At 42.1% G+C, this 72,089-nt stretch overlaps 1 protein-coding gene and 1 long non-coding RNA gene across 2 annotated transcripts; one reads left to right on the top strand and one right to left on the bottom strand.

The window, feature by feature from the left end:
* Window positions 1–29,043: 29,043 nt before the first annotated feature.
* LOC140718846 (arrestin domain-containing protein 4-like) lies at window positions 29,044–41,119 on the bottom strand. Its single transcript, XM_073033059.1, has 8 exons — window positions 40,631–41,119; window positions 38,688–38,757; window positions 38,453–38,600; window positions 35,854–35,956; window positions 35,518–35,774; window positions 35,142–35,304; window positions 31,370–31,524; window positions 29,044–31,226 (listed from the first exon to the last, which is right to left on the bottom strand). Exons 1-8 carry the CDS (start codon window positions 40,890–40,892, stop codon window positions 31,167–31,169), a joined length of 1,218 nt encoding a protein of 405 aa, XP_072889160.1. The 5' UTR covers window positions 40,893–41,119; the 3' UTR covers window positions 29,044–31,166.
* Window positions 41,120–41,481: 362 nt separating this feature from the next.
* On the top strand, window positions 41,482–53,196 carry LOC140718845 (uncharacterized). Its single transcript, XR_012096811.1, has 3 exons — window positions 41,482–41,631; window positions 49,435–49,485; window positions 52,054–53,196. It is a non-coding gene; the product is annotated as an uncharacterized lncRNA (long non-coding RNA).
* Window positions 53,197–72,089: the final 18,893 nt, after the last annotated feature.

Here is a 72,089-nt window from a genome sequence, read left to right as displayed (position 1 = left end):
CCAGTTCACTGAGACCATGCCAGAATCAAGTGATTCTTGAAAGATTATAACCAATGCATTCATTACCTCTTCAGCAACCTCTCTCAGGACTCTGGGATGTAGTCCATCTGGCCCAGGTGACATATCCACCTTAAGACATTTGAGTCTTCCTAGCACTTTGTCCTTTGTAATAGCATTGCTATTCACTCCTGCTCCCTGACACTCATAGACCTCTGGCACACTGCTAGTGTCTTCCATGGTGAAGACAAATGCAAAGTACCCATTAAGTTCATCTGCCTTTTCTTTGTCCCCCATTATTACCTCACCAGCATCATTTTCCAGTGGTCCAATATCAACTCTCACCTCCCTTTTACTCTTTATATAACTGAAAAAAACTTTTGGTATCCTGCTTTATATTATTGGCTTGTCTGCCCTCGTATTTAATCTTTTCCCTTCTTATAGCTTTTTTTGGCTGTTTTTTGTTGGATTTTAGAAGCTTCCAATCATCCAACTTCCCACTCACTTTTATTACCTCATATGCCCTTTCCTTGGCTTTATGCAGTCCTTAACTTCCTTTGTCAGCCACCGTTCCCTATTCCTGCCATTTCAGAACTTCTTCCTCTGTGGGACATACCTATCCTGCGCCTTGTGAACTATTCCCAGAAACGTTAGCCATCTCTGCTTTGCAGTCATCTCCGTCAGTATTCTCCTCCAATCCACCTGGGCAAGCTCTTCTCTCATGTCTCTCTAATTTCTTTTATTCAGTTGCGATACCGATACATGCTTCTCCCTCTCAAATTTCAGTAAGAATTCAATCATATTATAATCACTGTCTTCACTGACTTTGCTGCTAGCTTGTTGCCCTGCATTCTGAATTAATACTTCAGGTCAACAACCTTCCAGTGATGATGGTTATGAACTTGAAGTTCTGACCTTTTTCTTTACTGCTGCTCAACCTGCTGAGTGTTTCCAACATTTTTTTGTTTACATTTCAGATATTTATTTAATATTCTCAGAAAGAAGTTGCCGTTAAAGATTTTGTTGTTGTTATTTATTGCTGCTCTGACCCATCTTTTCTTGTCCCATTGCTATTCAGATTGAAATCCAGATTCATTTATTCATCACATGTCCATTGAAACACAGCACATGACCTTGTTTGTGTTACCAACCAGCACAATCTAAAGATGTCCTGGGGGCAGCTCACAAGCATTGCCACACCGTCCATTGCTGACATAGCAGGCCCACAATGCTTGGCAAAGGAACACCGAACACAACAACAGCAATATAACCTCCATACTTCCCTCCCAGCTATGCCCCACTCACCCATGCACACACAGATTCCTCCAACCCCAGCAAAGCTGTCTCTGGACTTCAGCCACAAATGGATTTTTGGATTCACGGACAGTGGCCGTTCACTTCCCCAGTGGACTCAGGGCTCCAACCATCGGCTTCCAGCCTTCTGATCGACCTTTGTTTTTATTATTGAACTCAGGACTCGCTGACGACTGTGAAAGAGGACCCCAAAGACTAGGTCTGGAATGCCAGACACCCCGATGACCCTGACCCTGAACACATTTACTTTCACATTTTATTTTCTAGTTTTAATTTAATACCTTGCTATTCATTTATAACTTGCTACTTTTCTATAACTTACTCCAGTTCCACTGAAAGGACTTCAATCAGAAATGATAATATTGTTATGTTCCAAGCCTATATTGGTATCACTCCCCAACTTTTCCTCCACTACATTGACGACAGCATTGGTGCTGCTCCCTGTACCCATGCTGAGCTTGTCAACTTCATCAACTTTGCCTCCAACTTCCACCCTGCCCTCAAATTTACCTGGTCCATTTCTGACACCTCCCTCCCAGTTCTCAGTCGCTGTGTCCATATCTCTGGAGACAGCTTACCTACTGATATCTTTTATAATCCCACTGACTCTCACAGCTACCCGGACTATACCTCTTCCCACCCTGTCACTGGTAAAAATGCCATCTCCTTCTCTCAGCTCCTCCATCTCCACTGCATCTGCTCTCAGGATACAGCTTTTTATTCCAGAACTAAGGAGATGTCCTCCATCTTCAAAAAAAAGGGTCTTCCCTTCCTTCACCATCAACGCTGCCCTCAAACGCATTTCTACAATTCACCCCATCCTCTTACCACCCCACCAGGGATAGGGTTCCTCTTGTCCTCACCTATCATCCCACCAGCCTCCATGTCCAGCACATAATTCTCTGTAACATCCGCCTTCTCCAACTGAGTCCCATCACCAAGCACAACTTTCCTTCCCCTCCACTTTCTGCTTTCCAAAGGGATTTCTCCCTACGTGACTCCTGTGTACATTTGTCCTTCCCCACTGATTTCCCTCCTTGCAGGTGGATCAACCACTACGCCAACCCCTACACCTCCTCCCTCACTACCATTCAGGGCCCCAAACAGTCCTTCCAGGTGAGGCAACACTTCACTTGTGAGTCTGTTTGGATCATCTACTGTATCCAGTGCTCCCAGTGTGGCCTCCTGTATATCAGCGAAGCCTGATGTAGATTGGGAGACAGCTTCGCCGAGCGCCTTCGCTCCATCTGCCACAAAAAGTGGGGTCTCCCAGTGGCCACCCATTTTAAATCCACTTCCCATTCCTATCTGACACGTCAGTATATGGCTTTCTCTACTGCCACACTCAGGTTGGAGGAGCAGCGTTCTATATTCCATCTGGGTAGCCTCCAACCTGATGGCATGAACATCGATTTCTTGAACTTTCTTTAATGGCACCCTTCTCTCCTTCGCCATTCCCCATCCCATTTCCCTCTCTCACCTTATCTCCTATTTGACCATAATCCCCCTCTGGTGCCTCTCCCCTTCCCTTTCTTCCATCGCCTTCTGTCCTCTCCTATCAGATTCTCCCTTCTCTATCACTTTATCTTTTTTACCGATTGACTTCCTAGCTCTTTACTTCCTCCCAGTTTCACCTATCAGCTACTACCTTGTACACCTTCGTCTCCTCCCTCACCTTCTTACTCTGTCTTCTCATCTTTTCTTTCCTTTACCAATGAAGTATTTTGGTTTGAAATGTTGACTGTTTTACATAAATGCTGCCTGGCCAGCTGAGTGCCCCCAGCACTTATGTGTGTTGGAGGGATTTCCAGGATCTGCAGATTTTCTTGTGTTTGTCCTAAGAAGGTTGGCGTCATTCAATGTCTGTAGTGAGATGCTGAAGATGTTCTATAGGTCAGTTGTGGAGAGCGCCCTCTTCTTTGTGGTGGCGTGTTGGGGAGGAAGCATTAAGAAGAGGGACGCCTCACGTCTTAATAAGCTGGTAAGGAAGGCGGGCTCTGTCGTGGGCAAAGTACTGGAGAGTTTAACATCGGTAGCTGAGCGAAGGGCGCTGAGTAGGCTACGGTCAATTATGGATAACTCTGAACATCCTCTACATAGCACCATCCAGAGACAGAGAAGCAGTTTCAGTGACAGGTTACTATCGATGCAATGCTCCTCAGACAGGATGAAGAGGTCAATACTCCCCAATGCCATTAGGCTTTACAATTCTACCGCCAGGACTTAAGAACTTTTTAAAAGCTATTATTAATGCTTTTTGAGATAGTGATTTAGATGCATATCATATTCTTTACTGAGTTAAGTATTGTATGTAATTAGTTTTGCTACAACAAGTGTATGGGACATTGGAAAAAAAGTTGAATTTCCCCATGGGGATGAATAAAGTATCTATCTATCTATTTATCTATCTATCTATCTAATATTGTTCTTCCTCTTCACCTTTACTACTTATTCTATTGAGTATTTCCAATTGATTTTTTCTAGCTTTTAATCCATTTTATGTAAATTAGTTGATTGATAAAAACAATCTGGCAATGCATTCAAATAGCTGTTGTCTCACTATTCCTCATTTTCTCAAGACCACTTTCAAGCCCTCAACCTGCCATCTGAAAGGTGGTTTAAAAATTTGAGTATCTTTTTTTTATCATTAGGCGGACTTCCCATATTTTCACCTTCCTGTTTTCATAATTCTTCACCAAGGGAGTTATATGTTTTGTCTAATTGGAAACTGGAAGTTGTGAAATCAATTCACGTAGCTTGCTTGACAAAAAGGTAGTAGATCTATTTATAGTAGGAAGTTGAAGCAGCTTGGCTCGAGTGTTCTGTGAAAACTTAGATCAAGGGGAAGGAGAATAATACAAGAATAGAGAGAATGCCGGAATAAAGAGTTGAGTTGCAAAGCACTTTTTACATTCTCAAGACATCTCAAAGAACTTCATTACCGATTAATTATTTTTGAATTGCTATTGTTGTGTTGGGAAGTATGATTTTACAAGTATACAATTTATGCACAATAATATCCCACAAGAAGTATTAATTCAGTGACCAATCATAAGTAATATCCTTAAGGTCACCTGTGAAAACTGCTTTAGTAAACCCTCATCCATGCCTTTGTTGTCTATGGCCTTTCAAATCCATTCCTAATTAGTATCCCTCAAACTGCCCTCCATAAATTTAGGTCCTTCAAAGCTTTGTTGTTCATGTTGTAACTTTCACCCATTATCCTTGTGCTTTCCAGACTTCAAATGCTTCCAACTGAACAATGATGAGTTTCCATCTTAAGCACTATCCCCATTCCCTTGTCCCTGTATAACTACTCCTATCACCATCATGGTGTGGTGGGTGATTCTCCAGCCACCCAAGTTCCAGTCTGGGCTCTGGTTCTTTCCATATGGAGATTGCATGTTCTCCAGATGACCAAGTGGGTTTCTCCTGACATCTGAGAGGTGGTTTAAAGATTTGAATATTCCCCGAGGATGTGCCCGTGGATTAGTTCGACTCCAAATTACACCTAGTGTGGGAGGGTGTGGTGTTCTTGGGCTTGTGGGGGGAGATAACAAATAAGGAATGGAAATGATGGAATTGTTCTGTGAAAAGGCATAGGCTTAGTGCTCTGATTGGCCTGAATAAGAATAGCTGAACATTCTGAAAACTTCTGTGACCCCCACACAAGCTAGAAAACAAGGGAAAAACATTGGATTGCTTCGTTCCACTCAAAAGTGCCGGCTACTTCCAGTCCATGGAAGGCAATGCCCCCTGTGCCCACCCTTACCTTCACTTCTCTGGGTTCAGAGTAATCCATTAACCCACTTCATAGCAGTGGTTTAAACATCTCTTGGTTATGAACTGCAGAAGTATGAAGGCTGGACATGTGCCAGTAACACAAGATGAATGGTAGTTCTTCTGTCTGGAGATTTGAGATGTTGATGGAGTTTTGATTATTTCCATCTGAAATAATATCTACGGCATGCAGGAGCTTTCTACAAGGATATTTATGGAGATGATATCACAACGTCCTCTGACAACGTGACTTATTTACATAACTGTGTACAAATATATCACATGATCCAAATATTAGACTATTAGACATATGAGCAGACTTAGACCACTCAGCACATTGAATCTAGTCATGGCTGATTTATTATCCATTTCAAACCATTCTCCTGCCTTCTCCCCATAACCTTTGGCACCTTGACCAACCAGGAACCTATCAACATCTACCTTAAATATACTCAATGACTTGGCCTCCATAACGATCAATCCCTCCCTTACCACCGAGTCAACCTGTAAGTTAACAGTTAGGGAATTCTGCATAAGGACTCTCAAGTAACTTTGCACACAGATTTCTCCCCACTTAGAAAATATTCTATGCCTTTATTCCTTCTACCATGACCATACACTATCCTACACTGTATTCCATCTGCCACTTCTTTGTCCATTCTTCCAATCTGTCCAAGTCCTTCTACAGACTCCCTGCTTGCTCAACACTACCTGCCTCTCTACCTATCTAAGCATTTTCAACAAACTTGGCCACAAAACCACTAATTCTGGCATCCAAATTGTCCCCATATAATGTGAAAATAATCAGTCTCCTGTGACCACTTTGGAACCCACCTTGTCACCAGCAGTAACAAGAATAGGCCTTCTTTATTCCCAATCTTTGCCCACTACCAATATGTCAAACCTTTATCTATGCTAGTATCTTTCCTGTAATACCAAGGGCTCTTACCTTGTTAAGCAGCCTCATGTACCTTACCTTGTCAAAGGCTTTCCGAAAATCCAAATAAGCAACATCCACTAACACTCCTTTGTCTATTCTGCCTGTTATTTCCTAAAAGAATTCCGGCAGATTTCCCCTTAAGGAAACCATGCTGACTTTAGCCCATTCTATCATGTGCCTCCAAGTGCCCCCCAAGCCTCATCCTTAACAATGGACTCCAACATCCTCCCAATTGCTGAAGTCAGGCTAACTGGCCTATAATTGCCTTTCTTCTGCCTGCTTTCCTTCTTAAAGAATGGAGTGACATTTGTAATTTTCCAGTCTCCCCGAACAATTCCAGAATCTAGTATTTCTTGAAAGATTACTAATGCCTGCACAATCTCTTCATCTACCTCTTTCAGAACTCTGGGGTGTAGTCTATCTTTTCCTGCTGGCTTATCTACCTTCGACCTTTCAGCTTCCCAATCACCTTCTCCTTAGCAATAAAAACTATATTCACTTCTGTCCCTAACACTCTCAAAATTCTGGCATTATGCTAGTGTCTTCCACAGTGAAGAATGATGAAAAATACTTATTAAGTTCATCTGCCATTTCTTTGCCCCCTTTACTACCTTTCCAGCGGTCCAATATCCACTCTCACCTCTCTTTTTATATATTTGAAAAATACTTTTGGCAACTTCTTTGATATTTTTGGCTAGTTTACCTTCATATTTCATCTTTTCCTTCGTTTTTTGGAGTTGACTTCTGTTGGTTTTTAAAAGCTTCCCAATCCTCTTCTAAGTTGCTCCCAGAAACTCCAGCTATTGCTGTTCTGCTGTCATCTCTGCTAGTGTCCCCTTCCAATCAACTTTGGCTAGTTCCTCTCATGCCTCTGTAATTCCCTTTTACTGCACTGTAACACTGATACATCTGACTTTATCTTGTCACCTCAAACCGCAGGATGAATTCTATTATATTATGATCATTCCCATCTGAGGGTTTCCTTTACCTTAAGCTCCCTAATTAAATCCAGTTAATTGCAGAACAGCCAATCCAGAATTAACTTTCCCCTAGTGGGCACAAGCACAAGCTGCTCTAAAAAGCCATCTCATAGGCATTCTATAAATTCCCTTTCTTGGGATTCAGCAACAACCTAATTTTCCCAGTCTACTTGCATTTGAAATACTCCATGAATATCGTATCATTGCCCTTATTACATGCCTTTTCTATTTCCCATTTGAAACTCTGGCTACTATTCAGGAAATACTGATCCTCTTTGTGGACCTCAAATTACTATCATTCCTTCCCTCGGGTATCCTCTAACATTGATAGCTGTTATTGGAGTTATCGAGTTACTGGATTTAAGGAACCAAACCATTGATCAAAGTTGGAAAACAGAATTTAAAGTATTAATTATCAGTTCATTTCAATTAAATAATGTCATATTAAGGGAAATAAATTGTATGGGGGTACAGAATAGATTTTTCTCTGCTGTAATATTTTATTATTTGGAGATTCTTATTTTATTACATTTGCAGAGAAAACCATATGGACAAAATAATTTTGAAATATATATGACCAACATTTGCCAAATAAGCTAGTGGAAGTAAATCATGTGAGGTTGTTTCTTCTTGGAACAATAACCTATCTGAAACTATGTTCTCTAAAAGGACACTATTCTAATTCCTGGGTCATATCCAATATTCCACGCATCCAGTTGCCAGTTTGGAAAATTTCCAGCAGCAACTATTTCAGGTACTTTATTCAAATGGACACTGCTCGGAAAAAGAGGGTACAGTTATTTGAAAACAATAACAGTTGTTCAGATTTCTGGCACATGCAAGAAATTAAACCTGGTATCTATTCCACAGTCAGGGTATTCAGTGCTTTAAGTGTATAACTCGGTTCTGTTCAGCAGTTATTAAAAAGAAAAACTTATAAAGGAACACTGAAAATATGACTAAGTGGATTGCTCACTGAGTTGCTGCAGATTTGATGGCTGAATGTCTTCTTTCTGCCAGTAACATTTTGTGATTTTATCCCATTGGTATGTTTTAATCAGTTGTTAATAGAGCAAGACTGCAGCTAGATGAGTTCTTTATTTACTTGTATTTGGTTGAAGCCAAATATTCTACTTCAATATTTCAATATTGGAACAACTTATTCTGTTCTCACAAATTTACAAACACAAGTTGATAGAGCTCAGTATTTCTGCTATTGTCATTTTTGGTTACTATGTAAAAGGTTTTAATGTTCACAAAACAATAAATGGTCTCATTAAAGTACAGAATAGAAACAGAGGCCAAAAAAGCCTGGGTCTTTTCCAATGCTCCTTTAGATAAGTATATTTTATAATGCATAACAACATAATGCAATGTAATACATACATTTCAACAACTTTGAACTTAGAGAAGTTTCTCTATTTTGAAAGGGCGCCCTTCTATTCTGAGGCTGTGCCCTCTTGTTCTAGACTCTCCCATCATGGGAAACATCCTTTTCACATCTACTCTATCGAGGCCTTTCAACATTCAAAAAGTTTCACTGAGATCCTCCCTCATCCTTCTGAATTCCAGCGAGTACAGACCCAGAGCCATCAAACGTTCCTCGTATGATAAGCCTTTCATGTCCAAAATCATCCTTGTGAACCTCCTCTGGATCCTCTCCAAAGCCAGCACATCTTTTCTAAGGTGAGGGGCCCAAAACTGTTCACGATACTCAAAGTGAGGCCTCACCAGTGTCTTATAAAACATCAGCATCACATCCTTGCTTTTGTATTCTAGACCTCTTGAAATGAATGCAAACATGGCATTTGCCTTCCTCACCACCGACTCAACCTGTAAGTTAACCTGCAGGTTGTTCTGCACAAGGACTCCCAAGTCCTTCTGCATCTCAGATTCCTGGATTTTCTCCCTGTTTAGAAAATAGACTGCACATTTATTTCTTCTACTAAAGTGCACGTCCTTGCCTTTTCCAACATTGTATTTCATTTGCCACTTTCTTGTCCATTCTACTAATCTGTCTAAGTCCTTCTGCATCCTACCCGTTTCCTTAACACTACCTGCCCCTCCACCAATCTTTGTATCATCTGCAAACTTGGCAACAAATCCATCTATTCCATCATCTAAATCATTGATATACAGCATAAAAAGAAGTGGTCCCAACGCCAACCCCTGTGGAACACCACTAGTCACTGGCAGCCAACCAGAAAAGGATCCTTTTATTCCCACTCGCTGTCTCCTACCAATCAGCCAATGATCTAACCATGTTAGGAACTTTCCTGTAATACCATGGGCTCTTAACTTGGTAAGCAGTCTCATGTGTGATACCTTGTCAAAGGCCTTCTGAAAGTCCAAATATACAACATCCACTGCATCCCCTTTATCTATCATACTTGTAATCTCCTCAAAGAATTCCGACAGGTTCTTCAGTCAGGATTTTCCCTGAAGAAAACCATGCTGAATTTGTACTATCTTGTCCTGTGTCACCAAGTATTTCATCACCTCATCCTTAACAATTGACTCTAATATCTTCCCAACTACTGAGGTCAGGCTAATTAGTCTATAATTTATATATATGACTTATATACATTTAGGTCTTTCAGCTTTTTGAGCACCTTCTCTCTTGTAACAGTAACTGCACCCACTTCTCTTCCTTTACACACAATACAGTATCTGGCACACTGCTAGTGTCTTGCACAGTGAAGGCTGATACAAAATACTCATTTAGTTCAGCAGCCATCTCCTTGTCCCCCATTATTATTTCTCCTGCCTCATTTTCTAGCGGTCCCATATCTATTCTCATTTCTCTTTTAGTTCTAACATACTGGAAAATACTTTTACTATCCACTTTGATATTAATTGCTAGCCTGCTTTCTTATTTCATCTTTTTCTTCTAATGAATCTTTTAGTTGCTCTCTGTAGGTTTTTAAAAACTTCCCAATCCTCTATCGTGCCACTAAATTTTGCTTTACTGTATGCCCTCTTTTGCTCCTACAATAGCTTTGACTTCCCTTTTCAGCCACAGTTGTACTATTTTACCATTTGAGTATTTCTTCATTTTTGGAATACACATGTCCTGCCCATTCCTTATTTTTCCCAGAAATGCACAGCATTGCTGCTCTGCCAGCAGCTCTTTCCAATTTAATTTGGTGAACTCCTCTCTCATACCACTGTAATTTCCCTTACTCCACTGAAATACTGCCACATCAGACTTTACTTTCTCCCTATCAAATTTCAAGTTGAACACAATCATATTGTGATCACTGGTTCCCAAGGGTTCTTTTACCTTAAGTAACCTAATCGCCTCCGGTTCATTATAAAACACTCAATTCAGTATAGCTGATCCCCTAATAGGCTCAGTGACAAGCTGTTCTAAAAAGCTAACTCTTAGGCATTCAACACATTAACTCTCTTGAGATCCATTACCAACCTAATTTTCCCAATTGCCTACAAGTTAAAATCTCCCATGACTACCATAACATTGCCCTTTTGACTCACCTTTTCTATTTCCCATTGTAACCTGTGGTCCACCTCCCAGCCACTGCTGGGAGGCCTGTTTATAACTGCAACCAACGTCCTTTTAACCTTGCAGTTTCTTAATTCAACAGACAAGGATTCAACATATTCTACTGATGTCACATCTTTCTACTGATTTGAAGCCATTCTTTACCAGTAGAGCCACACCACCCCCTCTATCTACCTTCCTAGCTCTCCGATATAAAGTGTAACCTTGGACATTCAGCTCCCAACTACAACCATCCTTCAGCTATGATTCAGTGGTGGCCACAACATCATATCTGGCAATCTATAATATTGCAAGAAGATCATCCACCTTATTTCTTACACTACATGCATTTAGATACAACACCTTGAGTACCATATTTGCTATCCTTTCTGACTCTGCATCCCTAATGATTTGATACTCAGCCTGCTGGCTGCAACTAAATCCCATCACTTGCCTGCCCTCCCTGACAATCTGACTGCACATTATCTTCACTTTTTTACCATCTGTCTTTTCCTGAGTTCCTTCACTCCGGTTCCCACCCCCTCCCAAGTTAGTTTAAACCCTCCCCAACAGCTCTAACAAACTTGCCTGTGAAAATATTGGTCCCCCTCGGGTTCAGGTGGAACCCATCACTTTTGAACAGGTCATACCTCCCCCAGAAGAGATCCCAAGAACCTGAAGCCCTGTCCCCTATAACAGCTTCTCAGCCACACACTTATCTGCCGAATCATCACGTTTCTACCCTTATTGGCATGTGGCACAGGCAGCAATCCAGAAATTACTACCCGGGAGGTCCTGCTTCTCAGCTTTCTACCTAGCTCTCTAAGTTCTTTTTTCAGGACTTCATTGCTTTTCCTTCCTATGTCATTGGTACCAATGTGTACCAAGATATTTGGCTGCTCCCCCTTCCTCTCCAAACTATTGTGGACGTGATCTGAGACATCCCTGATCCCATCAAGTCCACAGAATGACTTGGTATTATTGTTACCCACAAACTAGTTTATGTGGGATTGCGAATTCAATAGTTACATCTTGTAAGAAACTGAAAACACCACACCAGCACTACCATCTCCACCAATACTCCAATCACACTCCCACCCCTACTCTAATCACATTCCCGCCTCCTGCCTGCAAAAGCATATAGCAGCTCTTTTCAGAACTGCATAACTAGTGACATGCTCATTGTTACATTTCCTTTCCATTTTATGTGTGGATGATAATAGACTGAACTAACTTTTCTACCATCAAAATTCTCAATTTAATTCTTGTCCCTCTAACACAAATCCAACTCTAATATATTCAAAACCATGAAGTATCATCAGGCATTAAGCCAATCTTTGACAATGTGGTTGTCCAATTTCTCTACTTTTTTTTAACAGTGGACAGCATTTTTTCTTATTATTTATAAAAATCAATAGAGTACACTGCTACTTATGATCATATAAGTTGTAGGCAGTATACTATACCTTAAGATATATGATTGCAGGAAATTCATTTGGAAAGATTCAAGCAAAATCAACTGAAAATGAATTAACTATTGTAAACGAACCCCCTGAAAGGTAAGTAAAACCATGAGAAAACAGGGAGTTTACAAGTATAATGCTTATTATGAACTGTAAAGGATAATATTAAGATTCAAGTCACTTTCATTATTGTTAGCAACGTTGTGAGTTGCAATTGAAATAGAGCAAAGTTAGCTGGTTTAGTTGGCTGGCAACACCCGCATCCCGTAAATGAATAAATTAAAAATAAGTGATCGTTCTCATTTAGTTGATCTCATTTTGAGACGTTTACCAAATAAATCATTTCTGATGTTACAGGAGGTGTGTATATTTTTAAATATGTATTCCATGTGGCCTGATATTAAGCTTATTTCCCAACAGAAAGAGGAAACTCAGGTTTAGCTCATAATTTTGTGCAAAGTCAGTTGTTTAGTAATACAGCCTTATTTATTTGTTAAGCTGGTGGCCAAATATTTTAATTCTGATTCCCATTCCTGTTCCTGCATGCCGGTCCATGGCTTTCTTTTGTGCCAAGATGAGGCCTCCCTTAGGGTGGAGGAGCAACACATTATATTCTATGTGGGTAGCCTCCAACTTGGCGGCATGAACATCAATTTCTCCTTCTGGTAAAAAAAACTGCCACCGGGCTCCCCCCTTCTTCTACTTTTCACTCTGAACTTTTACCTCTCCTCACCCGCCTATCACTTCCCCCTGAGTTCCCTCCTTCTTCCCTTTCTCCCATAGTCCACTCCTCTCTCCTATCAGATTCCTTCTTCTCCAGCCCTTGACTTTTCCAACCCAATAGGCTTCATCTATCACCTTCCAGCTCGCCTCCTTCCCCTCCCCCCATCTTTTTATTCTGGAGCCTTCCCCCTTCCTTCTCAGTTCCTGAGGAAGTGCCTCAGCCCAAAACGTGAACTGTTTATTCATTTCCATTAATTCTGTCTGACCTGCTGAGTTTCTCCAACATTTTGTATATGTTAACTTATTTGTTGCAGTGGACATCATGATCCAGTTCATCTGTTGCTAAAATGACTGAGATGGTTTTTTGAAATATATTGCATACTCTAATGTTACCACCGATAAAGGACAGGAGAGATCAGGAGCTCTGTTCTGCACATCTTCTCTTTCACTGTATTTATAAGTTGTCATACATTAGAAGTCTGGTGAAAATTTAGACCGTAAGACCATAAGACAAAGGAGCAGAAGGTGGCCATTCAGCCCATCGAGTCTGCTCTGCCATTTCATTATGAGCTGATCCAATCTCCCCTTTAGTCCCATTCCCCCGCCTTCTCACCATGACCTTTGATGCCCTGACTACTCAGATACCTATCAATCTCTGCCTTAAATACACCCAATGACTTGGCCTCCACTGCCACCCGTGGCAACAAATTCCATAGATTCACCACCCTCTGGCTAAAAATTTTTTTTCGCATCTCTGTTCTGAATGGGCGTCCTGCAATCCTCAAGTCATGTCCTCTTGTACTAGACTCCCCCACCATGGGAAACAAAGTTGCCACATCCACTCTGTCCATGCCTTTCAACATTCGAAATGTTTCTATGAGGTCCCCCCTCATTCTTCTAAACTCCAAGGAGTACAGTCCAAGAGCGGTCAAACGTTCCTCATATGTTAACCCTCTCATTCCTGGAATCATTCTAGTGAATCTTCTCTGAACCCTCTCCAATGTCAGCACATCCTTTCTTAAATAAGGAGCCCAAAATTGCACACAGTATTCCAAGTGAGGTCTTACCAGGGCCTTATAGAGCCTCAACATCACATCCCTGCTCCTATGCTCTATTTCTCTAGAAATGAATGCCAACGTTGCATTCGCCTTCTTCACCACCGACTCAACCTGGAGGTTAACCTTAAGGGTATCCTGCATGAGGACTCCCAAGTCCCGTTGCATCTCAGAACTTTGAATTCTCTCCCCATTTAAATAATAGTCTGCCCGTTTATTTCTTCTACCAAAGTAAATGACCGTACACTTCCCGACATTGTAATTCATTTGCCATTTCTTTGCCCATTCCCCCAATCTATCCAAGTCTCTCTGCAGACTCTCTGTTTCCTCAGCACTACCGGCCCCTCCACCTATCTTTGTATCATCAGCAAACTTAGCTACAAAGCCATCTATTCAATAATCCAAATCGTTGATATACAGCATAAAAAGAAACGGCCCCAACACAGACCCCTGTGGAACACCACTGGTAACCGGCAGCCAACCAGAATGGGATCCTTTATTCCCACTCCCTGTTTCCTGCCAATCAACCAATGCTCTATCCACGTATGTAACTTTCACATAATTCCATGGGCTCTTATCTTGTTTAGCAGCCTCATGTGCGGCACCTTGTCAAAAGCCTTTCGAAAATCCAAATACACAACATCCACTGCATTTCGCTTGTCTAGCCTACAGAATCAGAATCAGAATCAGAGTCCTTCATTATCGCCAAGTATGAGGACACATACAGGGAATTTGATGCCGGTTTCCCTGAGCTTTCTCTGTACAGAATTAAAAGCAAACAAAAACAATAGTGCAAATAATCATAAACTATATACAGTGAGGTCCACCTCATTGAATGTACAGGTGGACTTGATTTATAATAGACTAAAATCCAATGTTCATAAGACTGGTGGCATATAGAAAGAAACTGTTCTTGTACCTATTTGTCCTGGCATACAGTGATCTAAAGCGCCTACCAGAAGGAAGGAGTTGGAACAGGTGATGTCCAGGGTGTGATGGGTCTACAATAATGCTGCTTGCTCGCTTCCTGACTCTAGATGCATATAAGTCCTGGATCGAGGGCAGCTTCACACCAATAATCCTTTCTGTAGCCCTGACGGTTCTTTGGAGTCTATTCTTGTCTTGTTTGGTAGCTGATCCAAACCAGACAGTGATGGACGAACAGAAAACAGACTGGATTATTCCTGAATTGAATTGAATCAGCAGCTCCTGAGGCAGGTTGTACTTCCTGAGTTGACATAGGAAATACAACCTCTGCTGAGCCCTTTTGATAAGAGCGTCCACGTTGGGTGTCCACTTCAGGCCCTGGGAGATTGTGACACCCAGAAATCTGAAGGTCTCCACAGCAGACACAATACTGTTGAGTATAGTGAGTAGGGGGAGTACTGGGGGGCTCCTCCTGAAGTCCACTGTCATCTCCACAGTCTTGAGCGTATTTAGCTCCAGATTGTTCTGACCACACCAGAGGGCCAGCCATTCCACCTCCCATCTGTATGCAGACTCATCACCGTCTTGAATAAGGCCAATGACAATGGTGTCGTCTACTTGTAACTTCCCCAAGAAATTGCACTAGGTTTGTCAGGCAGGATTTTCCTTTAAGGAAACCATGCTGAGTTCTGCCTATCTTGTCATATGCCTCCAGGTACTCCATAACCTCATCCTTGACAATTGATTCCAACAACTTCCCAACCACCGATGTCAAGCTAACAGGTCTATAATTTCCTTTTTGCTTCCTTGCCCCCTTCTTAAATAGCAGAGTGACATTTGCAATCTTCCAGTCCTCCAGAACCAGGCCAGAATCTATCGACTTTTGAAAGATCCTTGCTAATGCCTCTGCAATCTCCACTGCTACTTCCTTCAGAACACAAGGGTGCATTCCATCTGGTCCAGGAGATTTATCTACCCTTAGACTATTCAGCTTCCTGAGTACTTTCTCTGTCGTAATTGTGACTGCGCATATTTCTCTTCCCTGACACCCTTGAATGCCCAGTATATTGCTGATGTCTTCCTCAGTGAAGACTGATGCAAAATACTCATTCAGTTCCTCCGCCATCTCCTTATCTCCCATTACAATTTCTCCAGCATCATTTTCTATCAGTCCTATATCTACTTTCACCTGTCTTTTACTCTTTATATACTTGAAAAAGCTTTTAGTATCCTCTTTGATATTATTTGCTAGCTTCCTTTCATAGTTCATCTTTTCCCTCTTAATGACCTTCTCAGTTTCCTTTTGTAAGCTTTTAAAAACTTCCCAATCCTCTGTCTTCCCACTAATTTTTGCTTCCTTGTATGCCCTCTGCTTTGCTTTTACTTTGGCTTTGACTTCTCTTGTCAGCCACGGTTGCATCCTTTTTCCATTCGAAAATTTCTTCTTCTTTAAAATATATCTGTCTTGCATCTTCCTCACTTCTCGCATAAACTCCAGCCTCTGCTGCTCTGCCGTCCTTCCTGCTAGTGTCCCTTTCCAGTCAACCTTGGCCTGTTCCTCTCTCATGCCACTGTAATTTCCTTTACTCCACTGAAATACCGACACATCGGATTTTGGATTCTCTTTCTCAAATTTCAAAGTGAACTCAATTATGTTATGATCACTGCCTCCTAAGGGTTCCTTCACTTCCATCTCCCTAATCACCTCTGGTTCATTACACAATACCCAATCCAGCACAGCCGATCCCCTAGTGGGCTCAACAACAAGCTGTTCTAAAAAGCCATCTCATAGACATTCTACAAATTCTCTCTCTTGAGATCCAGTGCCGACCTGATTTTCCCAATCCACTCGCATGTTAAAATCCCTTACAATTATCATAACACTGCCCTTCTGGCAAGCCTTTTCTATTTCCTGTTGTAATTTGTAGTCCGCATCACTGCAGCTGTTTGGAGGCCTGTAGATAACTGCCATCAGGGTCCTTTTACCCCTGTGATTTCTTAGCTCAACCCATAAAGATTCTGTGCCTTCCGATCCTATGTCAACTCTTTCTAATGATTTAATATCATTTCTTACCATTAAAGCCATGCCACCCCCTCTACCTACCTGTCTATCCCTCTGATCCACTGTGTATCCTTGGACGTTCAGCTCCCAGAGACATGCATCCTTTAGCCACGTCTCAGTGATGGCCACAATATCATACTTGCCAATCTGTATCTGTACAACAAGATCATCCACCTTATTCCTTATGCTGCATGCATTTAAGTATAACACCTTAAGTCCAGAATTTGGTACTTTTTGCATTGATTGCACTGCAACTCATCCCAATGGCTGCAAATTTGCTCCATCACCAGCCTGTCCTTCCTGACATCCTTACTGCTCACTACCTTAGATCTATTTCTGTTTTCCCTTTCCTCCGTTCCATCATTCCGGTTCACATCCCCCTGCCAAATTAGTTTAAACCTTCCCAAACAGCTCTATTAAACCTTCCCACCAGGATATTGGTCCCCCTAGGGTTCAAGTGTATCCCGTCCTTTCTGTACAGATCACACCTGCCCCAAAAGAGGTCCCAATAATCCAGAAAATTGAATCCCTGCACCCTGCTCCAATCCCTCCGCCACGTATTTATCCTCCAGCTCATTCCATTCCTACTCTCACTGTCGCGTGGCACAGGCAGTAATCCCAAGATTACTACCTTTGTGGTCATTCTCAACTGCCTTCCTAACTCCCTATATTCTCCTTTCAGGACCTCTTCCCTTTTCCTACCTATGTCATTGGTACCTATATGTACCATGACCTCTGGCTCCTCACCCTCCCACTTCAGGATATTGTGGATGCAATCAGAAACATTCCGAACCCTGGTACCAGGGAGGCAAACTACCATCTGGGTCTCCTGATTGCGTCCACAGAATTGCCTATCTAACCCCCTAACTATTGAGTCCCCTATTAGTACTGCCTTCCTCTTCCTTTCCCTATCCTTTCTGAGCCACAGGGCCAGACTCTGTGCCGGAGAGATGGCCACTGTTGCTTCCCCCAGGTAGGCTGTCCTCCCCAACAGTACTCAAACAGGAGTACTTATTGTCAAGGGGTACAGCCACTGGGGTACTCTCTAGTACCCGACTCTTCCCCTTCCCCTTCCTAACCGTGACCCACCTGTCTGCCTCTTGTGGCCCTGGTGTGACCACCTGCCTGTAACTCCTCAACTCCTCACTCTCCCTGACCAGACGAAGGTCATCGAGCTGCAGCTCCAGTTCCCTAACACGGTCCCTTAGGAGCTGCAACTTGGTGCACCTGGCGCAGATGTGTTCGTCCAGGAGGCTAGAAGACTCCAGGACCTCCCACATCCGACACCGAGAACAACAAGCTGCCCTGACACTCATACTTCCCCCTTTCCTCAAAAAACAGGAAAAACTGAAACCTAAACCTATCTTGCCTCGCCCGTTTCTGCCTAAGCCCATTGGGTCAAAGCCCTTAAGCCTACACTCTGCTCACTCCACTGCCCGCTGTTTAAGGCTGTGTCCTTTTTAAATCTTCCCCACTTCACCACCTGATGTCACACGCCTGCGCAGTCCCGACTCTCTTAACTCCGATGAGAATAAGAAAAAATCAAAATGGCTCCCACCGCACCCCATTCTGATCCTCCTACTTCCTTCTCGTATTTCTAGTGTTTTATACTAGAAAATTTCTAGTATTTTAATCTGTTTATGTTTCTTAATGTACGTACTCTATATTATTGTATTTCCCAAATAAATAATAAGGAACAAACTTATTGTATAGATATTTCCAATTATCTCATTAATATTTATTTAAAAAATGAAGCTAATGATTTATCAATATAGTTCCTTTAAAAAAATCAGGCTTTCATATACCAGGAGAAATAATGAAATAGTCAAGCAAATTTCAAATGATGGAGCTGACAATAATAATTTGGTTTGTTTGGCTAATTGAAATGTTATACCTGATCCATTACTTCTAAAATTTTTATCTTCAAAAGCAAGCACCATTCACTATTTCTGTATCTTCTTCCTGCCAACTCTCCAAAAAAACCTGTTTTCCAGGCCTTTCTGCTTTACCAATTCCCTTTGCTCCCCGTTAGAGCAATGTTTTCGCCCATCCTTGGGACTCTCCATCGTAAGTTATTATTCTCTCCTAACGATTTCCCACTGAGATTAAAAAATTAGTCATTTAATATTATCTCTAGTTTGGCTTGAAGCTAAACATTTTCTTCGACAGATTGTGCTTTTATAAAATGTCCTGGATTTTTTTTTTTGCCTTACAAGTCTTATATAAATGGAAGCTAGTGATAATCATTTGCAACAATATGAAGAAAACATATATTTTCCTGAAACTGCTCTACATAGAGAGGTAATTAGTTTCTAAATATAATGATGCTAATTAGTTTAGGATATTAAAATAAATATTCTTTCCACTTTCTGTATAGGTGTGTAGTACAGCTTTCTGCATGCTGTCACGACTTATTTATCAAGCACCATTAACTTCACTATAACTGTAAGCCCAGTAAAAGAGAGTATGAAAGGCATTTGAATATGTAGTCATGCACAGGAGTCATTGTGCAGTGTTGAAAGTAATACTAGTTGGGAGCTTACACTTTATCATTGTACCTTAAGTGCTCATTAATTTTACTTCATTGTTTGCAATAGTTTTTTTTCAGTTAAACGGAGATACTGAAGAAGTTTATGTTATTCTGCAGTAAACAGAGAAGGTTAAAATAAAAATTATGAGCATTTTTAACAGAGTATATAAAAAGAAAATTTCCACTAATAAACAAACCAGCATTCCAAAGAGATATATTTAAGATAATCGCTAAATAAAATTGTATGAGATAACATGAAATTGTTTACAGAGCCCGTTGTCCAGTGTGGAATGGAATATGCAAAAGAGTGTTGCTAAAGGTATTCACTATAAGAAAATTGGACATATTCTTGAAAAGGGAACAGTTACAGAAAGAAAGAAAGAAAGAAAGGAGTCAGACTATATGAGTAGGCTTTAAAAAAGTATCTAATCACAAGTACAATGGCTGCTTCATTCTTTCTCAGTAGTAAAATTCTGACCATGGAAAACTGAAGAATACCAGTGACAAAATGAAAATAAATGATGCAAATAAATTATAAAGATGGCACTGCAAATGCTAGCTGCATTTCCAAATTGATGTAGAAACATAGAAACATAGAAAACCTACAGCACAATACAGGCCCTTCAGCCCACAAAGTTGTGCTGAATATGTCCTTACTTTAGAAATTACTAGGCTTACATATAGCCCTCTATTTTACTAAGCTCCATGTACCTATCTAAAAGTCTCTTAAAAGATCCTATCATATCTGCCTCCACCACCGTTGCTGGCAGCCCATTCCACACACTCACCACTCTCTGAGTAAAAAACTTACTCCTGACATCTCCACTGTACCTACTCCCCAGCAGCTTAAACCTGTGTCCTCTTGTGGCAACCATTTCAGCCCTGAGAAAAAGCCTCTGACTATTGGTACATACCCCGTGGGTATTTTGTTACTGTCTTATGACCATGATATAATTGAGCATCTTGTGAGCATGATGTAATTGTCTTGTGATGGTGGGGTGATGTAATTATCCTGCTAGTGTGAAGCCACATGATGTAATTTTCCCGCCGGTGTGAGGTCATGTGATGGCATGTTCCAACAGGTATACAAGGGGAAACCCCTGTTGTGACACAGTTAGTTCGTGAGTTAGTTTGTTAGTTAGTTTTGCTGCATATTCGTCTCATGACCAAGTTTCATTTTAAAAAGTGGAGTTTTTACTTCTATTGTAAGGTGCAAAACTGTTGTGCCAGCAGTTTTATTGAATCGTCGTTCAGGAATAGTGACCTGCATCTGAGATAACTCCTGCAAGATCAGGAAGGTTTGTTCAGTGTTCACCCTCCAGCAGAAGAAAGGTCAGTTCCTTTAAGCCATTTTATTTCCTTCGTCATAAATCCTTTGGACAAGGCATCTCGGCTGGGATCAGCAGTAACGTCACATATTCAAAGAAATCAGTTTTCAGGGAAATCTCTCCTTACTGACTGTATAAATCACTTGGACTTTCAATTTTACCACTTTAAGACTGTGTTCGAATTTACCACTTTAAGAACTATTCCAAAGTTTAGCTGTTTGTTAAATTGCTGTATAGCAGTTGACTTCTGGTTAAGCTGGTCGCTTGTTTACTTTTCACTTTTATTGAACAGAGTGTAATAAATGTTTATGTTTGTTTATAAAACGTGACTCAATTCTATATTCATTTTTGTCGACCACGTAACACTATCCACATGATCAATGCCTCTCATCATCTTGTACACCTCTATCAGGTCACCTCTCATCCTCTATCGCTCCAAGGAGAAAAGGCCAAGTTCACTCAACCTGTTTTCATAAGAGATGCTCCCCAATCCAGGCTACATCCTTGTAAATCTCCTCTGCACCTTTTCTATGGCTTCCACATCCTTCCTGTAGTGAGGCAACCAGAACTGAGCACAGTACACCAAAAGGGGTCTGACCAGGGTCCTATATTCATGTCTTCACAATTTCATGCACTCGAAGCTTTTATTGCAAGAATTCAAACATCTGATAATTCTGTGCAGGTTCCACCTTTTAGTTTGCTATAATTACCTATATGTGATGTGCTACCTGCAAGTTTGCAATGAGGACATTAGACAATGTGGTTCCTTTGCTGTGGGTTCCTGATCTCTGGAACTTCCTAATGTCGGTCAATGTAAAGCTAAACAGGATGATTATTATCTGAAGCACTCTTGAATTAGGTAAAAGAATAAGCAATACCTTTTGGATTAGTTCAATAGCATCACTTGGAACACTTTAAGATAAATTACTATGTTAAAGGTGCCTTGTAAATAAAAGGTTTTATAGTTGTAATTTTTTTTTGATGAAACTGAAGTGGTAAACAGTCTATTATCGTAAACCATATATTTGTTATTTAGTATTATTGTTGACACTTGTATTTTCAAGTATCTACAAACTACTGTACTGAAAAAGGGAAGAGCTAAGTGTTTTAAATTATTGGAAATTATATATAGAATATATCAATGTCTGTTTGAAGCAAGATGGATAACATCGTTGATGTGAAAGCTTTTGAAAACATTACACCCTAACATACTTGCATTGCACTCTCGTTGTGAAATTAACCCTGACATTATTTTTTAGAATATTTCTTTGGATAAGATTTTCTCACAATGAAAAATGATAGGTCGTGTCTAATAAGTGTTGTTAAATTTATAAATCTTATATAAAATAGTGAGTTCAAATTTTCTTGATGAAGGTACAATACTATGTAAAAAAATTTAGGCACGTATATCTAGCTAGGGTGCCCAAGACTTTTGCACAGTACTGTAGTAATTTTATGTATCGCACTGTACTACTGCCTCAAAACAAAATGAATTTCATGACATATGTGAGTGATGATAAACCTTATTCTGATATGGGTCTCTATTGTGGACTGAGAGTGGGAAGGGGGCAGGGAGAGGGAAATCATGGTTGGGAAATGGAGAAAGGAAAAGGGAGGGAGCTGGAAGCACCAGAGAGACATTCTGTAATGATCAGTAAACCCAATGTTTGGAATCAATGATCTTGCTTAGTGTCTCAGGGTTGAGTGTGTCTGCACCCACACCATACCTCCTGCCTAAGATTTTTGCACAGAACCGTACGTCAAAATTAGACACTATAGAAACTTTAAAAAGTGTTTTGGAAAAGGGTTTAATTGGAAACATTGACTATCAATGTTTTGTTAACTGGTATTAATGCAAGGTTAATGCTTCTTTGAAAAATTGCACTTTACCTAGTATGAATCAGAATGCATGGGGGCAGCACAGTAAGTATAACAGTTAGTATAATGCTTTACATCATCAGTGATGAGGGTTCAATTCCCACTGTTGTCTGTAAGGAGTTTGTACATTCACTCCACGTCCTCATGTGTTTGCCCTGGCTGTTTTAGTTTCTCCCCATATTCCAAAGATGTACAGATCAGTAAGGGTTAGTAAACTGTGTGCATGCTATGTGACACTTGCGAGCTGTTCCCAGCACATATTTTGACTGTGTTGGTCGTTGATACAAAAATGGTGCATTTCACTGTATGTTTTGATATTTCAATGCACATGACAAATAAAAATAAATCTTATTATATTATTTAGCCTCTTGTTTCCCAGTCTATGTAATAACAGAGCAATCATTTCAACAGCGCCTTTGATCCTTAAGCTCCTTCCCTACACCAAGGGGTAATTTACAGTAGCCAATTAACCTCCATCATGCTTTTGGGATGGGGTAGGGAACAGTCAGACTCTGTCTAGACAGCACTCAGGACTAGGATAGAACCTAGACTCCAGGAATTGAGAGATGTTTATGCTAACTGTGTCCACCCTTCCCCAACAACAACGGACGTTGGCCCCTGTTTGCATTAGTCTATTATATAGGATGAAAAGTATTTACTTCTCAGTCATTGAGATGCATGTATTCTATTTTTCAATGTACTGATTCGGCCATCTTCAGTCCTATATTTCCTCCTGCAGGGAATACAAAGCCAGAATGCCAATACTAATAGAAGTATGATTGTTAGTATGAGTCAGTAACTGTGTTTAAACAAGGTCAAATTACAACGCAAGGCATGAAACTGACCTTTCAACTACTCCACACTTCTGCCATTTAGAGCTACACATCGTGACCACTTTATTAGATCCATCTGTACATCTGCTCGTAAATGCACGTATCTAATCAGGCAATCACGTAGCAGCAACACAATGCAAAAAAGCATGCAGACGTGATCAAGAGGCTCATTTATTGTTCAGACAAAACAGTGAAATGAGGAAGAAATGGGACCTAAGTGACACTGTCTGTGGAATGATTATTGGTGCCAGACAGGGTGGTTTGAGTATCTCAGAAAATGCTGATCTCCTGGGATTTTCATGCACTACAGTCTTTAGAATGGTATGATAAACAAACTAAAAAACATCCAGCGAATGGCAGTTATGTGGGCAAAAATGCTTTGTTAAAGTGAGAGAGGTCAGAGGAGAATGGACAGATTGGTTCGAGCTGACAGGAGGTGATACTAATTGAAGTAACCACACATTACAATAGTGATGTGCAGAAGAGCATCTCTGAATGTACAATATGTTGAACCTTGAAGTGGATGGGCTACAGCAGCAGAAGACCATGAACATACACTCAGTGGCCACTTTATTAGGTACAGGAAATCCATGTATATTCTGAGCCAGAAACTGTCTTTGCAACCAATATTTTTAATAAAAAAATATTTAGAGATAGGACATTGCTCAGGCCCTTCCTGCTCTTTGAGCTGTATCACCCAGCAACCCACCAATTTAACCCTAGCCTAATCACAGGGCAACTTACAATGACCAAATAATCTACTAACTGGTACGTCTTTGGACTGTGGGTGAAAGTGAGAGCACCTGGAGAAAACCCATGCACCATGGGAGGAAAAGTACAAATTTGCTTACAGAACAAGCCAGAAATGAACTCCAAACTCAGATGCCCTGAGCTGTAATAGTGTTGTGCTGGCCACCACACTACCGTGATGCCTCTGTCTACTGGTTTCTTAATTGTGATGGATTTTGGCAAACTCTTCTGCCGAAATAATAAACAACTAGAAACATTGTGAAAGGTATCCCAAGTGATTGCAAAGGGGATCTGACTCAGAGTAGTGCCGTCTTATTTGCTACAACATCAGCTCAAAGGACAGGACGTAAAATTACTAGTTCATAGTGATGGCTTGCTTTGGAAACACTGAGTAATGAAAGTTAGTATAAAGTAATTTTCAGGTATTTGATGACACATCTATTGGCCAAATTCTTCCTCAAAAAGAATGAAGAGTACATTAATAACAATGTTGCAGTACAAACAACATAAATTATAACTTTTTTTTTACAAAGACTACATCTCACGATGCTCTGAACACATCATCTATGATGTAGTATGTAGTGTAGGCCTCCGTTAGTCTCGATAGCCCATGGATTTGCGCCTTGGAAAGTTTCTAGTGCGCAAGCCTGGGCAGGGTTTTTCCTTTATGAAGACCGGCAGTTGCCCAAGCTGCAAGTCTCCCCTCTCCACGCCACCGATGTTGTCCAAGGGAAGGGCATTAGAACCCATACAGCTTGGCACAGGTGTCATCGCAGAGGAATGTGTGGTTAAGTACCTTGCTCAAGGACACACACGCAGCCTCAGCCAAGGCTCGAACCAGCGACCTTCAGATCACTAGACAAACGCATTAACCACTTGGCCACGCACCAACATCTATGATGCATCAATATCAGAAAGACCCGAAACACCCAGCGACCCAGCCATGGTTGATCAGGTAGCATGTGCTGCTGATCCCCATGCACGTGCTGTCTTCAACCAGAGGAATCTCGGGACTTCCTCGGCGATGTTGCTGATGACTCTCTGCGGCCTTGTGCCAGTGGAGCCCAATGCACTGAGGGCTCTTCTGTGAAGAGACTCTCTGGCAAAGCCCCGACACCCCACTTCAGCAGGCCTGCACTTTGCCTTCCAACCCCGCCTCCGACAGTCGCTGACCAGTCCCTCGTATCGGACAAGCTTCCTCGCGTGGGCTTCCTCCAGATGCTCCTCCTACGGCACTGTCAGCTCCGACAGGATAGCGTATTTTGCTGACTCAGACCAGGAGGATGTCTGGTCTCAAGCTGGTCTTGACAATTTGCTGGAGGAATTTTAATTCTTTCTCAAGGTCAGACATGAGCTGTCAGTCATGAGCAGGTGCCAGAAACCCTATGGGTGGCTTTACTCATGCTTCTGATTTCTCTCCAGCTCTCACAAAGGTGATAGTGCATGAAATTACAAATTATAGAATTGAAATAGTGCAAACTGTATGAACTCTGCATGTGGAGACTTTAAATATTAAACTTTAACATACAATTACATATACATCTCTCCCTGCTTAAACAATTGATCAACACTGTCCACATTTCCCTTGCAAGCTGTCAAAGTTTGTCCTGCAACAATCACATGTGTGAAAATTGATTAGCATAATCTTCCCTTTTGCTTGTACAAATTTGTCCTCTTTGCCTGCCACAGGAATATGAACTGTCCGCTTTAAGAATGATTTCAACCTTCAACACAACGAAGATATTTTGTGGGAATAAAGTTTGAGCTTTTCAGCATTGTGAAAAGTTTGGCGAGTGCTTCTGTTTTCTGATCTTCACTGTCTTCAAAAGCTTGCTGGGGATCAGAACAGGCACCAAATCTGGTTAGCTATGTGACGACTTGTAACTTTTGACATTACCATTTAGCAGAAGTCGAGAAGAAAACCTTGCAGTTTTTATAAGCAAATACTCAGGACTTAATTTCATCTTAATCTCAGCACTGACACATTGAGTTCTGTACAGCAGGTTGGGAGGTGAACTTTGTTTTGCCATAAGTTAAACATTATTTTTGCTGAATATTTTGCCAACAGTCAGCAGTTCCCTTTGACTATTTCCTCCCAGGCTGTGTTTTGTAGCATTTGCTGTGTTCTACAGCAAATCTGCTCCTTGACTTGGCATGTTGAATGGAAAATAATCACTATTCCAGAGGCTAGACAGTAGTCACAAATAAAGGACACAGTAATATAGAACTAGACTGTTAAAACATCTCTACAAGGTGGAAACAGCATTGAACTGTCTTGAGTTTCTTTTATTTTTATTCTACTTGTATGTTGAAAACCTGTTATAACATTTTATTGTTGTCTTTATAAGGTAACTAGATAGGTCATATAAATGTTAGGAACAGGGCTTAATTCTTTGATGGATTATAAACATTGCAGTTGGACCTGGAAAGTGAGAGGGAAGATAATGCCTCAACTTGAACCAGTTTGTTGTATATTGGTATAGTGTAATGGTGCATGGAAAAGGAGTGTGGAGAGCTTCAAACTACATGTGTAGGACAGCAGTGGGGTAAGTTTGACATAAAGGTTGGATTCCGTACAGAGATGGGTGATGACAAGTTTCTTCCTGTGTAAAGAAATCCCTATTATGGGTAGAGGTTACCTTTCTCTCATGTTAAGCCAGGGAACCCAGAGAAACCAACATGCCAGAGTCGTTCTGCTTGTTCTGTTCAAACTGGTTATCTTATAGACAGAAGTCCTCAGGCTCCTCGTTGGCTTCCTCACACAAGTTGTTTCCACCCATTAGCCAGGTTCCAGATGGCTAAAGAGACAACTATGAAATCTCCGGCCCATTCAGATATGTACATTAGTGCACCTTGGGGCTAACAGAATCTCATATTCAGCATGGCACTGCTGCCTTGGTTACACTATGTATTGACATTGTGGTGACACTCAGCTGGTCTGCCAGGAGTAAACAACCCGTGTGTGAGGAAGGCCAACAAAGAGAATGAGGACTACTTATGATAGATCACCAAGCTAGCACAGGATAAGGAGGATGAGGACAACTCTGGCAGAGAGGTTTCTCTGCAAGCACAAGGTCTGGATATTCTTGCTCAGGCAACCTCTGGCCACATGACTAGCAATTCCCTCCCAGAGAATGATGTTTCAGTCACCCACGGGATCATTGAAATCAGGGACCAGTGATAGGAGTCCATACTGGTGTCAGAAACCAGTGAGTAGTTCTCCAGGATTTCCTGTGACAGTGTTTTGAGATGTCTGATGGACTGCCTAAGAATGAGGGAACCATACAAACACCCAGGAAACAGAACATTGATCATGGGAAAATTCTTACCACAATCATTACCAACAAAAATAGAGGGAGGAGAATCCTTTCAAGAATTTATGATTTTGAGCACAAGTACAGTCAATGCCAAGACGTCAGATCAGCCAATTCATTATATATTATATAAACTTCTATTCAATAGGAGCTGCCGGTGTTACGATCACCAAGAACTCTGTTAAATGATTTGCTCAATGTTGAATTTTATTAAATGTTACTTGCCAGCTTGGTTAGATTCCAGGAGCTTTTAGAAGTGCCTGAAAAGACTGCAGTCATTCTTTGAGCTGCCTTGTAACTTGCTCTGTTGTCACTCAACTAGTATCCAAAGGAAGAATGCAAGAAAATAAAATGCCAGGCTGTAACAATCCATGTTCTGTCATCTGTTTTTTTAAAAAAATATTCAACTGTATTGCCATTACCACCTAATGTCAGCTTGGAGGTTGCCACAGAGTAAAGCTTTCTGTCAGAGACTGGGAACCAGGGCCAGGGGGTGTAGTACGGTAACTATTAATAGAAGCAAGAACCAGCTTTCATATCACTTATACATATAACTTACAAAATGGAAATTGACTTTGAAGTTACAAGGAAAAGGCATAATTCAACACTGTAGTTTATAACGAAAACTAGCTATCAGCTTATAGTGGAAGGCCAATTAAACACTTTAGAAACTAATTAAAAATTACTGCTGTATTAAAAAAGTGATCTATTCTTGTATACATTGGTCACTAGCACAGGCAACAGGACTATATTAATTGGACTGTAAAACCCCAGCTTTGATTCTTCTGAAAAGGAAGCATGACATTCATTAGTAAGACTTAAACAGTGGATGAAGTTCAAGACATTAGAAGCGAGATATTCTGAACTGTGCACCACTGGAATTATAATAAAGGGGAGATAATAGATATATGGAACCCAGTACTTCCAGTTCAGCATTACATCATGGGAACTAACTTGCCACCCAGCAACTCAAATCACAGCGATCATCTTTATTCTGATCGTGTACATGCAGAGAGCCACTCCTCTGAATATGGTAACAAGAGGAGGATATTTCAGCTGTTGGTTCTTTCTGTCTTTAGAAGCTTTTGGAATACTGACGTGAACCAACTCATTACAATAAAGGTTCTTGGTCTTAACACTTAAGTTGTATTCCCATTGAAAATGCTCAACAGCGTTTCTTTACAAAGTTTCACGTCACAGTCAGCAAGATGGGGCTTGACCTATTAAGTGGTAAGGCGGTTCAGCAGTCTCAGCAGTTTTGTTTTTAAACCACTCATTATTAGAGCAGTTTGTACCAACAACCACTGTTTGTCATGCATCAATAGCAACAGTGTAGAGACTTTGAAAGGCATATGTAAAGTAGAATTGTGTACGTACAGGATATCTACAATTTATGTATTTATTTAGAAATAGAGCATGGAATAGGTCCTTTGAGCTGTGCTGCCAACAACCCTACATTTAAACTTAGCCTAATCACAGGACAACTTACAATGACCAATTAACCTACTAACCAGTAGGTTCAGCATTTAAAATCAGCTGAAATGATGAAAGATTAAATAAATGTTATTGATAGCTTTTCACAGAAAATACAGAAGGCGAGGCTTCCATTCCCTGTAATCAGATTTCATAGGATGAAGTTCATAAATTTAATTAGTGGTGACAAGCTCTAGTTTTCCAAAAAAATTTATTAAAGTATTGCATTTGATTTAAATAGTACAAAATACACTTCTTTGCATCTTGTTGCAAGAAGACAATGGAAAAAGTCACAGTTATAACGGCAAAGGATAAAGCACATTTAGCTTATTGAGTAATTTCACATTCAAAGTAACACCTCTGTGCTTATTTCTCATTCCATTTAAAATGATTAATATTTAAAATGATTCCTTAATGATAAACCAAGACTTAACATAAACAAGGCCTCTTCAGGGATACAAATAATTGCCGAACTCCCCACCACAGTTAATGAAAAGGTATGGAAATAAAAAGTTACACAGGGCATATATAATGCTTAAAATTATAGTGTTTTTACTTTTGTAAGTAGTTTCAAATCAAATTTTGACATTCTCCAAAAGACAAGTGCATTGTTTATACTGGATTTAAGACATTAGATTCCATACTTATCACAGTCAAAATTCTTGTAGTTTCACTTTAGATCCAGAATTTTCACACAAGGTTCAAAAATTTAAAGATACCTTGCCAAGTGTTAGTTGTAAAACACAACCCATAATGAACTCAAAGCAAACTCATTTCACTAATAAAATACAATTGAAGATACCCAAGTTCTCACTTCTTGATTGGCCAGAATGGTTCATTATTTAACAAAAAGATCCAGTTTTCTTTGCTATTAAATGACAGCACTGAACAACTGAGAAGTAACGCCAAGAATAAGCATCAAGATTCTTCAGCAAGTAGAACAAAAGTCATCCCAAGCTCACAAACACAAGAAATAAAAAAAATAAGAGTGCACAACAGTCAAAACCCTGAGAAACAATATTGCACCATTAAATTTCCAAATTAGAAATCAAATTGGGAATTCTACATAGTAGTGAACAGTATGCTGGAGAAAGAGGGAGTAATAATTACTAGCATCAAACTCCCACATGAAATACTGTAATGTATTTCATAAATAAATTAAATGCAGGATTGCTACTCAATTAAGTGCTTTTCTTTTTAAAGTAACTTGTGTACATTCCAAAATCTCAACCAAACTTGTGGTCCTTTACTCTGAGAAATGACAGCAAAGCTTTTCAGACATGCAGAGGTCATATCTCTTCGCTCAAGATTCAGCTTGTCTTTCTCTTTTTAAAAAAATGATGGCTTACAAATACATGCAGTTAATTTAGGGATCCAGTTTACATGCAAATTCAACATACTGTCTTGGAAAGCAACCAATCCCTATTTAAGTACTTTGTCAACAACTGGCAAGTATCAGTCAAAACAAAACAAATATCCTGCAAATACCTTCACACAAAAAGAAAATCATGGCATTACAGCCAGTATTCCGACATTAATAGTGTTGAACAATTGATCCGCATATACAATTGTCCAAGTATCTCTTTTAATAAATTGACAGCACCACTACTTAGTCCCCATGTGCTCCACGTATTCAGATGGTACTTGGAACTGGGAAATTATTTATTCAGCTGGCCCGAATTTGTGAAGGCAACAAGTGGATTATGCACCCCAAGTATATCAACTGAATGTAAATTTGTAACTGAAACAGTTTAAAAAAAATTCTTTGGTAACTACAAATGCAGAAATGGCAATTATTTACTGAAGCTATTCATTTGCTCATCAATTAAAGTAACATTGGCAGTAATCTTAATAATTAAAGAATACGCTCTCAGAAAATACAGTAGGTGCTTTAAGGGCCACAGATATGCAAACGTAAACATTAGTTGTTGGTTCTCCCGAGGATAAGCAGACCCCAATTGTTCAGTCTTTTCTCCTTCAAAAAACAAATATAGTAATTGGTTAGTGACTGCATCATCACCAACTGTTAGCCGCTATTGTAACAGCAAGTCTGGAATTGAACGTATTTGGGTGTTTAGAACTCGAAAATTAAGTTTCCATTATTCTATCGTGTTTAGAGTGTTTAAAATTTTGCTTTTCCAGCTCCCAAGTGCAGGATTAATATCCGTCATTCTTCCTCATTCCTCTGCCACCCAATTTTTCTGCACCTTCTCATAACTCAGTTCATAATTCACTTCCTTTTAGATGTTCCTCCTGCAGCTCCACAGTGATCCATTCTTCCACTCGTAACTAACCATGTGATCTCATGTTACAACCTTCAAATTTCAAACGATACTTCATGCTGTACTTCTTCCGAAAAGGTAGGATTAGGATCAACCTAAAAGTAGAACAAATAATTATTTTGAAATAGTAAACCTCTGCGATGTAATTTGGAAACAATTAAGTGATTATAACTAATTTGTCACAAGAAAATTTAGTCACTGACCCAAAACATGATAAAAAAAAGAGTTTTATTCAAACCTCTGAATAAATTGGTGGTGGCTGAAATCTGAACTCTTGAATGTAAGCAAATGTGGAGCTTCCAAATTCATGCTCCAAACCATCAGCTTGTGGAATAGATGGAAAATGCCTGGCAAGGTCTTCCTCCGATACAACATCAGCATAGTTGGGTGGAGCTTTCCGGTAAAGAAAAGAAAGGGAGAGCTTTACAAATCAGCCTCTGTCAACAATAGACGAAAAGGCTTTTCACTTGCATTCAGCAATTATTAATTTTAATTCAAAAATTAAATCTTGAATGTAGGATTACATAACATCTGGCATCTGCATTATAGATCAAAACAACTTCCAATCTGCATACATGCAGAGTTAAGTCTAGCAATCCAAAATGGTTGGGTACCGAGCTGTGATTTCACAGCTTTGTCCAATATCAAATTCACAAACCAATGAACTAAAAGGAACCTTGGGTGAAAGCAGAAAACGTCCGAAACACTCAGGTCAGGTAACATTGGTGAAAAATGAAACTGGAAATAACGTTTGCAGCAATTCATTTGCAATTCTTCCGATATCGTACACAGAAACAACCCATGTTATGAACACTGAATGCTACACATGTAGAAATCTAACAGATTGGGTTACTCCTTGTAAAGCACCTGCTTAGTTGGCAGATCAAATGAGTTTGCTATTGCTTTTCATTTCAAACCTTCACTCCCATCGGACCCATTATTGGTGGCGTCCCGCGCTTTTTAATACGAGGCCCAAATGCGAGATTGAGCATATCTCATCTTCCATCTGGACACAGGACAGCATTTTGGACACTAAATTCTAAAATTCAGTAGCACACTTTCTAGATTAGATCTGGCCTTTTCTGCTGTTAGCTATGTGATAATGGAGTACTGTTTACTCTCTGCCGTCACATCCTACAACCCTGCCGTACAACTTTTCACATTCTTTTGACTGCATTCTCACTAATTGCTTCCCTTAATACAATGGCAATGATCTCTACAACTCACCTGAGCTCAACTTCACACAAAATATGGAAAATAGTAGCTTATCCTACACAAGAGAAAAGCTGTAGATGCTGGAAATCGAAGCAACATACACAAAATGCTGGAGGAACTCAACAGGCCAGGCAGCATCTAAGGAAAAGAGTACAGTCGACTTTTTTTTTAAAACCGAGATCCTTCAGCAGGACTGGAGAAAAAAAGATGAGGAGTAGATTTAGAAGGTGGGGTGAGAGGAGTTGAAACTAGGAGGGGGAACGGTGAAGTTAAGAGCTGGAAGTTGATTGGTGAGATACAGGTCTGGAGAAGGAGGAATCTAATTCCAGAGGACAGAAGGCCATGGAAAAAAGAAAAGGGGGAGAAGCAGCAGAGGGAGGCAAGGCGATAAGGTGAAAGGAAAAAGGGGATGGGGAATAGCCAAGGGGTGAGCATTAACAAAGTTTGAGAAATTGATATTCATGTCAGATGGAATACAAGGTGTTATTCCTCTAACCTGAGTGTGGCCTCGACAGCTGAAACGTCTCCACCCAAGCAAGGCTGCAGGCCCGGATGGTGTCAGCCCCAGGGTGCTCAAAGCCTGTGCCCCCCAGCTATGTGGAGTACTTCACCATGTCTTCAACCTGAGCACGAGTCTCCCGAGGGCTCCTGTGCTGTGGAAGACGTCCTGCCTCGTTCCTGTACCGAAGACTCCGTGCCCTAGTGGCTCCAATAACTACAAACTGGTGGCATGGACCTCCCACATCATGAATACCCTGCAGAGACTTGTTCTAGAGCAGCTCCAGCCTATGGTTAGGCCACACTTAGACCCCCTCTAGTTCACCTATCAGCCCCGACTAGGAGTTGAGGATGCCATCGTCTACCTGCTGAACCGTGTCTACGCCCACCTGGACAAGCCAGCGAGCACTGTGAGGGTCATGTTTTTTGACTTCTCCAGTGCGTTCAACACCATCCGCCATGCTCTGCTGGGTGGGAAGTTGACAGTGATGCAGGTGGATGCTTCCCTGGTGTCATGGATTATTGATTACCTGACTGGCAGACCACAGTACGTGTGCTTGCAACGCTGCGTCAGACAGTGGTCAGCAGCACTGGGGCTCCACAGGGGACTGTCCTGTCTCCCTTTCTCTTCACCATCTACACCTTGGACTTCAACTACTGCACAAAGTCTTGCCATCTTCAGAAGTTTTCTGATGACTGTCATAGTTGGATGCAGATAAGGCTGAGTACAGGGCTACAGTGGGAAACTTTGTCACATGGTGTGAGCAGAATCATCTGTAGCTTAATGTGAAAAAGACTAAGGAGCTGGTGGTGGACCTGAGGAGGGCTAAGGCAGCTGTGACCCGTTTCCATCCAACGGGTCAGTGTGGACATGGAGGTTTACAAATACCTGGGGATACGAATGGACAATAAACTGGACTGGTCAAAGAACACTGAGGCTGTCTTCAAGAAGGGTCAGAGCCGTCTCTATTTCCTGAGGAGACTGAGGTCCTTTAACATCTGCCGGACGATACTGAGGATGCTCTACGAGTCTGTGGTGGCCAGTGCTATCATGTTTGCTGTTGTGTGCTGGGGCAGCAGGCTGAGGGTAGCAGACACCAACAGAATCAACAAACTCATTCGTAAGGCCCGTGATGTTGTTGGGGTGGAACTGGACTCTCTGACGGTGGTGTCTGAAAAGAGGATGCTGTCCAAGTTGCATGCCATCTTGGACAATGACTCCCATCCACTCCATTAGGCACAGGAGTACATTCAACCAGAGACTCATTCCACCAAGATGTAACACTGAGCATCATAGGAAGTCATTCCTGCCTGTGGCCATCAAACTTTACAACTCCTCACTATCAGACACCCTGAGCCAATAATCTGGTCCTGGATTTGGCATGATTAACTAATTATTATTTAATTATTTATAGTTTTATATTGCTATATTTCTTCAGTATTCTTGGTTGGTGCGGCTGTAACAAAACCCAATTTCCCTCAGGATCAATAAAATATGTCTGTCTGGCCTCATCACGCCAGCAGAGGAGGCCATGGATTGACATATCGCAATGGGAAGCGGAATTAAAATGGATGGCCACTTGGAGATCCCGCATCTTCTGGTGGAATTATTCTACATGTTGCTGTATCTTTTCCAAAACTTAAAAACAGTTTTCTTTTTCTTGAAGTCTTCAACTTGAAATGTTAACGCAGTTTCTCTTTCCACAGATGCCACCTGACCCGATGAACTTAACCCACCTATTTTTATATCAAATGTCCAGCATCTGCAGTTTTTCTGGATTATCAATAATATTAAGTCTTCAAGTTATTTGCTATTGGAAAATAACCTACTTGGTGTTATTCCCAACTTCAAGAGATACAAAATAGTTTTTTTTTAAAAAAATGGTGCAAAACCCTTAATTTACAGAACTCTTAAAGCAAAATTAATTTGATATGTATTCCTTCAAATGATTTATGTTTTTATTAAAGGCAGAGATATTCAATGTGCTACCTTAATTTGCATGCATCTATAAATGCTTAACTAGATAAAAGTCAGTGCAGATTTGTTTTTCTGAGTGTTATCTGTGAGAATTTTTCATTACTGCTCTGCCTCATTGACTACAACACTCTGCAGGATGCCAAAGAATCCTTAATGAACACCCAACAGCAACATACAGCATATCAGAAAAGACAAAACCAATGAGGTTTCCAATTCTGTGGGTTGCTTTGTGGTCATCTGAAACTACAATTCTTCACCGTAGTTCAAATAATTAGTTTGTTTCACTGAATGTGCAACAGAATTGAGGAAGAATATTTACCTTCAGGTTGTTCAGGTAGGGCGAGTTGAAGCCAACTCATATCCATACTGAAATAGCCACAAACACTAGGCGTTCTGCTTCCAAAGCTATTATATGGAATTGTTCCTATTACTATAGGAAGCTCTAGCATCAACTTTTTAGAACCTGGAATGTGTACATAGACCTATATATATATTAAAAAAAAAATCAATAAGTGAGGATACATTTGCAAAATCTATTGTTATAACTTAAAATTCAAGGAGGTTAAATTATTTTCTGTTTTAGTCTTATGTATCAATTACTTGTGTTCATAACTGTCAATAATATTAATAACAAATTTCATACAAGTCTATCATCAGAAACAACTGAAGTATTAATATGTAATGAACATACTTACAGCTAAAGAGTATTCCACTCTGATGATGCTGCAGTCTAAGATAGATGGGTTCACTGGTGGAATTTTGAGGGTCTTTCCATTCCACGATTCAGTGCTACCAGATGCAATATGGTTTCCACGGACATTTGCAATCATTTGTCTGAATGTCTTAGTTTTCTCATTTGCAAGATAAGTTTGGGTTTGAAAAATAGCAGCTTTTGGCATTATAAGGCGTGAAGAGCAATTTTCAAATTCTGCATATATTGGGATTGCTTCACCTGTGGCAAAGTTTCAGAGTTAGCACTGAAAATGAAACTTAACAAAATCCCCAAGTTCTTTTTTGGAAACTTAACTTACCATTACAAAATCCACTTCGCTCAATTTTGGCACTTAGTGAAATTGGTCCAGAGGTAAAAAACCAACAACCAATTGTCTTCTCTTTACTCTTTGACACTGAAGACTAAAAACATTAGTACAAACTGGTTAGAAATAATCAAATAGTAATTCTGTAAAATCAGACAATTTCTAGGTTATGTCATTCATTTCTGGTGACCTGAAGCACTGCTGTAATACTTAATTGCTAAACTAACAAACTAGGCTCTTAAAGGGACAACTCAGGTACATAGAACCAGTTCAAATCACCCGTCATTAACTGCAGTGAATGAAAGAAGTGTGCAAATTGAAGCTTTTTCTTAAACACCAATTCCAAATTTTTCTATAAATGATGCTCAACAGAAGCATTGATTTGAGTGCTTTATCTTTTTGCTTCCTTAACTTCATGGTTTATGATGGCACTGATGAAGATCAGAGACAATTTGCCGATGATAAACAGAACAAAGAAAACTACTAACTACTTTATTAATCACACTATTTCTGGTAAACAATCACTGCAATCAATAGCCTGTAACTTCCATTTTGGAGATGATCTTTTGAACCGCTTGTACAACCAGGCATTATTATAGTGTGAACTGAAGTCTTGAAGGTGCAAAATGGTTACTGCGTGGCATGTATGGGACAAATCAAGGCGGCTTGGCCCGGGCACAAGAGCGGGGAATGAGCTAATGCTTGGCTATTGCTGGAGAAGACTTGAAGATAATTCGATGTGGAACCGAGACAAGGCAGAGCCCAGGCCTGAGAGGGAGGAAGACCTGAGATTTGATTGATTTAAGCACCAGGCCGAATTTGAAAAGGTCGAGCATGTGCCAAATTATGGTGGCGGGGCCTGGGCTAACAGCGTATTGAAGAAGCAGTGCCTGGGTCTGAGAGCATGGTAATACTTCAAGTTTGGACAACTTAAGCGCCAGGCCAGATTGAAAAGTTCAGTGTGTTGGTGCCGGAAGCAAAGAATGGGCTGGTTCAGCTCACTGCTCCGCAGGGTTTACTCATCTCTGTGCTCAACTGAGGCTGCGGCCTGCAACTTAACAGTCTCTTGAATCGGCTGCTGGCTTCGTGTCTGTGGTCTTTCTTACGTGAACTTCAGTTCTGAATGTTATTTGCTTACTTTTATTATTTGCATGATTTGTTATTTTTTTCTACATACTGGGTGTTTGACTGCCATTTTCTTTTTAATGGGTTCTATTGGGTTTCTGTGTTTAGTGGCTGCTTGTGTAGAGACGAATCACAAGGTTGTATATAATATATATACTTTGATATTAAATGTACTTTGAATTTTGTACCTAGCAGAATTTCCTGCAAATCTGGCTATTTATAGTCTGAGTTTCTTCAAATTTTTTTTTAACCAATGACACTTATTACGTGCATCAATATTACAATACTTCACAGCCATCTTGTTATACTGTGCACCAAAGAACTGTAACATTTGCTAAATAATTACCGTAGATTCCGGACTACAGAGCGCACCTGATTAAAAGCCGCAGGCTCTAATTTTAGAAAGAAAATCAATTTTGTACTTGTACAAGCCGCACCGGATTTTAAGCCGCAGGTGTCCCACGTTGTAACATGAGATATTTACACAGAAAGATATTACATGTGAGGATTTTTTAAACTTTTAATTAAATCCGTATGGTAACATAAACAAATACATATTGCAAATGCTTTTTTTCGAACCGTGCCTGTAACATGGCTACTTTTAAATATACATACGTATCGGTAACACACAAATTACGTTGCGTATACTTTTTTACTGAACAGTGCACGAACAACATTCCAATATCTCCTAATGACTGGTAAAAAAATATATACTGCAGCCTACCAGGAAAAGTTATTGATCGCCTTTAACTTAAAAGCTGCATCATATGTTTGCAGCGTTCTCGCGCGGGTCTAATGCGCTTGCCCCCTCCTTTCCGTTTATCGCAAACCGGTATTTTCCCCACAAGACGCGGCGAAACCGGATGTGACGTCATAGCATCCCGGGATGTAGTACAGAAAACAAATATACTTAAAACACTTCTAACTAAGTGTTACTAAGCGAAAATATTATAAACTAAATAACTGCCATAAAGGCAGCACAATGCTTTTCTTCGAGTGTTTTCCATGTTGATGAGGGTGAGTACAAATGACTGATTTACAATAATTTAATTGTGAAAGTGCGCTTGATTTATCGTACAATTTCATTGGACCTCTGTGAACTACTCATCAATTTTATTGGTCTACTGTTACGAGGCAAAATGTTTTTGGCGGCATGAAAAAAAACCATGTATTAGCCGCACCGTAGTAAAGGCCGCAGTGTTCAAAGCTGTTCAAAGCGTGGGAAAAAAGTAGCGGCTTATAATCCGGAATCTACGGTACATTAAATCTTAACCTGAGTACACAACCATTAAGCCAAATATTTAGAATGTGATGAGTAATTAACTGCAAAAAAGTTATTCTTCTGTTGCATTATTTAGAAATTATGGTTAACTAACATGCAAGATAAATAATGCAGGTGTACCAAGATCCCTTGACAATTCTTTAAATAATGTTTTCTAAGACACAATAAGAAAACAAATCTACTTACCAAGAAATAGGGTGCATTCACATCAATTTGACTTGTCACAGAGAACTCTCTCTTCACAACTTGATCTGAGACACAAGGCCGCTCCAGTATTGCTGTTACCCAATACTGAACGCTGCCATATTTTCCATTGAAGGATGTGACCAATGGCCTGTTTCACAGAATTAAAAAGGCAACTTAAAATCTTTGCCATTTGTTTTTGAAATCATAATATAGTATTTTTAAATGGATCACTTACCCCTGTGGAAGATGAAACGTAAATGGAAATTCATGTTTCCCAGGTTGTAAAATGAAGTATCCCTGATCATCTATAGAGAAAGATCATAGTTATACAACATATTAATAAAATAAAAATGCATTTGCAAAAACCCAAAATAAATGTTATACTAATAGACATGCAAACATGAGGAAATTTGCAGATGCTAGAAATTCAAGCAACACACACAAAATGCCGGTGGAATGCAGCAGACCAGGCAGCCTGAAACGTCGACTGTACTTCTCCCTATAGATGCTGCCTGGCCTGCTGCGTTCCACCAGCATTTTGTGTGTGATACTAATAGACATATTGAGATATTAAGCTGAAATCCCAGATTGATGCATCAAGTAGAACTTGTCTTGACTGAAGCACATGTTACATCACATGAAATTCTTTGAGGAGAACATTTAGTAGATGCAATTTCTTGGTCTGATTTATAGTTTTCATTTTTTTTGTCACAGTAAAAGGCTAATCGTTGTCATTGGACCTGATTACACCTCCCCATCTTCCAGGAGATAGCAAGATATGAAGCAAATGGTATAAACATTAGAAATGGGCAAAGTAGTAGAATAAAATTCAGTCATGAAGTTCCAATCATGGCGTGGGTTGGCTCAAAGATTTCTTCAATTCACTTGTTTGCAATCTTTCTTTTAAAAGTCAATTGTTTTAAACAATTATTTTATTTACCTTCCCTTCAACTAATCCTCTCATTTCTGGACACCCTATTGATTTTGACTATTCCAACTTGGTGTACTGTACTTTGCTGTGATAATGGTGTCCCCTTTACAGTGGAGAAACCAGCCCAATGTAAAGGGGACATCATCAAATTATCATTGCTTTTCAGAGTAACTCGATAGAATGGATGTGAATTTCAAAATACATTCTTCCAGCTTTTCAATGACATTTAGCTGAATTCTTTAAAAATCAAGTTCACATTAAACGACCTATCGAGAAGGTTAATCTCAAATGTCCCCATTTTTATCTGTTCTCTGCCTTGGCTTCTTGAACTTCCACATTCACCGGGAAGTTTGAGGAAAACCCATCCCATTGTCCAAGGTGGCATGCTACTACCTTCAAGACTCAATAAATTTAACATTTTCAGATAACTGGCTTTCCAGCTTATTCAGAACTAGTCAATTCTGATGAAAACATCTTGTCTTGAAACATAAACTGTTCCTTTCATTACTGACACTACCCGACCTGCTGAGTATTTCCTGCTTTTATATCAAATTTCAAGTACCTACATTTAGTTTTCCCAATCACGTTTGTCTCTGTAACAAGTTTTTCTGCTGCTTCTAAAAACTTTACAGGTACCTTAGGAATTGCATTACCGATCTCCTGAACTTGTACATTGAAAACTAAAGACTATGTCAAATGACACAATGTGCCATTGGCATTCATAACAACAGATCGACTCACTCCAATTGAACTTAACTGGAAAATACTGTACCAACGTTAAGACACTTTGAGCACCCTTTGTGCAGAACAAACGACTGCAATGGTTGCTGGGAAATGGGAAATTTGGTACAATTAGTACTTTAGCGCAGTGATCTCGAAATGAATGCTTCTATTAGTGAAGTTATACAGGTTTATCAGATGCAACAACTGGGGAAGAGGGTAGTCACAAAAATCTCGCCAGCTAATCTACGTTCTCCGAAGTACTGATTCACCAGGAATGGTTTAACATAGTAAAGGTTTCACCAGGTGATACAGAGGCTTGCAGTGGTGGTTAGGGGAAGGAGTGTTAGAATCCCAAGATAGTTACTGCCTTGTACTTCTGTAGCACCAATGTTACTTGCCAAGTAACTGCCTTCAAGACTCAATAAATCGTCAAGATTCCTTGGCTACATTGGTCCCATGGGAGCATCACCTGGAAGGACGGAAAGAGCTACCACCCCCTTCCCCACTAGAGACACCTGCTTTACCTGGGGCCTGGCGCAGGATCTGCTGCTGGTGCAGGTACACCACCTCGTCCCGGTAGCGGGGCACCGCGGGGGCGCTCGGCGCTGCCGGACTATCGCTCCAGTGGACCCGAGCGCAGCCCTTCGCCTCCAGCCGCAGGGCAGACACGGCGAGCTCCTCGCTCGCCTCCAGCAGCACTTGGCCCGCTACCTGGTCGCCGCTCGAGTAGCTGCTCAGCTCCTCGCTGTCGAAGACGATACCGAAGGTTCTCACCTTCACCCCCATCGCGCTTAGGGGCTTCCAGCGGCCAGGCGACGTCAAGTTAAAGCCCCTTGTTTATGCAAGGACAGCGCCACAAATTTCCACCAGCTCGCCCTAACATAAATCATCGATATCGGCTTCTCCTTTTGCGCCGCGGCCCTTCGGAAGAAAGTAAAGCCCTGCAACTGGATAATGCCGAGGGAATTCCAGTATGAGCAAGCGTTCAGCACCATGCCACTGCACACCCTACCCTGATACTTCGCCGCCCCTTCAACACCATTGGATACACTGGTCAATCACCCGCCCCTACAGGGGAGGGCTGAAGATTATTCTTCTTCGAATTGGATCCAATAGCTGCCAGTCAATTGGTGGACGTCTTACAGGTTAGATTGAACGGCGGGGCCACTCGCTTTTCGGCGCTGTCCAGCTGATCGGAGCATGATCACCAATCAGCGACGGGGACTTGCACGTGTACAGCATTTCTATTGGCTGTCAATAAACACGTCGGTAGAGCTCCCGGCCAATAGGAAAAGAAGATCGGCTGTGCACGGGGCTCTTCTTGTCCTCGGCATAAACAGCGTCAGCTGGCTCATTGTTGCCACGGCAACCGGGATTGGGCGGTGCTGATATCTCGCTTGTTTCTGTATATGCGAAGCTACAGCTGCTGCTACTGCTTGTCTGATCCAGCTTGGAGGTACAACCAGATGAGTCAATGAATTTTACCTTGGATTGTGTTTATCAGCATCTGCCGGATCATATTCGGGTGAGCCCATTCTAGAAAGTCCATTCCTCAGAGTTGCAGAGCTTGGAGGGGAATTTTCCCTTAGTGTTTTCGTACTTCCACTTCGCTTAGGATAATTCTGCAGTCAAGGCCAAAAAATGCTCCATAGGAAGCATCCTATCCGGATTCATCACGACTTGATTTGTTCAAAGTAATTTGAATTACGTATAATGAAATTATATATGTTACCATATTCGACCTTTAAGTTAATTGACATTTCAGAAGATCTCTCCCGGGGGCAGCACACAAGTGTCATTACAAAGAAGGTCCATTAGCACCTCTGTTTTTGTTGGATGTTTTTGTAGATTCGGCATGTCACTGAGAACTCTTGACAGACTTCTATAGATGCAAAGTGCATCACAGCCTAGAACGGACAAGGCTGCCGAAAGTGGTGGACACAACGCAGTCCATCACAAGCAAAGCTCTCCCTGCGATTTACATGGAGAGTTGCCACGAGAAAGCAGCTTCCGTCATCTCAAATTCAGGCAATACCCTCTTCTTGCTAATACCATCAAGCAGGAAGTAAAGAAGCCTGGGGTCTCACACCAGTTGAACTTCATTCACCACAACTCTGAATTGATTCTGCAAGCTACAGATTAATTTTCAAGGACTCATTACAACTCATGTTCTGAGCATTTCAGAATTGGGTTTAATATGGCAGCATGTTGTGAAATTTGTTTTGCAGTGGCCATACCTGGCAATATATAATGATATGAAGCTTTAAATTAGAATGAGTATATATTTAAAATTGAATAAGTAGTGCAAATTGGGAGAAAATAATAGTGAGGTGGTTCATGGGTTCATTGTTCATTCAGAAATCCAATGGCAGATCAGAAGAAGCTGTTGCTGAATCATTGAGTGTGTAGCTTCTGACTCCTGTACCTCTTGATGGTAGCAATGAGAAAGTGGCATGTCCTGTGTGATGGGGATCCATAATGATGGATGCATCACCTTATAGCTGGAGAGGCTAGTGTCCAGAATGGAGGTGGCTGAGTTTACATCTTTCTGCAGCTTTTTCCAATCCTTTGCAGTGGTCCCTCCATTTCAGACAATAACAATGCTCCATTTCAGACAATAAGACAGTTAGAATGTTCTCCGTGGTACAGCCATAGAAATTTGTGAGTGTCTTTCGTGACGTACCAGTTCTCCTGAAACTCCTAAAGAAATGTAGCTGCTTTTGTGCCTTCTTTGTAATTGCATCATTATATTGGACCGAGGATAGACCATCAGAGATGTTGACACCCAGGAACTTGCAACTGCTCATCCTTTTCACTGCTTGCTGAGGATTGGTGTGTGTTCTCTGAATTTTCCCTTCCTAAAGTCCACTATCGATTCCATTGTCTTACTGATGTTGTGTGCAAGGTTGTTGTGACACCACTCAAACAACTGATCTATCTTACGCCTGTATGCCTCCTTGTCACCATCTGAAATTCTGCCAACAATAGTTGTGTCATTGGCAAATTTATAGATGGTGTTTGAGCTGTGCCTAGCCACACAATCATAGGTGTAGAGACAGTAGAGTAGTGGGTTAAGCACACATCTTGGAGGGTGCCAGTGTTGATTATCAGCAAGAAGATGCTATTTTCGCTCCACATAAACTGTAAACTCCCAGTGAGGAAGTCAAGGATCTAGTTGCGGAGGGAGCTACACAGGCCCAGATTTTGGAGCTTCTTGATTAGAACTGAGGGTATGATTGTGTCAAACACTGAGCTGTAGTCAGTAAACAGCACCCTGATGTAGGTATTACTATTGACCAGACTGAGTGGAGAGCCAGTGCGATTGCACCCACCCTAGACCTATTGTAGCAATAGGCAAATTGCAGTGGGTGCAGGGCCTTGCTTAGGCGGGAGTTGATTCTGGCTGTGACCATCTCTCAAAGCACTTCATTACAGCAGATGTGAGTGCAAATGGACGATAGACGTTGAGACAGCTCACCCTGCTCTTCTTGGGTAATGGTATGATTGTCGCCCTTTTGAAGCAGTTAGGAACCTCTGACTGCAGCACTGAGAGATTGAAGATGTCCTTGAGTACTCCTGGCAGTTGGTTGGCAAAGGTTTTCAGTGTCCTACCAGGTACACCATCAAGGCCTGACATCTTGTGAAGGTTCACCCTCTTCCATAGTTTGTTTTCTGTTGCACATTAGTTGTTTGTCAGTCTTTGTTCACGTATAGATGCAAAGTGAATAGAATTTCACAAATTCTATTTTTTCCTTGTAAATGGCTGCAAGAAAATCAAACTCAGGACAGTATATGGTAACATATTGGCACTTTGATAATAAATTTTGAACTTTGATAATCAAGAATTCTTCCCACTTTTTCTCTTCTCTCCTGTCAGGCAGAAAGCTAGAAAAGCTTGTAATTATATACAAGGGGTGATTGATAAGTTCATGGCTTAAGGTAGAAGGAGATGTATTATACACCTCTCGTTACATGCACAAGCAGGACAACTCTGAGTGTTTATGTAGTAAATATGAAGTTAATAACTCATCTCCTCCTACCTTAGGTCACGAACTTATCAATCACCGCGATGCGTTATTAACTTCAAACTTTCTGCATAATCACTCAAAGAGTTGAACTGCATGTGCATGTAACGGGAGCTATATAACTCATCTCCTTCTACCTTGGGCCACAAGCTTATCAATCACACCTGCTGTGGACACTTTCTGGAGGTCCAAGATCTGTATGCTCCATAACTGCTGGACTAAGTGTGTAAATATAGGAGGGGACTATGTTGAAAAATAAATGTGCTAGGTTTTCTAAAATTGACTCCTTCTACCCTAGGCCACAAACTTATCAATTAGCCCTTATGGCACCCGGGTCAAGGACAGTTTCTACCCTGCTGTTATCAGATCTTTAAAGGTCCTTTGTACACTAAAGGAAGAACTTTTGAACTCTTGATCTCTTAGTAAATCTCCTCCTGACCTCTTGCAATGCCTTTTCTCTGTAACACTATTTTCTATATTCTATTTATTTTTACTACCTTAATGTAATTATCTTTCATGTGATGCCCAGATGGAATGCAAATCCAAAGCTTTTTACTGTATCTTGGTACATGACAACAATAAACCAATACCCTCACCATCTCCCGTGGTTTGGTCCTTTTATACTTGGTGATTGGGGTGACACAGTAACGTAGCAATTAACATAATGTTATTATACCACTAGCAACTCTGGTTCATTTCCACTGCTTTCTGTAAGGAGTTTGTACTTTTTCCCTGTGACCACATGGGTTTCCTCTGAATGCTCTGATTTCCCCCCCACATTCCAAAGAGGTGCATGGGCAGAGTGGGCTTGTTGGACTGGAAGGACTCATTTCCCTATTGTATCTTCAATAAATTTTTAAAAATGATAATGCTACAAGCACCTCAAGTCCAAATTTTCACATTGAGGGATAGAGTTGTTTTATGTTACCTTTTATAACACTTGATAGATGTGGCATAATATAATCCACATAGGATTGATGGAGAAGGTCCTATTCGACCGGTGAAAGGCTCCAAAACGACCAGAGGACATGGATGCCCACAGATGAGTGGGCACATGTATTTGCACCTGTTGGTCTGTTTGCACACACTGCATACCCATAAATGTGGATTTAAGCACAGCTTTTCTTAACCACAACCTCATCTTTAACTGCTCTTATCAAGTCCCTTAATTCCCCCTGCTCCTGAAAGTCCTTTGGCACTTTTCTGCACGCTACTGACTTATAACTCTTACTCATGCTGTCCTTGCTCTCTCTCTCTTTCACTTTGCCACATGCCCTTCTCCTTACTTCTACCTAACCTCTCTTTTCCCCCTTATCCTCCTCCAATTTTCCTTCCCTTCACCATCTGTCCTTCACTCTTCAGTCCTAATTAAAGCCTTATGAGTAAAAGAAATGCAGTCTACTGTGGATTAAAACCTGAGAAACTTTCATTTGGGTGTTTGATGGTGCTGACTTGATTGAAAGCCTTGGGAAAGGTTTCATTTGGCAACTTGCACTCTGAAGAATAATACGGTCCTTCAAAGTACTGGAGAGATTCCACCCACCAATACTTACTCTGTAAATCCTTCGAATTCATTAGCTGGAAAACAATCCAATGTTCCTGACCTCTTCCAGGTCAATATCCTTTGCATCAAGGTTCAAAGGACACTCAATATTGGAGAAGCCATGAAATTTGCATGCCTGACCCCAGAAGCTTGAAATGGACACTTTACTCTCAACCCTGTCATTAGAAAGCAGTACCAAGCTACAGAGGAACTGATACAAGAATGTATTCGAGGCCTCCTTGAAAAAGTGTAACAATTCCAGTGATTTATGGGAATTGAAGAGCCATGACAACTCAAAATGGAGAGAACATATTAGGAATGCTGTTAAGAGCTGTGTCCTTTCATTAGGACTAACCTAAACAGCATAAGGAATACACACCCTTCCAAACTTCCTGTCGTGCTCGGTCCACAGAAGACAGGACAAATTGACTCCTGTTATTTGAACTTTCCTCAATCCTTAGCAAATGATGGAAACTGATGTCAAACCAGCACTATGAAGTACCAATTACCAATAGATAATGCACATTAAGAGATTGAGTTCCAACCAGTGTTGATTTCTGCTAAGGTGGCAGCGGGCACAGTTGCAAAGGCCCCTCTGGGTCCAACCATAGGTGTAATTGTTCGCCATCTACATCTCCTGATTGATTGCAAGACTTCTGGATATTATGAACATCAAGTAATACAGGTTTTTCCCATCAGCAGGATGCTTGATTGTGATGGAGCTAGACCTGTTGAGTATCATGTTGTCATCTGAATTGTTGTGTGGAGGTGGTGATCAGTCTAACAAATGTTGCAAATTATTGTCTTGGATGTTTTTATTGTGATGGCAAGACCCTTGTTGGACATTGACAATAAAGAATGCTGCAAGTCTGGTTCACTGGTGAGACCAATGGCTGGGGGTCTGCTTTGTCTCAATTGCTGCGCCAAACGTGTCTTTGTGATGTGGTGTCACCTGTGCTACTGCCCAGGAGAGGAGATGCCGGAGGTGGTGAGAAAGAACAGGGGCCTCTGTGGCATGCTGGCCCCTCCCATCAGTGCTGCCCTCTGGTGTTCACTTGGTGCTGCTCTCTAGTGTTCGCTCAGTAGAAAATGAACTGGACCAGGACAACATCCTACGTGCCATCAATCTACAGGCCATGCCACTCAGGAAATTAAACTATATATGTTTTTTGTGACAGTATGTTTTTCTTCTATCATAACTATATGTGCTATGTGCTGTGTACTGTTAGTACTGTGTTTTGCACCTTGACCCCAGAGCAATACTGTTTTGTTTGACTGCATTCATATGTATGGTTGAATCACAATTGAATTTGAACTTGAACTTGAACTTCAATTTATTTAAGCTAGGAATGGTTGTACCTTGCAGATAGCTGTGGTCCTTGATGATGAGTCATCCCAGCCCCAGGCTAACACTGCAAGAGTTCCTCAGGACAATGTCATAGACCCATCCATCTTCAATTGCTTCAAATATTTTCATCATAAAGTCAGAAGTGGTGATTGTACTATGTTTAATTCCATTCCACAGAAGGCTGCTGGACCAGACAATATTCCTGGCAGAGTGCTTGGAGGATGTGCAGACCAACTAGCGGATGTTCTCATTGACATCTTCAACATCTCCCTGAACAGCGCTGTCGTTCCAATGTGCTTCAAGGCTGCCACCATCATCCCCGTACTGAAGAAGTCTTCAGTGTCCTGTCTCAATGACTACCGTCCCGTTGCACTCACATCCATCATCATGAAGTGTTTCGAGAGGCTCGTCATGAGACACATCAAGACTCTGCTGCCCCCCTCACTGGACCCCTTGCAGTTGGCATACTGTCCCAATCATTCAACAGACGACGCCATTGCCATCACCCTCCACCTGGCCCTAACCCTCCTGGACAAAAGAGACACGTATGTTCGAGTGTTGTTCATAGACTTCAGTTCAGCATTCAACACAATAATTCCTCAGAAACTGATTGGAAAGCTGAGCCTACTGGGCCTTAACACCTCCCTCTGCAACTGGATACTAGACTTCCTGACTGGGAGACCTTAGTTAGTCCAGATTGGAAACAGCATCTCCAACACCATCACACTGAGCACATGGGCCCCCCAGGGCTGTGTGCTCAGTCCACTGCTCTTCACTCTGCTGACCCACGACTGTGCTGCAACACACAGCTCGAACCACATCATCAAGTTCGCCGATGACACAACCGTGGTGGGTCTCATCAGCAAGAACGACAAGTCAGCGTACAGAGAGGAGGTGCAGTGGCTAACGGACTGGTGCAGAGCCAACAACCTATCTTTGAATGTGAACTAAACAAAAGAGATGGTTGTTGACTTCAGGAGGGCACGGAGTGACCACTCTCTGCTGAACATCGATGGCTCCTTGGTAGAGAATGTTAAGAGCACCAAATTTCTTGGTGTTCACCTGGCGGAGAATCTCACCTCAACACCAGCTCTATAGCAAAGAAAGCCCAGCAGCATCTCTACTTTTTGCAAAGACTGAGGAAAGTCCATCTCCCACCCCCCCCCCCCCCCCTTCTCATCACATTCTACAGGGGTTGTATTGAGAGCATCCTGAGCAGCTACATCACTGCCTGGTTCAGAAATTACACCCTCTAGGATCGCAAGACCCTGCAGCGGATAGTGAGGTCAGCTGAGAAGATCATCGGGGTCTCTCTTCCACCCATTACAGACATTTACACTACACGCTGCATCCGCAAAGCAAACAGCATTATGAAGGACCCCATGCACCCCTCATACAATCTCTTCTCCCTCCTGTCATCTGGGAAGAGGCACCGAAGCATTCAGGCTGTCATGATCAGACTATGTAACAGTTTCTTCCCCCAAACCATCAGACTCCTCAATACCCAGAGTCTGGACTGACACCGACTTACTGCCCTCTACTGTGCCTATTGCCTTGTTTATTATTTATTGTAATGCCTGCACTGTTTTGTGCACTTTATGCAGTCCTCGGTAGGTCTGTAGTCTAGTGTAGTTTTTTCTGTGTTGTTTTTACGTAGTTCAGTGTACTTTTTGTACTGTTTCATGTAGCACCATGGTCCTGAAAAACGTTGTCTCATTTTTACTGTGTACTGTACCAGCAGTTATGGTCGAAATGACAATAAAAAGTGTCTTGACTTGACTTGAAATCCTCAGCATTTGAAACCAGCCGTGTCAGAATGCAGTAAAATACAATTAACATTTTGATCTGCGTTTTGATGTGGCAAGTACCATTTATCCGAGAGAAATGTCAAGCAATAATCATGTCCAGTTGTTGAGTTCTGTTCATTTGGACTATGTAAGTATTTACTATGCATGCAGACTTTCTCTGTTACGGTTGTGCACACCGGGAATAAATGGGGGAGTTGTGGGATGAAAAGGTGGCCGCCCTCATGTATTGAACTGAAACGTTGAAAGTAAAGTTGTTTAAACAAAATAAAACATGGCTTTGTTGTTTGGGCATTATCAGTGGTAGCAGAGGATGGTTTCTAATTTTCAGATCTGGCTGGCATTTGACGAGCGTAAGCCTTGCTAAAGCTGGAAAAAATGAAATTGGAATATTGACTTGTGTTATGGAACTGGAGAAGAAGCAAGTCTTCCTGTTGACAAGCTGGATGAACTCAGCAGGTCAGGCAGCATCCGTTGAAATGAGCAGTCAATGGATGCTGCCCGACCTGCTGAGTTCATCCAGCTTGTTTGTACGTCTTGATTTGACCACAGTATCTGCAGTATATTTTGTGTTTACTGAGTCTTACTGTTGTGTTTTTGCTTTCAGGAAGAGCAAGAGAAACTGTAATGGGAATTTCGGTGGAAGACTTGAACAAAGGTGACAGTATGAATATGCTAATAAATACGTTTTGACTCTTTTTTTCTAAGAAAGAAAAGGATTGGATGTATGAGGCGTATGCAGAATTTGACAACATTTACAGAGATTATTCTAATAATATAGCTGATTATATTATTGATCTTGAACAAAAGTACAGTTGCATGCATAAATACAAATTGGAACTTCCTGACGCTGTATTAGCTTTTAAATTGTTGGATATGGCATGTCTAGACATAAAGGACAACAGTTAGCATTAACTGCATATACAGAACTTACATTTGCATCTATGAAATCAGCACTGAAGAGGATTTTTGGAGAAAAGGCTACTGAGACAGAATTAGGTTGAGTCAGGAAATGGCTTAATTCACTGAGTAGAAACATAGAAAATAGGTGCAGGAGTAGGCCATGCAAAAATATAGCAAGCATAGATCCCAGAGTGACAAGACAATGGTACCACTGTCACAAATCCAATAAACAAGTATGGTAGGAGATCAAAATGTGCTGAATGTCAAAGTATTTAGCATGAGGCAAGAAAAGGCACAGAACTGGACAAGTTAGGCTAACTGAAGAAAATAACAAATCTGAAGGTGTAGAAGAGTGCCATATCACATTGTTTACGAAGGAATCACTTTCTAATGCAGAGACATCTGAAGCAAATATTTTGATGATAGAATCTCTAGGATCTGCTGTTACTGATACAGCATGTACACACACAGTGTGTGGAGAAAAATAACTTGAAAACTATGTAAGAGAGCTAAACCAGAATGAAGTGCAGGAACTGATGAACACAGATACATCTAGTAACAGAGCATTCAAATTTGGAGATGGAAAGATTTTATCTTCTACCAAAGCAGTGAAGATTCATGCAAAAGTAAGGCAGACAAAATGTTACATTGAAACGGAGGTGGTATCAGTGAACATTTCATTACTCTTGGGTAAATCTTCCCTAAAGATATGCAGAATGACCGAGCAATGATGTATCAACAGCCAGTGTCTCTTGAGCTCACCAGCTCTGGGCATTACTGGTTAAACATTCTAGATGAAGACCTTACTGAGAATCAATGTGAGACTGAAGTACTAAATGTCACACAAAACATGACCATAGATGAGAAATGCAAAGTGTTACTCAAAGAGCACAAGCAGCTTGGAAACATTTCAATTGATAGACTTATGAAACTGCTCGGAGTTCAGGAAACAAAGATGTAGATTATTTTTCCATTCTAAAGTGGACAGCTGTAAGATATGCCAAAAGTTTGGAAAGCCCAAGCCCAAATCGGCGGTTGGTCTGTGCCATTAGCATTTGAATACAATTAAACAGTAGCCGTAGGCCTACATGAACTGAAGCAAGGAGTGTGGTATCTCCACATCATTGATGAGTTTGTATGTTTCAGTGCTGGTAGCATTGTAAATACAAAGAGAACCTCAGAGTTAGTAAAAAAAAACTTCTTCCATTCCTGGATAAGTATGCATGGCCCACCTCAGAAAGTATTTAGTGACAATGGTAGTGAATTTAATAGTGATGAATTCAGAGATATGGCAGAGAACTTTAACACTGAAAGAAAGAAAACAGCAGCATACAGTCCTTGGAATAATGGCCTTCTGGAGTGACAAAATCAAATACTTACTGAAATAATGCTGAAGGTAAAGAAAAGCAATGGCTGTGAATGGAACACTGCACTGCACTGGGCCCTTATGCCAAAGAATACCATGCACAATGTTCATGGCTATAGCCCATGTCAATTGTCCAGAATCCAAACTTTCCTCTGTACTGATTGACAGACCACCTGCTCTAGAGGGCACTACAAAGGAGCAAATGGGTTGGGAATCGTATTTCAGCACTGAATGCATCAAGGAAGACTTTCACTGAAGCAGAGTGTTTAGAGAGAATTCAAAGAGCATTGAGGGCACAGGTCTGTCCTACAAATGACAAATATGATGCCACGGACAAAGTGAATTACAAAAGAGCAGACTGTACAGAATGGAAAGGTCCTGGAGTTGTCATTGGTCAGGATGGAGTTGTGGTATTGATGTGACATGGAGGTACATATGTGAGAGTGCTTCATTCCAGACTCTGTAAAGCACAAAATGAAGACTATCAGAACGCCATGGAGAATGACGCAAAAAAAAAGAGCAGCAATTACCTGGTACACTGTCACTTAGCACAGACAGGGATAAGGGGAATGCAGCTAAGGACCCAACAGGGTAGCTTGACAGTGGCACAGGCAGTGCAGAAGAGAGTGCTGTTGGGGATTTAACAGGCTTGCCTGAACAGAAATCACAAGTGCAAAGACATCATAGAAGTTTCAGTCTTAAAACAGGACAAACTGAGAGATTTGTAGACTAAGACATTGTTATTTCATTCTAAGCTGAAGTCAAATCCACTGGGAGAAACAGAAGTTTGTATAGCTTGAATTATCTAGAACCAGCCGTGGTCGCTGGCACTGCAGGGTCAGTCAACATGTCACATTTAGGCGGACTTCCTATTGAATCAAGATCAGGCTGGACCGGTTGAGAAATGTCAAGATGAAGATGTCCTAGTAACTAAAGAGGTGTCATTTGAATCTCCAGAACAGGATGAAATCAGAAGTTGGAGAAATAATGGAGTGTTTGGGGAAGGCAGAGACAATGGCCAAAAGACAGTGTCTGCAAGATGGGTGTGCACCCTGAATGAAACCCAGAGAGGAATTATACCAAATGCACACTGGGTGGCTAGAGGTTTTGTGGAACTGAACATAAAAGGACTCCGAAATAATTTGCCAACATGTGCATCAGAATCTCTCCAAATACTTCTCTCAGCGATGCGTCAAAAGGATTGGCAACCCCATTGCATGGATATAAAATCCACATTCTTACAGAGAATGGAGCTGTCATGTGACATTTACATTAAACTCCCGCCTGAAGGCAGAAGTGAAGGAACACTCTGGAAACTCAAAAACTGTGTCTATGGTCTAGCAGATGCATCACTGTACTGATATAAAAAGGTCAAGGAAATAATGTTGAAAACAGGTGGAAAGTTGTCACAAGTGTTTTTTTTACTGACAAGCTTCAGGATATCATGTTATTGGAGTACTTGCCTGTCATGTAAATTACTTTATATGGGGAAACTCACAAAACTTTACCACAAAGGTTATCCGTCTGCTAAAGTCAGCCTTTCAGGTTGGACGTGACGAACATGACAGATTCTGCTATGTAGGGATAGACATCCTTGCTGTTGATGTGATGCACCATCAATAACTCTCCGAGACGTGGGTTAAGGTAGGCTTTTATTGGCTGGAAGAAAGAACAAGCAGCAATTGACCACCACACTACATCCTGAGACTGAGGCCGGGGCTCGGTCTCCAATCGCCTTTATACCGGGGTCCGTGGGAGGAGCCACAGGAGCAGTCAGCGGGGGGCGTGTCCAGACAGGTATATGTAGTTCACCACATTCAGCCCCCTTTGTTTTAAAAGAGAGTCCCCATGGGGCGAAGTTTCTTACAAGTATATTTACAGGTTAAGTCTATCAGGTGGTCGAATCTGTCGCTGCGATCTACGTAGCACCGGCTGTGATTGCACAGGTGCTGGTGGTGATTGCATCGGAGACTGGTTGTGCTGGTTCTGGCCTGACTGGAGGTGCCAGCCCACTAGGCGTCAGTGTTCCCTCATGCGTGTGCGAGGCGCCTGGTATAGGAGTGTTGTGAGGAGTCTGTGTAGGGCTCGGTGTGCGCAGTGTCACCTTGGGTACAGGGTTCATAGTTACCGTGGAGTGTTCAGGGTAGTGGACTGCTGCTCCTGTGGGCGCCAGGTCGCGGACGGAGACCGTGTCCTCCCGCCCATCAGGTAAGACCACGTAGGCATACTGGGGGTTCGCATGTAGTAGGTGAACCCTCTCGACCAGCTCCTCGCGTATTTATTGCTCCTTGCGTGTTTCCGGAGCAGCACTGGCCCTGGGGATGTCAGCCAAGCCGGTAGGGTGGTCCCAGTGGCAGACTTCCTGGGAAAAGAAAATAGGCACTCATGAGGGGTGGTACATAACAGGGAGCGGATAGAGTGGAGTGCCTCGGGGAGGATCTCCTGCCATCGAGAGACCGGCAACCCTTTTGACTTAAGGGCTAAAAGTGTCCGGGTTAATAAAACTCTCAGTGCTGCCTGTGTCAAACAGGCAGCTAGTCCTGTGCCCCTCCACCAGGATGTCCATCATTGACCTTGCAAGCTGGTGTGGGGCGCTTTGGTTGAGGGTTACGGAGGCCAGATTTGAACCGCTGTCTTGGTGCCCGGTAAGCACTGGTGGGTTGGGGGCGGGGCGAGGTGGCGCCGACAAAGATGGCCGCCCCCATGTCTCGCACGAGGCGGGCAGGCAAGATGGCGGCCCCCATGCCTCACACGCAGCGCTGCCCGACCCCCCTCGTGGTTCCGACTTACAGACCTTGGCGAAATGGCCCTTCTTCCCGCAGCTGGAGCAGGTAGCTTCTCGGGCCAGGCAGTGTTTTCTGGGGTGCTTTTTGAGTCCGCAGAAGTAACACTGCGTGGACTTGCGACTGGCAGCAGCTGTGGTCGGTTTCGGGGAGTTCGTGGACTCGCGACTGGCAGCGGCGGTGGTGAATTCGCTCGCGGGCGGTGGCGGCAGGGTCTGCAGTGTTCACAGAATCGGCGGGGGATCGCGCGGCTGGACAGCGTCAGTGTTGTGCAGAGCAGCCTCCAGCGTGTCGGCTGTCTCGATCGCCGAGCGTAAGGTAAGATCGGCATTTTCCAGTAGCCGCTGGCCCACGTACACTGACCTGATCCCCGTAACGAAGGCGTCTCGTACTAGCAGCTCCGCATGTTGTTCCACCGTCAGTCCTTTGCAGTCGCAAGCTCGCACGAGTGTCTGTAGGGCTCGGAGAAACTGCCCGCTCGACTCGTCGGTTCGCTGTCGCCGCGTCGCTAAACGATGTCTTGCGTAGATGGTGTTCACGGGCCGCAGGTACTGTCTTTTGAGGGTGTCCAGTGCCCCTTGGTAGGTCGGCAGGTCCCTGATAAGGGAGAATACTTTCGGACTTACTCTGGATAGTAGTATTTTGTACATTGTGGCAGGCTCAGTCACTGGAATCGCTTCCAAGTATGATTGGAAGCATGCAAGCCAGAGTTCAAAGGCAAGAGCTGCTTCTGGGGCTTGGGGGTCCAAGTCTAATTTTTCCGGACATAAAATACTTTCCATGTTTTAAAACTTCCAGCCAATAAAATTGATGCACCATCAATAACTCTCGGAGACGTGAGGCGAGATATAGGCTTTTATTGGCTGGAAGAAAGAACAAGCAGCAATTGTCCACCACACTACATCCTGGAGACTGAGGCCGGGGCTCGGTCTCCAATCGCCTTTATACCGGGGTCCGTGGGAGGAGCCACAGGAGCAGTCAGCAGAGGGGGCGTGTCCAGACAGGTATATGTAGTTCACCACATGATGGAACAGTACAACTGCACCAAAAAGACTACATCAGGAACCTTTTGACAATACACATGGAATCCTCACATGCCACACAGAGGGATGCTCCTCTCAGAGAAGCTGAAGCTTGAGCAGCTTAGGTCAAAGATAGGTCAGAACAGATCTGACATCATATCTGATGCCAGCAAATTTGCATCCAGCACAAAAAATTCCCCAATACAAACTTTACATGAGGCAAACAAGATAGTGCACAGAGTTCAATCTGGAAAATGTAGTCTTGAGTTTTCAACAGCTTAAAAAGATAGCTCACCAAGGCTCGTTGTCTTCAGTGATGTTTCACTTGGAAGATTTCCAAGTGAGGCACTCAAGGGGGGCTTTTTATTGTACTGATGGGAGGTGAGGGAAGATTTTCACCACTCTTGGCAATCAAAAATAATCTGAAGAGTTGTACGGAGTACACTGGCAGAAGAAACCCTTGCAATGTTTGAAAGTATTGAAAATGCTCTTCTTCTGTTCATACTCATTTCTGAGCCTTGCCATGGCGACCCAAAGAAGAATAGTCTACAAATAACTTCTGTCCCAGACAACTACTCTTTGGTTGATGCCATCAAACTCACCAAGTCAGTTACCGAGAAGAGGCTTCTAGAGATGAGCAGCATCAACAAACTTGTCCAAGCACAGAAAATTCATCACGTGCTATGGTTAACTACAAAGGATCAAATGGCTGACTGCCTCACAAGGAAGGGAGCACCAGTTTTTGTGCTGTTAAAAATACATAGTGAAGACATTTGGTCCCTTAAGACTTGTATTAACATCAAGGGTTAGAACTAATTCTCATATCCTAATGGACATTTGATTGTCTTTAATTTAAAAAATACATAGGAGATTGTTGAGTTTTGTTCGTTTATTTGCTTAGGCTACACCACTAGCACCTCCCAGACTTACATTCTCTACCACCTAGAAGGGAATAGGTAGCAACCACATGTGAATAGGTTCACAGGTTCTGCTGGTTCTTTTCCAAGTCACATATCATCTCAACTTGGAAACTTACTGCTTTTACTTTATTGTTTGTCATCTGGTCTGTTCTGGAACTCCCTCCTGAAAGACATTGTGGAAACACACTCTAAAAAGACTATGGTACTTCAAATCATTCTTAATGTTCTCTAGAAAGAAATATGTTGCAGAGAAGGTAGGGGAGGCAAGAATAGATTAAAAGGATCATTTCTGAACAGCTGAGATCAGGGTTGCTGTGGATTAAACTGTAAAGGTGTCATCCAGTTTTGGGGTTAATGAGTGCAGTGAGAGGGAAAGAGAGGAGTTGTTGAAAGGAACATAAAGTTTATGCAATGAGGGTAGGTAGACAGTGAGAATATGGCTGGCAAATCAGACTCTGCAAATGGAGGGAGATCTATGCCAATATCACAGATCATCTGGCCAGTTCTAATACCCTCCAGGAAAATGAGATACCTGATGCAGTAGAATATGATTTTGATTGTTAAAGGCAGCTTGGCAGATTATGGCCCAGATTTTATGGTTGTAGTGATAGCACATCTTACAGTCAGTAACATTATTATATGACTCTGCAGCAAGAGATGACATCTTTACATGCAAAGTTAGGTACGAAAAAATGACATTATCAGTGATAGCTTCGCAGGCTCAGTAGTTAGAACATTTGCCAAGGCAATTGATGGACCTTTTTATGCACTTTGATCATTGTAAAACAATTAAAATGTTAAGGCTTGTTAACTAATTTCCTCAGAAAGATTATTTTAAAAATAGATGTTTTTCTAATTCTGTTACATGCACGCGTTTGTCTTTATTGCATTCATTTCAACAAGCCAACAATCTTATAGGTGATCTTGCTTGGAAATTAAAAGTTCGTTTCACCAGAATTCCATTTTTTTTTTGCTCAATCACTTTCATAATATCAATATTGTTGAATGCTGCAGATCCTACATGGAAGGTAGCTTTCAGTAATCGTCATCAGAAATGGGGAAAATACCACAAATCCAACAGAAGTTTTGTGACCAAAAGCAAAGAAGGTTCCGTTGCTACTGTTGAAAATTACACACAATAAAATAACTGCATCAAACAAGTATAATAATTGTTAGATTTTATTTTACCATTTCCATGATGACAAAACCTAGTTACCATACAAGTAAATGGATATGGACACTGATAGGTATTATATATTATAGATTGAGGTTATGAATTTTATTATAGACCAGTGTAGAAAGATCACAGGGGTTAATTAAACCTGTTTCACAATCAAGATTCACTAACTTTTTAAATTACTAACCCTAGAGGACCAATATTACTGTGTACTGATTAATTAAGGAAGAGGAATATCTATTTTTTTCTCTGCAATTAAAAAACATATTCATAAAATTTTGCAATGTGTGTACTTTAAAATGTTTTCTTTCTGATGGCCAGCCTCTCCAAACTCTGACACTGGATACCTCCTTGTACAACTGGATCATCAATTTTCTCACTTGCTGACCCTAGTCAGTACAGATTGGCAATAACATCTTCTCCACAGTCACCATCAGCACAGGTGCATCACAAGGGTGTGTGTTTAGCCCCCTGCTATTTTATACTTATGATTGTATTGCTAAGTACAGATCCACTGCCATACTTAAGTTTGCTGACAACACCACTGTTGTTGGTTGAATCAAAGGTGATAACAAATCATCATATAGAAGGGAGATTGAAAATCTGATTAAATGATGCCACAACGATAACCCCTCACTCAATGTCAGCAAAAACAAGGAGCTACAGGAGGAAGAAACCAAAGGTAAATCTATGACTGTGTGGCTAAGCATAGCTCAAATACCATCTATAAATTTGCTGATGATAAAGCCATTGTTGGTAGAATCTCAGGTGGTGACGAGAAGGCATTCTGGAGTGAGATATGCCAACTAGTGGAGTGATGTCACAGCAACAACCTGGCACTCAACGTCAGTAAGACGAAAGAGCTGATTGTGAACTTCAAGAAAGGTAAGACGAAGGAACACGTACCAATCCTCATAAAGGGATATGAAGTGGAGAGAGTGAGCAGCTTCAAGTTCCTGGGTGGCAAGAGCTCTGAGGATCTAACCTGGTCCCAACATATCGATGTAGTTATAAAGAAGGCAAGACAGTGGCTATACTTTATTAGGAGTTTGAAGAGATTTGGCATGTCAAAAAATACACTCAAAAACTTCTAGAGTTGTACCGTGGGGAGCATTCTGACAGGCTGCATCACTGTCTGGTATGGAAGGGCTACTGCACAGGAAACAAAGAGTGGGGGTTAATGGGTCCTTTTCAGAATGGCAGGCAGTGACTAGTGGGGTACCGCAAGGCTCGGTGCTGGGACCACAGCTATTTACAATACACGTTAATGATTTAGATGAAGGGATTAAAAGTAACATTAGCAAATTTGCAGATGACACAAAGCTGGGTGGCTGTGTGAAATATGAGGAGGTTGTTAGGAGAATGCAGGGTGATTTGGACAGGTTGGGTGAGTGGGCAGATGCTTGGCAGATGCAGTTTAATAGATAGATAGATAGATACTTTATTCATCCCCATGGGGAAATTCAACTTTTTTTCCAATGTCCCATACACTTGTTGTAGCAAAACTAATTACATACAATACTTAACTCAGTAAAAAAAATATGATATGCATCTAAATCACCATCTCAAAAAGCATTAATAATAGCTTTTAAAAAGTTCTTAAGTCCTGGCGGTAGAATTGTAAAGCCTAATGGCATTGGGGAGTATTGACCTCTTCATCCTGTCTGAGGAGCATTGCATCGATAGTAACCTGTCACTGAAACTGCTTCTCTGTCTCTGGATGGTGCTATGTAGAGGATGTTCAGAGTTATCCATAATTGACCGTAGCCTACTCAGCGCCCTTCGCTCAGCTACCGATGTTAAACTCTCCAGTACTTTGCCCACGACAGAGCCCGCCTTCCTTACCAGCTTATTAAGACGTGAGGCGTTCCTCTTCTTAATGCTTCCTCCCCAACACGCCACCACAAAGAAGAGGGCGCTCTCCACAACTGACCTATAGAACATCTTCAGCATCTCACTACAGACATTGAATGACGCCAATCTTCTTAGGAAGTACATTCGACTCTGTGCCTTCCTGCACAAGGCATCTGTGTTGGCAGTCCAGTCAAGCTTCTCGTCTAACTGTACTCCCAGATACTTGTAGGTCTTAACCTGCTCCACACATTCTCCATTAATGATCACTGGCTCCATAATGTGGATAAATGTGAGGTTATCCACTTTGGTGGCAAGAACAGGAAGGCAGATTACTATTTGAATGGTGTCAAGTTAGGAAAAGGGGAAGTACAACGAGATCTAGGTGTCCTTGTTCATCAGTCACTGAAAGTAAGCATGCAGGTACAGCAGGCAGTGAAGAAAGCTAATGGCATGTTGGCCTTCATAACAAGAGGAGTTGAGTATAGGAGCAAAGAGGTCCTTCTGCAGTTGTACAGGGCCCTGGTGAGACCACACCTGGAGTATTGTGTGCAGTTTTGGTCTCCAAATTTGAGGAAGGACATTCTTGCTATTGAGGGAGTGCAGCGTAGGTTCATGAGGTTGATTCCCAGGATGGTGGGACTGTCATATGTTGAAAGATTGGAGCAACTTGGCTTGTATACACTGGAATTTAGAATGATGAGAGGGGATCTGATTGAAACATATAAGATTATTAAAGGATTGGACATGCTAGAGGCAGGAAACATGTTCCCGATGTTGGGGGTGTCCAGAACCAGAGGCCACAGTTTATGAATAAGGGGTAGGCCATTTAGAATGGAGTTCAGGAAAATCTTTTTCACCCAGAGAGTTGTGGATCTATGGAATGCTCTGCCTCAGAAGGCAGTGGAGGCCAATTCTCTGGACGCTTTCAAGAAAGAGTTAGATAGAGCTCTTAAAGATAGCGGAGTCAAGGGATATGGGGAGAAGGCAGGAATGGGGTACTGATTGTGGATGATCAACCATGATCAGATTGAATGGCGGTGCTGGCTCGAAGGGCCAAATGGCCTACTCCTGCACCTATTGTCTATTATCCATTGTCTATTGACTGAAAGAAGCTGTAGAAGGTTGTAAATTTAGTCAGCTCCATCTTAGTACTAGCCTACAAAGTACCCAGGACATCTTTAGGGTGCGGTGTCTCAGAAAGGCAGCATCCATTATTAAGGACCTCCAGCACTCAGGGCATGCCCTTTTCTCACTGTTACCATCAGGAAGGAGGTACAGAAGCCTGAAGGCACACACTCAGCAATTCAGGGATAGCTTCTTCCCCTCTGTCATCTGATTCCTAAATGAATATTGAAGCTTTTTTAAAAATATACAGTATTTCTGTTTTTGCACATTTTTAAAATCTATTCAATATATGTAATTGATTTAACTTTTTATTTATTATTTTTAAAGTTTTATTTATTATTATTTTTTTCTCTGCTGCATTATGTATTGCATTGTACTGCTGCTGCTAAGTTAACAAATTTCACATCACATGCCAATGATAATAAATCTGATTCTGATTAGGGGTTTGGAGATGAAGGTTAGTAAATTTAAATTTCTTGGCATTATCATATTAGAGGATCTTTCCTGAGACCACCATGTAACTGTCATCACAAAGAAGGCATAACAAAGAAGTTTTCCCAGATTTTGCATGACATTGAAACGTTTGACAAACTTCTACAGATGCAAGTGGGAAGTATTGTGACTTGTTGTATCATGTCCTGATATGGACACATCAATGGAAACGTCTACAAAAACATGGTGGATAGAGCCCAGGCCATCACAGGCAAATCCCTTCCCACCATTGACCATGTTTACAAGGAGCAGCATCTATCATTAAAGAGTTCCACTATCCAGGCCTGATCTCTTCTCACTGCAGTCATAGGTAAGAAGGCACAGAAGTGTTATGTCCCACACCAACTGTTCAGGAACAGTTATTACCCTTCAACCATCAGGCTCCTGACCAGTGTGGATAACTTTACCCACCTCATCTCTGAATTGCTTCCAGAACCTATAGACTTGCTTTCAAGGATGCTACCTAATGTTCTCAGTATTATTTATTTGTTTTCATTTGCAAGTTAGTTATTTGTCATTCTTGTGTGTACGCCCTATCCTTGTTATATGCGGAGGATATGTTCCTCGCAGTCGTCACATAATTTGAATAATCATTTAAATGGAGCAAACAGGGATGCATTCTGGAGGGCTTCCTAAATATGTTTTATCTGTAATTTATTCACATTTTCATACCAATATGACACAAAAGCAGTACCACAAGGCAACATTCGTATTATATTTCATCAATTTAAGGTAATATTCAATGTAATAAATCATTGAAAGTTAACATACTAGGGTGTACAGTACTCACCAACAGTGGCAGGTGTGTTCGCTCCGGGAGATGAGTGGTTGTTTTCAGATCAGGCAGCTTTACATAGATGAGGTGGATAGTTGTGTGTCATCAGGATCATCAAGGCCAGCAAGGGGTGAAGGAAGACTCACAGAACTCTCACAGACCTGGCCTCTTTCCAGGATTCATCAATGTTGTTGATGGCATGACTGATGTTGAAGGACTTCCACCATTCCCTCACCATTGGTAAACTCCTGGCATTTTCAAAATCATCTGTTGCTTGCAGCATCTGAGAGATAGTTCGCCATTAAAAATACATCTTGAATGTGGATATCACACCTTGGTCGAGTGGTTGAATCAGCGATGTTGTGTTAGGTGGCAGGAAACGCATTGTTATGTTAGGATGAATGCTGTCCAAATGTTTAGGATGAGCTGGCGCATTGTCAAGCAACAAAAGAACTTTAAAGGCAAGATTCTGCTCCCGGCAGTAGCGTTCAGCCTCAACAGCAAAATGATTAGCAAACCAATCTTCAAAGTGACCCATGCTTTCTTGTTAGCTGCCCAGTGGACAGGAAGCATATTCTTACTCAAACCCTTAAGAGCACAGGGGTTTAATGAATGGTAAACTAAGAGAGGCTTCATCTTACAGTCTCCTTCGGCATTGGAACACATAAGCAAAGTCAATCTATCCTTTGCTGCCTTGAAACCTGATGCAGTTTTTTCATCCTTACTTATGTAAGTGCGTTTCGGTATATGCTTCCAAAAATGCCCAGTCTCATAGGATGCTGCCCTCTTTATAATTTCCAACTTTTTTTCAAGTGTTAAAGCAGTTCTCTGGTGCTTGGCTGATGGCCCAGGACTTGACATCGGATGCTTAGGAGGCATAGTTATATATTTCAAGCACAAAATCACTGCAGCGTAGGTAAAAACAACAAAAGTTTAAGAGTGCAAGATCGCACATCCATACGTTGCCAAAACCAATGTGAGAGTGTCCGGAGTGAGATTGTGAGACGTGCGCACGTGACTTGTATTGGCAGGAAAGCAGTGCTTATCATCCCAACAATGAGACTGTGAGGCGTGCGCACGTGACTTGTATTGGCGGGAAAGCAGTGCTCCTCACATAACTGAGTTTTGGACGCATATAAGGAGACATTGGTAGAAATAGGTTCCTCATGTAACTGTGAATCCACATTGTCTGAAGACGCATATAACGAGGATAGGGTGTAGTTTTTCATTGATTCTATTGTATTTCTCTGCTCAGAAAAAAATGGACCTCAAGGTAATATATGGTGACACATATGTACTTTGATAATAAATTTACTTTGAACTTTGGAATGTGAGAGGAAACCTAATCACCCAGAGGAAATCCATGCAGTTACAGTGAGAACATACGGACTTACGGTCAGTGCAGGAATTGAACCCAGGTCGCTGGCGCTATAATAATATTACACTATACACTATGATACCATGCTGCCCTTAGAGTAGCATCCCCAGAGCTACAAGTGGTTGGATGATAGGGTTAATGGGGTATCTTTCCATCTAATATCATTCCTTAATGTAAGCAAGGCAGAAGAAAATGGAGTTGTGAGTAATACCCATCAAGGTACTGCTCAGTCCATCCTTCTCATCCATTCTGCACAATTCATGTGAATTCCCTTTCTTCCAGCATTTCCGTCAGCATAAAGATATACATGTAGCTAGACCTTTTTCCTCATTCAGACTGCAGGAAGTATTTCCTTTTCATCTTGCAAGAGCAGCAATCTGTTCCGGCCGTTGAGCACTTGTGTGACCATCACAGCACTTATTTGCCATCTTCCTCTTTCTCAGAATCGCTAGTGTATCACATTTTTTAATCCTTGGTGAGGGAAGCAATATCAAACTTTTGGCAAAGTAAAGATTTTTCTTTAATTTTTTTTTGCTGTAGCTGCTCCCTTGGATGGTTTACATAGGTGTGACTTTACTTTAGCTTATGACCTCCAGTTCTGTTCCATGTTCTGACTGAGTGGGTGAGTCAGAAATTTGTGCACATCTCTTTCAACGGCTTTATCATTTGTGCACCCTCAATATCATTGCTCTTGTACTGGTCAACTAAAGTTTTGACTTTTACTGGACTAACATGATCGATTTTGCAAACTTGTGTTGGCAAAGTTTTGAAGTGCCAGAGTTATGGTGGTAGGTTGGCAGGAATTCTGACTGAGGAAAGTTGGGACCCATCTGAATATTTAGTACTATACCATCACTCTTTATACTCTAAGTATCAATCAACTGCAGCTACTACAGTAATCATAAATAACTGATCAGTGGATCAATCATAACTGTCAAATAAACATAATGGCCTTGACATGTCTATTGTCTGGGTCCTCCTATACAGTGCCTTGTAGGAGTACTCTGCCCCAACCGTTTGTTCACATATTACAACCAGGGATATGGATCAATTTAACTGAGAACATTTTCTTTGTAAATCACATGCTGCTTTTTTCACCGTAGTGCCCCAAAAAATAGGGAAAATTGTGAAGCATGAAAAACTAAAAATTCAAAACTGAAATGTCAGCAGTTCTAAAGTATTCATCCCCCTTTGCCAGGCCCATCCATCTGAAGACATTCCAAATGCTCCCTTGGATAGCTGGAGGTAATTTTCATGAACAAAATGGAATTCAATATTTTTTATTTACCAATCGAACTCCATTTTTTTACTTCAAGGATTGTGAAATAATTTGTATACTCAGAGACACATAATTAAATATTTTTTTCTTGGGGGTGTGAGGGAATCAAACAAACTGTTGGTGTACTTTTGATATTTGAACCCCTTTTTATTCAGTTTTAACATAGTGGCATTGTTTTAGTTTTTGGGTTCAGTAATAGCCTTTACAAAAGATGACTAAAAAATGGCTTAACATCAGTCATGGAATTTGGTAATATTGGGATCTATTATTATCAAGTTAGCAGCAGGACATTGGAAACTGATTATATGGTAGAATTGGAGTTAACATTGATTATGAAAAAGAAACTGTATTTAACAAATTTATTGCAGTTTTTTGAAAGTGAAATCAATAAGGTTTTTGACAGGGAACATATAGATTCAGTGCATTTTAAATTCCAGAGGCATTTGGTGCTATTTAAAATATAGAATTAACTTCTTTTAGCACAAGTTAAGAACTCAAGGCAATGAGGAAAAATATTGCAGATGGATGATCGGGTAACTAACAATGAGTTTGGTTAAATGGATAATTTTCAGGTTGGCAAGCTGCAACTAATGGGGTGTCACAGGGATCACTGTGCAGCCTCAACTACTCACTGTGGGTATTAATGACTTAGATGAATGGAACAAGTGTATTGTAGCCAAATCGACTGTCAGTACAAAGCCTACAGTAGGATAGATGTGAGGCCACGAGTTCTTAAAAAACATAGATAGACTACGTCAGTGGGTAAAAGTTTTGTTGATGTGTATATTGTGGGGAAATGGGGGCGTTATACCTTTTGCAGGACAAATAGAACAATAGAAATTTTCTTATTTGGAAAAAGACTGCATGTCTTGATGCATGAAGTACAGAAAGTCTGTTGGAGGCAGTTCAGTGACAAATACTAGTGTAGATTTCTGGGATGGGTGGTTGAATTACGAGGCAAGGTTGTACAGTTTAGGCCTATCCTGACTACAGCTCAGAAGAATGAGAGGTAATCTATAATAAAACATTTTGAGAGACTTGAGGGACAAGGCAGCTGTAAGAAGGTGTTGTCAGGAAACGTAGAGGAAGCTTGACCCACATGTAGAACAGTGGAGATAATTTAGCTGGTAGTGATTCCTTTAATAATAAACTGCAAAATAACAAACCATGAGGGGCCACGAAACAAGGGAGAACATACAGACCATAAAAATAGGAATAACTAGTTTAGGCTGTCTGGTTTGATGGGTAAGCAAGAACTGTGGATGAGTGCTGGGTTTAAATAGGCTGCAGGTATTGAGTTGGAAATGAGAGGCAAGTGACTGCTGTTAGCTGGGTGGAGACTGGGAGGTGCCCAACAGAACCTCACACCTCTTATCACTAGCACCTACCACCCAGGATGATCTGGATGCGTCAGGTGGAACTCCTCAAGTTGACAAACTGTCCACGATAATATGAATCCATCAACTGCTGAATTATGTACACTGGACCACTTCCCACCATCCTTAAAACCATATAACCATATAACAATTACAACACAGAAACAGGCCATCTCGGCCCTTCTAGTCCATGTTGACGCTTACACTCACCTAGTCCCACTGGCCTGCACTCAGCCCATAACCCTCCATTCCTTTCCTGTACATATACCCATCCAATTTTACTTTAAATGACAATACTGAACCTGCTTCTACCACTTCTACTGGAAGCTCATTCCACACAGCTACCACTCTCTGAGTAAAGAAATTTCCCCCTCGTGTTACCCTTAAAATCTCAAATCATGTCCTCTTGTTTGAATCTCCCCTACTCTCAATGGAAAAAGCCTATCCACATCAACTCGATCTATACCCTTCATTATTTTAAATACCTTTATCAAGTCCCCCCTCAACCTTCTACACTCCAAAGAATAAAGACCTAACTTGTTCAGCCTTTCCCTGTAACTTAGGTGCTGAAACCCAGGTAACATTCGAGTGAAACTTCTCTGTACCCGCTCTATTTTGTTGATATCTTTCCTATTACTCGGTGACCAGAACTGTACACAATACTCCAAATTCAGCCTTACCAATGCCTTGTACAATTTTAATTTTACATTCCAACTCCTATACTCAATGCTCTGATCTATAAAGGCCAGTATACCAAAAGCTTTCTTCACCACCCTATCCACATGAGATTCCACCTTCAGGGAACTATGCACCATTATTCCTAGACCACTCTGTTCTACTGCATTCTTCAATGCCCTACCATTTACCTACTTCAATATCCACACCACCACCTATCTGCAAACTTACTATTACCACCCCATTTACCACCCATTATAATCCAGATCATTAATGTATATGACAAGCAACATTGGACCCAATACAGATCCCTGAGGCACACCACTAGTCACCGGCCTCCAACCTGACAAACAGTTATCCACCACTACTCTCTTGCATCTCCCATCTAGCCACTGTTGAATCCATTTTACTACTTCAATATTAATACCTAATGATTGAACCTTCCTAACTAACCTTCCATGCGGAACCTTGTCAAAGGCCTTACTTGATTCCTGAGATGCAGACTCAGGTAGGTTGAGTGGTCCATGGACAAGGGGCTTGAGACAGGACATGTGGACGGTAGGTGTGAGGGATGGCGGTAGCTGGAGACTGTAAGTGACTGGATCCATGCGATGGATAATTTTGAAGGGACCAATGAACTGGGCGAGAACTTGCTAGAGTTGGTGCACAGGGGTAGATCTTGGGTGGATAGCCAGACACGGTCCCCTGGATAGAATAGTCTGTCTGGGCACTGTTGGCAGTTGGCCTGTTGACAGTAGGTGCAATTGGCAGCTAAGCCGGCACTCGGTGCTCTATACCAAAGCATTCCTGCAGCAGTGAATCAGGTCCCTGGTGGACAGGCCTCCACCAGTGGCTTATCCATGGGAAAGTAAGGAGGCTGGTAGCCATGAAGCACTTCAAAGGGTGACGTACCTGTGGCAGAGGAAATGTGTAGAGTCTGGGAGAGTTTGGCCCAGAGCATATACTTCTTCCATGTGGAAGTGTTAGAGACGGCAAAGTATCCATTTGCTGAATGGCTCTTTCTGCTTGACCATTAGCCTGCAGATGATAACCAGGGGACAGACTCACTGAGTTGTGGAAGAGGGAGCAGAAGGCTCACCAGAAGCAGGAGATGAATGGTGGACCCCAGTCTGAACACAATATCCTGAGGGAAATCAAGGAGGTGAACTACATATTGGAGAACTAGGTCCACTGTCTCAGTGGCTGATGGAAGTTTGTGGAGGACAATGGAGAGGGCTGCCTTTAAGAATGAATCTACTACCATCATGATCACTGTGGACCCATCATAAGGTGGCAAACCTGCGATGAAATACATGGAGATATGGCACCACCAGTGTTAAGGGTCACTGGAGCCCAGAGGACCACTGATTGGTGGAATTAGACTGAACACATTGAGAGCAAGCAGTGACAAACTGACTTATATTCGTGATCTTTGTGGGCCACCAAAACTAGCATTGCAGAAAATTTAGGGTCCAAAAATGCACCTGGGTGGCTAGAGAGTGGTGAGTGGTGCCTCAGAGAGCACAGACATGAGATTGTTACGTGTGTCGGCTGGAGCAAGCTTGTGCTGTAGAGCCTGGTGGACCTGGTTCTCAAGATCCCTGATGATCAGGATGGAGATCCGTCAGGATGAAATGATGGGCTGAGGGTCAATCTCCTTCTCAGCTAGGCTGAACTGTTGTGACAGGGCATTCAGTTTAGTGTTCTTGGAGCTGGGTCAGTAGAATGTGGTGAAGATGAATTACTCAGAGAAGAGGGCCTAGCAAGCCTGACATGGGTTGATTTGGTGGGTCTGTTCTGTGGATATGAAATTCTGGAGGTCAGCCCTAAGCAGGAAGAGCTCAATGGATGCCGTCAGCCAATATCTCCATTCCTTCAAGGCCCACTTAATGGCAAATAGCTTCCTGTCTCCTGCTCCTTAGCAGTGATGTGTAGAGTTGAAAGAATGCAAGAAGAAGGTGCAAGGATGTGTCTTCCCATCCTGTCCTCACTGGGAGAGGGTGTCCCTGATGCCCATGTCAGATGCGTTCATCTCTACCACTAAAGTTCCGGAGGGGTGGGATGGTGGCGAATGAGAGGGGTGATGAAGCATCTCTTGAACTAAGACATGGTATTCCTATGGGAGTTTGGTGAGGTCGAGGGTTTCCTCCATCACCACAGATTTAAGGGGTGAGTCAACTGAGTTTGCAGGCAGGTGGTCCAGCAGATGGGTCCCCAACACTGTAGAGAATTGGATGACGAGGCGAAGTGAGAGTCATGAGCAGAAAGCTACTAATAACCCAAGATGAGAGGAATGTCGGGTGAGTCGATAAGGAGGAATTGGATGAACTCTCTTTGCTCTCCGATGCTCATGTGCACAGGTCGCATGTGCGCTTTGACCATTGTAGGCTCCAAGAGATGTTCATCGGTGGCCAATGCAGTACGGGTGAGTGACAGTTTCGGTAGGGAGTCCAAGCTGCACATACAAAGTCTAATCCAGAAAGTTGCCTGTTGCACCGGAATCCACCAGAGCATCCTGTGCACGCACAACCACTGCAGTGTGAGTCAGGCTATGCTGCTGGAATGAGGGACTCTGGGGGGAGGGAGCTTGCCAGATAGAAGGCCTTTGTCTCTACTTGGTGCTGCTGTTTCCATGGACGCAGCAAGCAGCTGATGTATGGGTGATTGGCTGCTCTGCAATAAGTGCACAAGTTGTTTCTCTACTGATGCTCATGCTCTTAGAGGATTAAGGGTTCTGGAGGCATTGACGATGAGGGTCTTGTAGCCTGATATGGTTCAGGGAATGGAAATAGGGTCTTGGTTGATCTAGAGGATCATTCCAGAAGATATTTGTCAATACAGAGGGCCAGAGTGATGATGCTTTCAAGGTCTGTGGGCATCTTCCCAGTAGACAGCACTCTGAGAGGCCGTGATGGTAATGGGCCAGTGGCACTTCCTCACTCCAGCCGCACTGTGCCATGAGGGTCCAGAATTTCACAGTGTAATTCTGCACCGAGAGTGAGCCTTGATGCAACAAAGTATCCAATCTGCTACGCCCTTTCTCTTCCCAGATTGTCAAAAACCCAGCGAATCTCAGCAGTGAATTAATTCCTCGTATTTATTGCAAATTGTGGTTTTATTGTTCCATCTGGTGGCAGCCCAGGTCAGAGGTCATCCAGTCAAGAGAGAGATGAGGTTCAGATTGGAAATAACATCTCTTCCACATTCTCCATCAGCACAGATGCACCACAAGGCTTGTGTGCTTAGCCCTCTGCCCTACTCACTTTTTACACTTGTGAGTGTGAGGCTAAGCACAGCTCCAATGCCATATTCAAGTTTGCTGATGACACCAGTGTCGTAGGCTGAATCAAATGTGGTGACAAATCAGCATATGGGAGGGAGTTTGAAAATCTGACTGAGTTGTGCCAGAACAACAACCTTTCACTCAATGTCAGCAAGACCAAGGAGCTGATTGCTGACTTCAGGAGGAGGAAACCAGAGGTCCATGAGTCAGTCCTCAACAGAGGATCAGAGTGGAAAGGGTCAGAAACCTTGAATTCCTTGGTGTTATCATTTCAGAGGACCTCGGTCCAGCATGTAAGCACAACTACAAAGAAAGCACGACAGCACCTCTACTTTCTAAGGAGTTTGTGAAGATCTGACATGACATTTAAAGGGCAAAATTTTATGGATGTGTGGTGGAGAGTATATCGACTGGTTGGATTACAGCCTGGTATGGAAACACTAATGCCTTTAACTGAAAATTCCTCAATAAGTAGAGGATTTGGCTCAATCCATCACGGATAAAGCCCTCACACCAATGAGCACATCTACACAGCGCGCTGTTGCAGGAAAACAGCATCATCAAGGACTCCCACCATCCAGGTCATGCTCTCTTCTCACTGCTGCCATCATGAAGGTGCAGAAATCTCAGAACTTGCAGCACCAGCTTCAGCAACAGTTATTGACCCTCAACTACCAGGCTCTTGAAGCAGTGGGGATAACTTCACTCAACTTCACTTGCCCCCCATCACTGAAATGTTCCCACAAACTATGGACTCACTTACAAGGATTCTTCATCTCACATTCTTGCTATTTATTGCTTATTTATTTTTTATTATTATTTCTTTCTTTTTGTATTTGTACGGTTCGATGTCTTTCACAAACTGGTTGATTGCCCAGTTGGTACTGTGGCGACCCACTTTCTGCACAGGCGAACTGGCTCACAAATAGCCAGCGCGTGGGGAGAGACTTTGGTAATGCACCTCTGATGTCATTTCCGCCCAGAGAGAGCGGGCGCTAGGGATTAAATGCCAGCGCTGCAAAGTTTGATTAAACTAGTCTCGAAACGACCTACCGACTGCATGTCGTTGTCTCCAGCTCTGTTTGTAGTACATCGCTACATTGGTGACCCCAACGGTCCAAACGGGATTTGGACCAAAGATGACCGACTCTTCATCTCCTCACGCAGTTTCGCTAAAACTGCCGACTTTCTGGACGTTGCGACCACGCGTGTGGTTTAGCCAAGAAGAAGCCCAGTTCCAGATTCGGCAGAAATCTTCTAATTCCACGCGTTACTATCACGTGGTGAGCGCCCTTGACCAGGAGACGGCCGCCCAGGTTGCGGATTTCATACAGTCGCCCCCAGAAGAAGGCAAATATGAAGCATTCATATTTCATAAGTGCTGCTCATTGAGACCTTTGGCCTCTCACGGCGTAAGTGGGGTGCCCACCTGCTTCACCTGGATGGTGTGGGAGACAGGCTGCCGTCAGCATTGATGAACGAGATGCTGGCCCTGGCTGACGGACACAAGCCCTGCCTCATGTTCTGGCACCGCAGTTAATGGCAGCCATGCCCAGACACGGGGTACAGCACCACATCCCGACCCAGGGACCACCCCTCCATGCCCGCGCACGAAGGCTCCCCCCAGAAAAGATCCACCTGGCGAAGGAGGAGTTCAAGAGGATGGAGGAATTGGGGATCGTACGGAGATCCGACAGCCCATGGGCCTCCCCCCTGCACATGGTGCCCAAAGCAGCCGGGGGTTGGAGACCATGTGGTGACTACCATAGACTGAATGAGGCTACAACTCCAGACCGCTATCCCATGCCACACATACAGGACTTTGCAGCAAACCTGCATGGGGCAAGAATCTTTTCCAAAGTAGACCTCATCCGGGGATACCATCAAATCCCAGTGCACCCTGAAGACATCCCCAAAACAGCACTCATCACCCCATTCGGCCTGTTCAAGTTCCTCCGAATGCCATTCGGCCTGAAGAATGCTGCTCAGACGTTCCAACGGCTAATGGATGCGGTGGGACGCGAACTGGACTTTGCGTTCATCTATTTGGACGGCATCCTTATAGCCAGCAGTAGTCGTCAGGAGCATCTGTCCGCCAGCTCTACTCCTGCCTGAGTGATTTCGGCCTCACAATCAACCCGGCCAAATGCCAGTTCGGTCTCGATACCATCGACTTCCTGGGCCTCAGAATTACCAAAGATGGGGCAACACCTCTGCCTGCCAAGGTAGACGCGATCTGCTACTTTGCCCGGCCCAACATGGTCAAAGGCCTGCAGGAGTTCGTTGGTATGGTGAACTTCTACCACCGTTTCCTCCCCTCAGCAGCCCGTATCATGCGCGCTTTGTACACCCTGATGTCGGGTAAAGGCAAGGACATTACTTGGGACGAGGAGGCCGCGGCTGCTTTTGTTAAAGCCAAGGAAGCCTTGGCAGATGCCGCGATGATGGTGCACCCCAGAACGGACGTTCCGACTGCCCTCACAGTGGACGCATCCGACACAGCAGTCGGTGGGGTGCTGGAGTAACTCATCAAGGGGCACTGGCAACCCCTGGCATTCTTCAGCAAGCACCTACGACCACCCGAACTCAAGTACAGTGCTTTTGACCGGGTGTTGTTGGCACTGTCCAGCATTTCAGGTACTTCTTAGAAGGCAGGCCGTTCATCGCGTTCACGGACCACAAACCGTTGACCTTTGTGTTCACGAAGGTGTCCGATCCCTGGTCGGCTCGCCAGCAGCGACATTGGTCCTACATCTCCGAGTACACGATGGATATCCAGCATGTCTCGGGAAAAGACAACGTCATGGCGAACACACTCTCCAGACCAGCTATCCAGGCCCTGTCCCTGGGGGTG

The sequence above is a fragment of the Hemitrygon akajei genome, chromosome 30 (genome assembly GCF_048418815.1).
Source record: "Hemitrygon akajei chromosome 30, sHemAka1.3, whole genome shotgun sequence".
Taxonomy (NCBI): Eukaryota; Metazoa; Chordata; class Chondrichthyes; order Myliobatiformes; family Dasyatidae; genus Hemitrygon; species Hemitrygon akajei.
This window is presented reverse-complemented; position numbering and strand designations above follow the sequence as displayed.

Excerpts from the sequence above, each read along its gene's own strand:
- LOC140718846 (XM_073033059.1), bottom strand. The coding sequence starts at position 40,892 with ATGGGGGTGAAGGTGAGAACCTTCGGTATCGTCTTCGACAGCGAGGAG. Across the intron at positions 38,758-40,630 it reads GATCCTGCGCCAGGCCCCAG|ATGATCAGGGATACTTCATT; the intron begins GTAAAGCAGGTG and ends CTTTCTCTATAG. Across the intron at positions 35,775-35,853 it reads GCGAAGTGGATTTTGTAATG|GTGAAGCAATCCCAATATAT; the intron begins GTAAGTTAAGTT and ends ACTTTGCCACAG.